Source organism: Coffea arabica, chromosome 4e (genome assembly GCF_036785885.1).
Source record: "Coffea arabica cultivar ET-39 chromosome 4e, Coffea Arabica ET-39 HiFi, whole genome shotgun sequence".
Taxonomy (NCBI): domain Eukaryota; kingdom Viridiplantae; phylum Streptophyta; class Magnoliopsida; order Gentianales; family Rubiaceae; genus Coffea; species Coffea arabica.
The window spans coordinates 45,592,922-45,665,010 of NC_092317.1; the positions used below are offsets into that span (position 1 = coordinate 45,592,922).

The following is a 72,089-nucleotide window of genomic DNA, read 5'->3' on the forward strand; positions in this document are numbered from 1 at the left end:
GTAACTTCAAAAGTAGTACAATTTTTCCACAGTTCCAAGATATATAAAGAAGTCAATACGTAACTCTTTATCACTCAAAGCCAAGTCTGGAAAATTTTCCAGTTTTTCCATAGCTACACTTTACTTATATCCAAATCGAATTCCCAAGTTATTAAATGGTTTATTTCCAAACAGATTTTACAGCCTACGTGTGCCTACTTTATCATGCATCTCAGGTTCTTAACATCCCAGAAACAATTCAAAAATCTATCTAGCAAACCGCGGTTGAATCTTGTATGGAGAAATTTTCTGTTTTCACCTTATTTATTCGGGTGAGTTAGGCTATTAAACTCTCACATTCTCATGCGATGACTTAGCTAAACAGTGCACAATTTCCATTCAGGTGTTGAAGCTAAACCACCGTTATAATCTTCAAAATTTCCAGGTTCAAGTTAACGGTAATTCACAAAGGAATTCCAGCAATAGCAATGATTCTTAAAACAGGTTTTTCTTTGGTTAAAACAGAATTTTTGGTACTCTATTAGAACATGCAAACACGTAGCTAGCTAGTAAGGCTTCCAAATCAAGTCCAGATTCAAACTACAATTATACTCATCTCACACAAATCCAGAAATTATATCCCCTAACCTCGGATGGCCATTCATGAAACAATTTTCTTTTCTGCCTTCATTTTATTTTCTTGGTTAGCCACGCTACAAGACCTCATGCAAACCTCAATTAACATATTGTTAACTAGTTGATCGTATATATCAACTCATAACATCACTATAAGACAGATTGCGCAATCAATATCAGATTCAAGGTCTCGGAAATTTTCAGTTCATTCCAATTCACAAAACCAGAATTTTTCCAAGTTCCTAGTTTCATTGCCCAATCGTGTAACTCAACATGCAGGCCCTTAAGCATTTTATCTTCACTCGAATAATTAGGATTCTAGCCACAGCTTGTCAAAATTAGACAAATTAAGTACCTCCCATCATAATCATTCACGGCAGAATCATGCTCAACAAAACAGAATTTTCTAGGTGCCTTAATTCATTAATCAACTTCATAAAATTAACATGCAGGGTCCTAACATCCTAATCATTACGCTTCACTTGGCTAGTTACACATGAATGTTCAGGTTTTCACGGAAAACAGAATTACAGATGCATTTCCAATCCATCCTCTCGGCAAAATCATACTCAACCAAAACAGAATTTTCTAATCTCCTTAGTTCATCATCCGATATTATCTTCAATTGAAGCCTTTTATTTTGCCCTTAAATTCTCACATGCCCAATTGCTGAGTTAATTAGCTAACATAACAGACCAGAAATCAGCTCGGCAGCAGCAAGAAAAATATCCAGAATTCCAGAACTTTGTGCAACTACACTCGGATGAGCTTGCATGAAGAATTCTGTTTCATTTTTATTTCCAAAGTAATCCAGGCTAATTAAATTCATGCCTGACCCTAATCATAATAATCATCCAAGGTTCGATTAATTAGTCACCAATGTATGCTCAAATCATTTCCGGAAAACACACTAGAGCTACAATCCCAACTCAGCTTCTCGGCAGGGACATTCAACCGAAACAGAAATTTTTCTAATAACTTAACTTCATCATCCGATGGTACCACAGTACATGCATGCTTCAAGATAGCTCAAACTACCTCTGATTAGTCCTAAAATGATCCAGAATTTTACCTCACAGCAAGCTAAGGTGTCGGACAGAAAATTAGAGAAGTTTCCTTCCTCTCGGCTCTCACTCCCGAAGTAGAATCTGGTTGCAGCTGATGGTTGTTAGTCGAAGATGGTGATGGCCAGCAACTCCTACAACTTCCACTAGCTCTCCCCTTCCTCTCCTCTAGCTCACGAACAGAAATGGAAGATATTGTAGCTCGGTCTCTTCCTCTCTACTCTGGCGATGATAACAATGTGGGAGTAGAGGGTTATCTGAGGTTGACGGTGAGCAGAGGTTATGGTTTGAGGTTGTGAAGTGGTGCTGCGGATTTGAGGGAGGTTGAGTGTCGACAGAGGTGGTGTGCTGCAATGGTGAAGTGTGTGATTGGCCGGCTGAGGTGGTGGAGCTGCGGTTGGCCGAATGGGGTGGTGGTTGATAATGTTGTCCGTAAATCTGTTTTGAATTGCATGGTAATTTGTGGGGTAGTGGAGGGTAGTTTAGTCTTTACACATTCCTTCTAACGAACCCTTAAGTCCTTGGTTCTAATTTGATCCCAAAAATTAATCCCAAGTATGATTTGATCGCCTAATTATACGCTAATATACCTAAACCATTTTTATCGAATAATAATCAATTAAACTTGAATATTAAGGTTCCTAGTAATTCTTATATTATTTAGCGATTAAATTAGTTATTAGAATTTCCAATTATTATATCTCAAGAATTAGAGTTAATCTAACTCGAAATTTATCGTTTTAGTAATATAAAGTCAAGTGAAACAATAATTTAATCCAAGGGTGTCAGTTTGCACATAAAGATTATTTTTACGCACTTATTGTGAAACCAAAGAAGATAAGGATATATTTATCGAATTTTCACGCCTTAAGTATGTTTAGTATATTAGAATCATATTTATCTAAAATTCATTGGTTTTCATCTTAACGCGGAAATTCTTATTAACATTTAACATTATTAACGATTAAAACTAGTTATCGGAAATCAAAGAATTTATTTTAAAGTAATAGAATTAATCCAACTCAAGAAATATTAATTTAGTATAGCAAAACCGAATAATTCAATATTGGCACAATTATATTATTTATTACATAGAAATTATCTTTACACTTTTATTTCAAAACAATTAGTTACAATACTAGAATTCAAAGAAATTAATTATTAGATCAATGAAATAGTTTACCATAGAAATATGAAGTTATTGTAACAAAACTAAGAAGTTTAGTAGTTTAGCACAATTCTTTTATTTTGCACCTAACGTTTATTTCTACGTACTCATTTAAAAACAATTGGACTTAGTGCTAAAATTTATTAAAGAATTAAAATGTAAATAAAATATGCACTGATATTTATATGTCTATTTTCAGGGTTCTCACAGAACATATCTTCAAATACTAAAAAATGAAGTCAACATAAATTTTTTATTTTTTGCCTCTTCGTTTATTGGATCTTTATCATGTCAAAGAGCTTAGAGAAATTATGAGAAAATTTGATCCCCATTCTTATGAATTATTGGTTTGGTACAAACCAAACCTCATTTCCATGAGATCAATAATTGAATTTTTTTAAACAAAGTATATGACTGCTTTTCAACTACTATTTCTAGTCTTTTTAGTCTTAGATTTAATTGACAATAAAAAGTGGAAAAAATTAGCTGTTGGACCAACTACAGTATTTGTGTTTTTGCATGCTCTGTTAGTTTTAATAGATTATTTATATAACAAAATTTATTTCAATGATGTTTGTTTGAAAGGCTTACTATATCCATCATGGATAATATCATTGTTAAGTTGTGATTTGCTCTAAATCTCCCTTGATAATTTAATTATACCAAACTAATTTAGAGTGGTGTTTAAACAAGATAATTCAAAATTAGGACATCATAATAGAATATGTGTTGTGCTTGCAATAATCAACTTGCTTCACTTTTGATTGCTAAAATATTATTTAATGTCTATAGGTCTAGAAAGTTCAAAAGTCATAATAAGAGGGAGTAAAAACTCCTGCGATAGGTAGTGATTTGTTTCAAATCTCCATTGATATTTTAATTATACCAAAAAATTTTAGAGTTTGGTTTAAACAGGATAATTCAAAATTAGAACATCATGATAGATAAATATTCTGCTTACAATAATTAAACTGCTTCACTTTTAATCGTTAAAATATTGTTTTATGTCTATAGGTTTAGAAAGTTTAAAAGTTATAGTAAGAGAGAGTAAAAACTCCAACGATAGGTTGTGATATGTTTTAAATCTCCATTGATATTTTAATGAGTTATTATCATTTTACCCCCTAACCTTTATAGCTACTATCACTTTACTCTCTAATGTTATCTTTTAATTAGTTTACCCCCAAGACTAACGGTCAAAGCAAACAGCGTTACATAATTTAGATGAAATGACGTATGCAGCCCAAAATAATAGTTGATGACAAAAATACCCATTTTGTTCCAAAATTGCAATGGGCGGGAAAAAAGGCACATTATGTACGAAAATAAAAAAAGGAAAAAAAGGGAAAAAGAAAGAGTTATTGCTTAGGAGGGAACTTAGGAGGGTTCCCTCACTGAAGTGAAATTCTTATTTCATTCTCTTCTAACGCAGAAAAGAAAATTTTACAGTGTTTAAAACCCTAAATTTCTTTAACCTTTCATCTCTGCTCTTTGACGATCAAAGGATGAAGTGATCAACAAATCCAAAGAAAGATCGAAAGACTTTGTAGCAGGAGTTGAGAATTGTTGGTGTGAAAGAAAAACAAAACAAGGTACATCTCAAAATATCCAAAATGTAATGTAATATGTCTTCTGCATGTTGATCCTTTCAATATGCTAAAATGATTTTGTTGTTCCAAGGTAGTAATCTTTAAATCAATCATGTTATTGGATTTGAAATTCAAGTGAAATACAGCCTACAACTTATTGGTTACAATAACTAATATTATATTAGTCCTAGCCTACCTACCAATTGTTCTATAGAAAAATATTCCTAGCCAAGTATATGGACTTTTTATGAATTAGTAGATTGTGAATCAATGGCCCGAGGCTTTTCTATTCTTGTACTTTTATGCGTATTTCAGTTGGATGTATCATATATATTATGGTTGACTTTTCGGAGCCACAAGTATGCACACTTTCAAGATTCACTATGATGGCCATTTTATCCATGCTCCTGTGTTTGAGTACGTGAGGGGAAAAGTAGCACACTTTCCTGACATTGATCCTGATCTCATGTCATATTTTGAAATTCTCAGTTACTTGAGAAAAATTAATGTGGATGAAAACTTTCTGAAGTACTATAAGATTTCTGGATTTGACTTGTTACATGGGCTTAGACTACTTAACAGTGACAGTAATGTCTTAGAAATGTTTGAATTCAACAGGAACCACAATATGATTGAGATATATGTTGGTTTTGGTGTTGATAATGATGCTTTTGTTGAGGAACATACGCTTAATAATGAGGCTGCCAATAGTGCTCATCTAGAGCACCTTGAAGTTGGAAATGCTACCAATGATAAGAGAAATGGTGCTGGAGTTCAAAATCATGAGAGTTTAGAAAATGAAAATGAGGATAGTGATTCTTCTGATGAAGCGTATCATGCTGAAGAAGGAGGATCAAGTGATGATTCTGATTTTGAATTTTTTCTTGATGGTGATAGATTGAATGATGAGTGTGATCCATGGGAAGGGGAAGAAAATTTAGGGGAGACAAATGAACAGCAAACTTCCCAGATTATAGTGAATATGCTCAGTTGATTGCAAAGAAGTACCAGGCTTATGTTGCCTCTAGGGAGAAGGGAAAAATGTTAGAGAAAGAGGTTGTCAGTGATGATGATCTATTGACTGTTGCTTTAAACTCATCTGATGATGAACAACCTGAAGATTTTCCTAAATTTAATATTGAAAGGGACATGGAGAAGCCTGACTTAGAGGTTGGACATCTATTTACTAATGTGCAAGATTTTAGGCTTGCTGTAAGGCATCATTCTATAGTAAATGAGTTTGAGATAAATTGGAAAAGAAATGACAATGATAGGATTGTGATCACTTGCAAAAGAAATTGTGGCTGGAAAGTGTATGCCAGTGAGTATAGGGATACCAAACAATTCCAAATAAAAACACTAGATGGAACTCCTCATCAATGTCCACATTCCTACAAGAATAAGAGTGCTAATGCAAAATAGATAGCCCAAAGGTTTATTAGAGACATTGCTGATAATCCATCTCTAAAAATTGATGTACTTAAGAAGGCAGTGAAAAGAAAATATAATGTGAATATGTCTGACCAACAACTTTACAGGGCTAAGAGTAAGGCAGCTAAGATGATCCAAGGTGATCATAAGATGCAGTATTGGAGAATTAGGGACTACTGTGCTACAATAATTTGTAAGAATCCAGGTTTTGTTGCTGTTGTAGTAACTGAGAGGTTGCCTATGTGTCCTAATCCGATCTTCAAGAGAATGTTTGTGATGTTTTCTGCTAAAAAAGAAGGCTTTATTGTTGCATGTAGACCTGTGATAGGACTAGATGCTTGTCATATAAAATCTACAATGGGGGGGGGCAGTTGATGGCTGCTGTTGGTAGAGACGCTAACAATCAGATGTATCCACTCGCTATGGCACTAGTAGAGTCGGAATGCAAAGATAGCCGGGGCTGGTTCCTTGACCTACTGACTGATCATATTGGATTACCAAGTGAAAGAGGTTGGGTTTTCATCTCTGATAGACAAAAGGTTAGTCAACTATTATTTTGGTTTAGTTGACAACTTTTTTTCCCATTTATTTTACACATGATGTTAATTACATATTTTGTTTACAGGGATTGATTGAGATAATGGAGAACAGATTTCCTAGAGTTGAGCATAGATATTGTGTCAGGCATATGTATGCCAATTTTAAGCTACAATTCAAAGATAAACAATTGAGGAACATCATGTGGGCAGCTGCTAGAGCCTATGAACCAGACAGATTTGAGGCTAGTATGAGAGAATTACAAGCAATATCACCTGAAGCTCATGCATGGTTAAGAGTTGTTCCAACAAACTTATGGGCAAGATACACTTTTTCTAGTAGAACCAAGTGTGACATTCTAACCAACAACATATGCGAGAGCTTCAATCAATATGTTAAGGAGGCAAGGCAAGAACCTATTTTGACCATGTTTGAGAATATTAGAAGACAAATCATGTGTAGGTATCATCAGAAAAGACAATGGATTAAAAGAGTTAAGTCCAAAATCTGCCCAAGAATAGTTGAGAAAATAGAGAACCACAAGACTCAGGTGCCATTTTTTGAAAGTTGGGAATCCAAAAGTGGGATCTGGAAATTGCTGAACCCACTAAGAGTTATATAGTTTCCATTAATCAAGGTAGCTGCACATGTAAAGAGTGGGAAATGACAAGCATCCCATGTGTTCATGCTTGTGTGGCAATTATGAATAGGGATGGTGAGCCAGCTGACTTTGTTCATGATTGGTACACAATTGACATGTATAAGAGGGCCTACGTGAATCTCATTATACCAGTTCCAGATGAAAGCAAGTGGATGAAATCAAATACAGATCCAGTGGCACCCCCTCTTATCAGAAAAGCACCCGGCAGGCCAACAAAGAAAAGAAGAAAGGGACCTGATGAGAACCAGCAATCCAACAAACTTAGCAAAAAAGGCATACCAATTCATCGCAGTCACTGTGGTCATACAAATCACAATGTAAGGAGCTGCAAAAACACCGGCAGCTTGTATGTTAGGAAAAGAAAACAGGTAGTGAACCAGCTTTATTTGATTCATAATTCAACAAGTTTCAGCTTTTTGTTAACTTAGTTCTTTATCTTTTTTGTTCTAGGTTGAAAAAGTTACCAGTAACAATTCACAAGAAACTAGCATGCAACCAAAAAATTCCCAAGTTGCACGTACAGGCAGTGTTAGAGGTAGGGGAATTGCTATTGGAAAGGGCCGTGGCTTAAGTGTTAACTACAGTAGAGGTAAGGGAACTAAAATGGGAAGGGGTTATGGCAAAGGTGTTAGCTATGGTCCATTGAGTGGGATTGGCAACTGGAATGGTGTGGGAATGTCAACTGGAACAACTTTTATTCACCACTCAAGAATGGTAAAATTGTTCACTTTTGCCTAGTTTCCTTTATCAGTACAATCATCACTCATAAATGAAATTCATTGCAGATTTCCCCACAAATGGTGCCTACAAAATGTGCTAGTCAGAGTGGAAGTGAAGGCAGAGTGACTACTATTAGAGCTGGTAGAGGAAGCAATGGTGATATTATGAGTGAGAAAGCAAGTACTGATATTATGAGTGACAAAACAAGTGGTGATATTATGACCGGAGCTCTATTTAGAACTTCAAGCAGTAAAAACTACAATGCTGGAAATCGGGTTAGAATATTGAAGCCTTGTGCAATTTAATAAACTCCAGTGATGTAGTGTTGGTTGTACGGGTATGCTTTTTCATATTTTCACATCTTCTTTTAGGTTCACAAGGTGCAAACTAGATATAGAGTTCATTTGCTATCCAGTCAAGGATCGTCAAGTGCTGCTTCAAAGTCCAGCATACCAGTTGGCAAAAAATGATGTTTCTAATGGTCAACAATTTGAAGATAATGTTTTGTTCTTTTCTTTCTGGATGAATTGATGATATTTTGTTATTAATTTTGATGGATTCCCACTAATGACAGATAGTAGATGATTTTTTTTGTCCCAACTAGACAATAATGATTATGCTTTATGTATATGTAACAGCGAGCTAAACTTGATATTGAGAATACATTCAAGGTCAATAGAAATTTTTTTTATTTGGTGGTAGCATCTAACAACAGTCGTTAATCTTCTTCATTGTCACTTGGTATATGAAATTTCAAAATTTTTTTGAAAGTTTGTAAAAAGGATCTATCAGTATGAAAAAAGCAAAAAATAGTTTCTAGTATAAGAAGTTCTAGATGATTTTTTTACACTTACGAAAAATATAAACATGTCCAGAAAAATTTTATATTATAACCTTGTTGGTAGAGTAGACAAGAAATTAAGAGAATAAAATAAGAAATAAAAAAATTTAAAATTTAAGGGATTTGTGAACTATTTAAGAAAAAAGAGAATAAAAAAAGGTTGGATATCATTTTAAGAGAAAAGGAATTTAAAAAAAAAATCAAGACAGTTGCAAATACTATGAGAAAAAAAAAGAAGAAACAAGTTCTTCAAAGCTTAAGGGTATTTTGGTCTTAAAAATTAGTAACAATGAGTTGGCTAACGGAAATGGGTAAACTGACTAAAAGATAACATTATGGGGTAAAGTGATAGTAGCTATAAAGGTTAGGGGGGTAAAATGATAATAACCCTATTTTAATTATACCAAACAACTTTAGAATTGGATTTAAACAAGATAATTCAAAATTAGGACATCATGATAGAATATATATTCTGCTTGCAATAATCAAACTGTTTCACTTTTGATTGCTAAAATACTATTTTATGTCTATATGTTTAGAAAGTTTAAAAGTTACAGTAAAAGGGAGAGAAAACTCCTATTATTTGTTTCAAACAAAATACTTCAAGAAACTGTTGAGAATTATTAAGATATGCATACGATTGTATACATCACAATAGTTATAAAAAATTTACTATGTACTTGAACATGTTTTAAAATGCTAAAAAAGTACCAACTTGTTTCTTTAATTTTTTGACTCTTATGTTCATTATGTCTTAGTGGTGTTTAAAAATTTGACAAAAATTTTGAGAAAATTCAACACAAATTCCAATGAGTTAGTATTTGCATACAAACTAACTCTAGTTTTCATGAAACCTATGTTTGAATTCGTTTTTCAAAAATGACATATAACTGCCTTTCAACAACCATTTTTAAATTTTCTAATATTAAATTTAGCTAATATTGAGAAGCTAGTTATACCAGTAGTGGGGGCAACTGTTGTACTTGTATTTTTGTATATCTCACTTATTTTAACTCATTTACTATATAACATAAATCATCTTAATAAATTTTGTTTAAAACAATTTGTTATATCCAACATAGACAATATCGTTATTAGGTCGTGAAATTGTTAGAAACTATTGAGAATTATCACGATATGCAGAAGATTATACAAATCGATTTTACTATGAAATATAATCCAAATAGTAATGCAAATAGGATCGCATATTGTAATTTTAACAAAATTTGATTTTCGGAATTCAAATATTAATGAACATATTTATGCATATTCCTTCAACTTATGTGTAAAATTAATTAGTTTAATCTCAATTACCTTTAATTTTCTCTTGTTGTTTGAGGTTATAGCACTTCATTCAAAAAATACATATGTACGGTTTGAAAGATTCACAAATAGTTTAGAGCTCAAATTATTTTTTGGGACGTTAGGAAATATCTCATAACTTGTTATATTTTTTGAGAACTTTTCTTTTTCTTATAGTTCATATAAAAATTTCAACTAACTATAACAGTAATAACGCCTCCACGACCAATGTCGTATTATTATCGCATTCCTTTTTACTAAAAATTACGATGAATTGTTAGTTGGTATTTGTTGATTGGATTACCATTTTTTCATTCATAATTAGAAGATTGTTCTGTTAATGATTTGTTGATTATTGGTAAATGGAACATGTCTTCAAATGCTAAATGCTAAAAAATGAAACCAGTATACATCATTTATTTTTTGCCTCTTCATTTATTGGATCTTTGTTATGTCAAATTTGATCTCAATTCTTACAAATTATTGGTTTGGTACTAACCAATCCTCTTTTTCACGAGATCAATAACTGAATTTTTTTAACATTGTATATAACTCTTTTTCAACTACTATTTCTAGTTTTTCTAACCTTAGATTTAATTGGTAGTAAAAAGTGGGATATATTAGCAGTGGGGCCAACTACAATATTTGTGTTTTTGCATACTCTGCTAGTTTTAGCTGATCACCTATATAACAAAATTTATTTTAATGAAATTTGTTTAAAAGGCTTGCTATACCTATCATGGATAATATCATTGTTAAGTTGTAATTTGTTTTAAATATCCCTTGATATTTTAATTATACCGAATAATTTAAGAGTGGTGTTTAAACAAGATAATCCAAAGTTAAGACATCGTGATAGAATATACGTTCTGCTTGCAATGGTCAAAGTGTTTCACTTTTGATCGTTAAAATAGTGTTTTATGTCTATAGGTCTAGAAAGTTAGAAAGTTATAGTAAGAGGGAGAGAAAACTCCTGCTATTAGTTTCAAATAAAAGATTTCTAGAAACTGTTGAGAATTATTAATATATGCATACGATTGCACATAGTACAACAGTTATCAAAGTTTTACTAAATACTTGAATATGTATTAAAATACTAAAAAAGTATCAGCATACTTCTCTTATTTTTTGACTTTTATGTTCATTATGTCTTAGCGGTACTTAGAAATTTGGCAGAAATTTGAGAAAATTAAACACAAATTCCTATGAGTTAATATTTGCGTACAAACCAAGTCTATTTTCCTGAAAGCTGTGTTTGAATTCGTTTTTCAAAAATTGCATATGGTTGCTTTTCAACTACCATCTCTAAATTTTCTAATCTTAGATTGGGCTAATTTTGAGAAGTTAGTTATACCAGCAATAGGGCATCTGTTGTATTTGTAATTTTGCAAGCTTTACTTGTTTTTGTTCATATCTTATATGACATAAATTATCTTAATAAAGTTGGCTTAAAAAATTTGTTACTTCTAGTGTAGACAATATAGTTGTTAGGTTGTGAAACTGCTAGAAACTATTGAGAATTATCAAGATATGCACACGATTCTATACATCAAATGCACTATGAAATATAATCCAAATAGTAATGCAAATATAATTGTTTGGAGAAAATAATATAATTGTGAACATAAAAAAATCACGTTCTGACCACTTTAGAATAAATGTATTGTGAGCTTAAATTGATAATATATGAACTTTAATATCAATTTGAGGATTGTAATTTTAACAAAATTTAATATTCAGAATTAGAAGATTAATGAACATTTTTTTATGCATATTCCTTCAACTTATTTGCAAAATTAATTAACTTAATCTCAATTACCTTTAACTTTCTCTTGTTGCTTGAGGTTATAGCACTTCACTCAATAAATACACATGTGCAGCCTGAAAGGTTTACAAAAAGTTTAGAGAGTCAAATTATTTTTTGGGACATTAGCGAATATGTCACAATTTGTTATATTTTTTCAGAGTTTTTTTTCCTCATGATTTATGTAAAAATGTTGAATAAGTATATCAGTAATAGTGCCTCCACGACCAATGCCGTCCTATTATCACATCATTTTTAGGTAAATATTACTATGAATTGTCAGTTGATATTTTTTGAGTGAATTTCTTTTTCTTCATTTGATAATTGAAAGATTGTTCTGTTAATGATTTGTTGATTCTTAGAACATGTCTTCAAATGCTAAAAAATGAAATCAGTATACATATTTTTATTTTTTGCCTCTTCGTTTATTGGATCTCTATCATGTCTAAGAATTTGAAGAAATTTTGAGAAAATTTGATCCTAATTCTTATGAATTTGACCCCAACCTCTTTTTCATGAGATCAATAATTGAATTTATTTTTTTAACATTATATATGATTATATTTCAACTATTATTTCTAATTTTTCTAACCTTAGATTTAATTGACAATAAGAAGTGGGATATATTAATTATAAGGTCAACTATAGAATTTGTGTTTTTGTATGCTCTGATAGTTTTGACTGATCTCTTAACAAATTTCATTTTAATAAAATTTGTTTAGAAGGCTTGCTATATCAATCATGGACAATATCATTGTTAGGCTGTGATTTGATTTAAATCTCCATTGATATTTTAATTATACCAAACAACTTTAGAGTGGTGTTTAAACAAATAATCCAAAGTTAGGACATTATGATAGAATATATATTCTGCATGCAACGGTCAAACTATTTCACTTTTGATCATTTAAATATTGTTTTATGTCCATAGGTCTGGAAGTTAATTTTAATTTGAGGATTGTAATTTTTATAAAATTTAATATTTTGGTTTAGAATATTAATGAACATTTTTATGCATATTCTTTCAAGTTATTTGTAAAATTAATTAGCTTAATCTCAATTACATTTAACTTTCTCTTGCTGGTCATCATTATATCACTTTACTCAAAAAATAATGATGTACATCCTGAAAGTTTCACAAAAAATCTAGAGATTCAAATTTCTACTGAAAATTTTTCTTTTTCTTTTTCTTTTCTTTTTGTTGTTTATGGTTATAGGATTTTTTTAAAGAAAATATATATACTCAGTTGAAAATTTCACAAGAAACCCGACGATTTAAATTACTTGTTGGGATCTTGGTGAATCTGTAATACTTTATTATTTTTTTTAAATTCTTCTTTTTCTCATTGTCCATCTAAAAACTTATTCTAGGCATATCAATAATGATGGTTATGCGATCAATGTCATCTTACTATCACATTCTTTTCGAGGTAACTATCTATATGACTTACTGATGGCATTTGCTGAATGTATTTTTTTTCTTCTTTTGGCAATTTAAAATTTTTTCAACTGGTGAGTTGGAGACAGTTCATAAAAGATTTGCTGAATACTTGAACATGACTTGAATAATTGTTACATTATGACCTGTTTCAAATCTCTTTTGATATTTTCATTATCCTAAACAACTTCAGAGTAATGTCTATATAGAATAATTTTAGGTTAGTACAACATGACTACATATACATTCTACTTGCATTGATCAAAATTATTTTGCTATTTATTGTTGAAATATAGTTATAAGTTTATAGGTTCATGAAGTTAAAAAATTATGACAACAGTGTGTAAGACTCTTAGTTTCATATAAAAAACTTCTAGAAGTCACTAAGGATTATTAGGATATGCATAAGATTGTACTATCGACTTCGCTGTGGAATATGATTTAAAGAGTAATGAAACAAGATCATTTGGAGAAGCCAATATGAGGCAATTGATATAGAAATAAAGAATAATATTCTATTCCTTTTGAATTAAGTGTACTGTGAAGTTGAAATTGATGATATATGAACTTTAATATTAATTTAAAAATTTTTATTTAACTAAATTTGATATTGTAAATTATAATATTGATAAACTTATTTTTCAAATACTTTCAACCAGTTGTAAAACTAATGTAGAAATATTTCTCTTTGTTGCTTTTTTTTTTAACGGGTGGGGATGTCAGCCCCTGCTTTTATTAATAACCAGTAACATTACAATTAGTTCGAGTACACAAACTGTCACTGAGAGACTACCCTTTGTCAACCTGCATTCGTACATAGCAAAACTCTCGACAATCAAGGCTCAGGGTTGCCCGAATCCTCCCTGGAAGTTGATCTTGCGAGGTACATAATAACTCAGATGGAAGTCTCAGCTTAGATAGCATATCAGCAGAGGAATTCGCCTCCCTAAATATATGCTTGATCGAAGCCAAAAAAAAAAAGAGAAGTAATGCTCGTATCCTTCTGACCGTGTTGCAGAGCGGCCACTTGGCTATCGCTCCTGAAGTGAGCAATCGAACTAGACTTTCCGAATCCACCTGTACCATCAGTCGCTCTTTGAACCCTTCCGAACACCGCTGGAGTCCATACAATAGTGAGGAACTTTCTGCCGTTAGTACATCCAACTCCCTAAATTTCTTGTAGAAAGCGAAGATTAACCTGCCATTCGAGTCTCGCAACAAACCTTGCCCATAAGCATGGCCATGACTGACATTTTTGTCCGTATTGAGCGTGAGCCAATGCGCCAGAGGTCTCTTCCACGAAACTGCCATCACTCTATACTTCAGCTTCATAGCTACCGTCCAACGAAACCATGGATCCTCCAGGTCACCCCTAAAGCTGGCTCCTGATAACATCCTAGTCCTCCCCAATTGCTCGACAAACTGCTCAACCATGAAAACAATATCTCACGCCTGAAAAGAAATTCCTTCATACCGTACTTTATTTCTCCTGTTCCATAAGAACCATAACACGAGTAATGGAATAATTGTGCGTATATGACTCACCGTCACCATAGAAGTCGAGTAAAATCACGAAAAGAGTGTGGCTGAGACAGAGGAGGAAGGGCCGTCCAGAATCTCGAATCATCTCTGAAAATGATCCCACACCTCCTTCGCTACCAGACCAGTCACAAAAACAGGTAGTAAGGACTCTTCCGTAGCTTGACAGCAAGAACAACGAGAGCCCAGGGAGAAGCCTCTCCTCTTCAGGACTATCTCCAAGGGCACCTACCCCCGAATCAACTTCCATACGAAAAAAGAAATCTTGAGGGTGATCCTACTACTCTAAATAAATTTATCCACACGTGAGACGCTACGCTTCTGTCTAATAGTATCCCACGCAGCCCTGATTGAAAATTCCCCTAATGGCAGCACTCACCCATACCATGCAGTCCTCCTGATCTGGATATAACCTGACTTCTTGAATTTGACGCACCAAATTCTCCGGCACCCATTCCCTCAACTGCTCAACCATCCAATTTTCGTTGTCAAAAAATTTCGCTAGCAACATATGCGGAGGATTCAATAAAGGAACCAGCTCGACAAGTGGTAGGTCGGAGAGCCACCGGTCATACAAGAAGTCGATAAATCCCTTACCCACACACCAACGAATGCGCCTTTCTGCTGTCTCCCTGATCCTTTCCAAACGTCTCCACAACGGTAAAGGTTGACATACCTGAACCCTGGAGGGGTGCTTCCCCTTGATGTACTTAACCTGCATAAAGTCTGCCCAAATTGAATCATTTTTCCTCAAGCACCACCATAACTTGTGATTAGAGAACTTTACTGAAAAAATGTAGATGCAAAGTCTAAAATTTCACAATAAGTCCAAAGATTTAAATTGCTTATTGAAATTTTTACAAATTTGTAGAGATCTATTATGTTTTTTAGAACATTTCTTTTTTTTCATGATCATCATAAAAATTTATGTTAAATGTATCAGTAATGATGCGTGATCGATCAATATCATTTTGTTATCATATTCTCTGTTGTCATAACTATCAATATAAATTGTTTTCAAATGCTAAAAAAAATCGGCATACTTCTTTTATATTTCTTTACTCTTATGTTTATTATGATTTTGCGGTGTTTGGAAATTTAACAGAACCTTTGAGAAAATTTAATCCAAATTCCTATGAGTTAACATTTGAATACAAAACAAGTCTCTCTTTCATAGAGCTTGTGTAGGGGTTTAAAATCTCTGGGAAAATCCCTTGAACTTTTATGGTGGGAAAAAATGCAAGTCTCAGTTCATCCGCAGAAGTCTGGTCAAATAAATTTCAAATGTTTTCTTTTTCTTTTTTTGATATAATTGTCTCTACAATGTATCCATCCCAGTAGGTCCAGTACTAACATAACTCTTTTTCCTCGGGTTAGTTTTATGAACACGACCTTTTTCTCTCTCGGGTATAAACCTATCGTCTGCAAAACCCAAAACCCCAGAAAAGAACTCCAAAATGTATCAGTACTTTTTAGCCTCGGTAACAAGACTGGAGCAGTCTTTGCAGAGAAGAGATTGGGTTTTAATCATTGGCACGGGGCTCGCTTATTTTTTTGATAAAAGAGCGGAAATAGATTTCAATGAATACGAAAACAGACTTCTGGAGAGAGAATCTGAGGACAAAGCAAATATTGATTCTCACATAAATCTATTGTTCGAGAAGAGATCTGAACCTCATATCCATCCCACGAAGGAGGTGGTTAAGACCCAAGGTAGCTATCTTTCAACTACTATCTCTAAATTCTCTAGTACTAGATTTAACTAATTTTGAGAAACCTATTATTCTAGCAGTGTAGATATATTTGTTGTTGGGCCAACTACAGTATTTATATTTTTGCATGCTTTGCTAGTTTTAGTTGATCAATTATAAAACAAAATTTATTTTATTGAAATTTGTTTAAAAGGCTTGCTATATCCATCATGGACAAATGGAAATGGCACTTCATCCCTTTGACCATCAAGATGTTAGCTCATCTAACTCTGGTATTGCCCCTTTTGAGATGTCTATCGGTCATCCATCTAAACAGATATGTGGTAGGAACCAAATAGGTCTGGGTTACAGAAGAGGCATCTCCACACATGATGTTGATGTGCCTGACACAAGTTAGGCAGATTTCAGCACATGCCGGACATAACCCACCTATTGGCACTCAATTTTCCCACACTAGAGCTTTTTTTACACCTCCTTGCCTTCTAACTTTCAGTGGTCATTTCACTGTGACACCTACTTCTAACCCGTATTCGACTATACGTTTGTTGCTGCATCATCCTCAGTTGCGCCACATACATCATTTCAACCCAATAATAAGTTCGAGAATGACCTAACTCATATCTATGACTTCCTAGGGAGCTTAATCGATTTTTCACCTGTTTTTGAAATGGACGCCGACAGCATTCCCATTCATGCTCCTTCCACGACGTCTACAGATCGTTCTTGTTCTAGATACGGTCAGACTCCCATTGTGGACTCCTCAGTTGATGATGAGGAGGACCAAATGCGTGAAGGAGTGTATACACTACCTTGGAGGTCTAAATAGATACAATTGCAGCAAGATCTACCACACGAGAGGGTACATTTCAAATGTAGTTGGTTTATCACTCTGTGCTATAAGGGTAAGAGGCGCGTTGGTGGATGAAATTCAGATTTCAAGACTTTTTCTTATGACAACTCCCGTTTAACTACCACAGAACTTTTTATTTAGTTATTTTACACATTTATCGTTGGATGCTGCATTATTTATAGTAATTTAAATTAATCTTAAAACAAAAAATTCAAAAATGGATGATTTAGGCATATTTCAATTTAATTTAATTTTGTATTTTACATTGAAAGCTAAAACTCACTTCTTGCCATTCAACGATGATTAATCACTAGTAAAGAAAGAAAAATAGCATAAATTTTAACATAATTTTTGTTTTATGTAATATCAGATTTTAGAGTTTAGGGTTTAAGGATACAAAAATTAAAAATTTATATTTAAAATTTTAAAAAAAGGGTTGCCATGCACATCCACGTTGGGCTACAGTTTAGGGTCAAGGGTTTAGGAATACAAAAATTTTAAATTTATATTTAGAATTTTTTTTTAAAAAAGGTCACAGTATCCAGTTTGCGTTGACAAAAAAAGGCTTCGCCGTATGCCATACTTAAAAAAAATCATTCTTTTTAGTTCCTCCAGAAGCCACAAAAGGGAAATTTAAATCAATTTTTCAATGATGCCTCAATTACCAATTGCGTCAACCCTTATATTAGAAAATCATCTCAACAAATACAACTTTTGTGATGTTTTCTTGTATGGACAATATTGAGAGAAACCCGCCACATAAATGGTCAAAAGCATTCAATAAAACACGAGCGTGAGAAGAAGTAGAATATGGTAATAAAAAGAAGAGCATAAATGATAATGTCAAAGACAAATAACAAAATCTAGTAGTTAATATCATTTAGGTATTACGAGATAAGGGAAAAAAACCAAACAAAAAATATTAGGGGTTGAAAATTGTATAAAGGTAAATTTCACAAAGCAAAACACAAGATAGAGTACTCTCAATCAAAACAATAGCGGCATTTAATGAAGGAAAACTACATTAAGTAAAATACCAACAAGATTAGAGCCATCTCAATAGTACAATAAGTTATTCTCTGTTCAATTGTTTGAAATCCCAAGAAAAAGTAGTAAAGGCAATAGACCATTCCCTCTTACACATATACATTCTCTCTTAGAACAAATATGGAATAAGATATACAAATTCAACATATGTAAATCTCCTTTTGCACATTTTGCGCTGAACAACATCAACACTGCTTCAGGGATTGTTTCATTGCTTACTTTGCTTTACATTGATTTCACTTCAATTCAGCATACTTGAGCTCTTGAATCGCCTCTTTCCTCTTATAGCATCAAGCATTTATCTCGATTATATTTCTCATCATCAAATCATTCTAAACCAAATATTTACACATAATCAGTAAGATGACTATAGCGTGCTAAACCGTATATTCAAAAAACACATAATGAGTATGTATATTTCCCACATGTGAAATTCAACTGCAAGCATATAATAACTATATTAATGGAATGAGGACAAAAAGCAAGATAGTAAGCAATTCATCCCAAGTAGCAATGAATAATCCTTTCGACGAATGTTTTGAAAGCTAATATGTTTGGCAATTTTAGTCAGTATGCCACTCCAATCTATCCTACACTATTGATGAGCAAACAATGAAAACATGTTGGTTTGGATTCAAGATATAACAATACTAGTAAAAAAAGAAAAACCAACAAAAGTTACAGGAAATTATTACCAAAAGAAAAGTGCTCCCAATTATGATAACACATGCTAGAGAACAAGTAAAAAGGTCAATCTCAGCCTCAGTAACTTTAATACTTGCTAAATTATATTTGTATTCAAGCTCAACCTCGATACTTTCCTCCTCAGTCATCACTAAAAAATGTACACACATTGAAAAACAAATTAAGCCCTAGATTTTACAAAATATATAGTGCAATCAAAGGTTTTTGCATCCAACTAGGAATATAGTTTAAGGTGTAGGGTCTATGGATACAAAAAATAAAAATTTATATTTAAAAATTTTTAAAAAAAGGTTGCAGCATCAAAGCTACATGCGGGTTTTACAAAGAGAAAGAAGCTTCACCACATTTCAAATGGCATGTGGCGAAGTCTTTTCCAAAAAAAAAAATCATTCTTTTTAGTTCCTCCAACGGCAAAAAAAAAAAAAGAAATTTAAATCAATTTTTCAATGATGCCTCAATTGCCAATTGCGTCGACGCTTATATTAGAAAATCACCTCAACAAATGCCACTTTTGTCATTTTTTTTTCTATGGACAATATCTAGAGAAATTCCCCAAATAAATTGTCAAAAGCATTTATTAAAATACGAAAGAGATGTGAAGTATAATATGGTAAAAAAAGAAGAAGAGCATATATGATATTGTCAAAATCAAATAACAAAATCTAGCAGTTAATATTGTTTAGGTATTACAAGATATGGAAAAAATTCAAACAAAAAAGATTAGAGGTTTAAAAATGTATAAAAGTAAATTCCACAAAGAAAAACAAGAGATAGAGCATTAGCAATCAGAACAATAGTAGCATTTAACGAAAGAAAACTGCATTAAGTAAAATACCAGCAATGTTAGAGCCATTTCAAAAGTAAGGTAAGTTATTCCTTGTTCAATTGTTTGAAGTCCCAATGAAAAGCAGTAAATGCAATAGACCATTCCCCTTACACACATGAACTCTCTCTCAAAACAAATATGGATTAGGATATACAATTCAACACAAAAAACATATTCTGCAAAGATTAAAAATAGCCTGTTGTCTGAAGTTTCCATTGTATAACGTGTAAATCTTCTTTTGCACCTTTTGCCCTGGAAAACATCAACATTGCTTTAAGGATTGTTTCACTGCTTGCTTTGCTTTACATTGATTCCACTTCAATTTAGCATACTTGGGCTCTTGATTCGCATATTTCCTCTTATAGTATGAAGCATTTATCTTGACTATATTTTTCATCACCAGATCATGCTAAACCAAATATTTACACATAATCAGTAGATGACTACAGCATGCTAAACCATATATTCAAAAACACATAATCACTATGTATGTTTACCACATGTGAAATTCAACTACAAGCATAAAATAGCTATACCAATGGATTGAGGACAAAAAGCAAAATAGTAGGCAGTTCATCCCAAATAGCAATGAATAATTCCTTTCCAAGAATATTTTGAAAGCTAATCGATTTAGCGGTTTTGGTTAGTATGCCGCTCAATTTCACCCCACACTGTCGAAGAGCAAACAAAGAAAACATGTTGGTCTGAATTCAAGATAAAACAATACTAGTAAAAACAACAAAAGTTATAGGAAATTATTACCCAAAAAAAAGTGCTCCCAATTATGATGACACATACTAGAGAACAAGTAAAAAGTTTAGAGAACAAGTAAAAAGTTTAGTTTCAACCTTAGCAACTTTGATACTTGCTAAATTATATTTGTGTTCTAACCCAGCCTTAATACTTTTCTCCTAAGTCATCAGTAAAAGTCATACATACATTGAAAACAAATTAAACTCTTGATTTTGCAAAATATATAGTGCACAAGTTTGTTATAGATATAACAAATAACTCAAAAAAGTTAATCTATGCGAACTAACCATGATTGCATCCTGAGCTCAAGTTTGCTAAAGCAGCAAAGGAGTCAATAGTGGAGTACGCCTTCCAAATGCTATAACATATTAATAAATAATAGATAAATCGATTAAATTCACAGTTTTCATATCAAAGTCCAATAAAAGAAAGCAGAGCAATAATTGCCTGGGATGGGGAATGGCCTGAGTCAGCAAGAAACGTGAGTAACTAAGCGGATGGAATCCATCCTCTCCCTAGTGGTGGTAACTAGACGAGGAGGCAAATGGAGGTTATTCTTGGACAGACGAGCTACTTCGGATATCTCGGATATCTGGATCACACCCTTGACTTGTGACAGGGTGTCGAAGCCTGTACAATAATAAGAATAAACCTAATTGCCAGTTAAAATAATCAAAATCCGATTCCAAGTACTGGAGCAGGGACTCTAGGTGTGCAATGGGTTACTTGATTCACCCTATTCCCGAAGAGTTTGCTTGATCCGATATACCCGAATGAAATGATTTTTTCACAAATAATTATGAATTTGTAGATAGGGCAAGTAGGGTCGTATCCTCAAGGATTGGGGATATTTGTCTCTTTAGAAATCCAAAATAACACAGGGGGTGTTTTTATAAAGGGTGGAAATTGAAACAATTCAACTAAGAATAAAGAGCCAACTAGAAATTAAATGACAATTCACTAAAATCAAGGTAATAATAATTAAAGGTCTAGCCAAGAAATAACTTCAGCAATGGTTCACCTAATTGATCATTGATGCATAAGTAATTCCAATTATTTATTAATAAATAGGTTATAACTGCCAAACAAGCGATGACAGTCAACCCCTCCTTACTGTGTTGGTGATTAAGGTATGCCCGTTAATCACTACTCTAATTGAGAAATAATCCTAGGTACGCCCATAAAATTTAATTTTCCAATTGCCTTACGTATTAGAGGAGCCCTATTCTAATTAAATAATGCACTATCAGGGTTATTTCAGATTAGCCCGCATATCCCCCTGACACAAACTTAATCGTGCCAGTTGTCACTATTTCAAGACAATTAAATAATTACGAATTTAAATGCCCTAATTGACAATAGATTACCAAATTAACTAATCATCCGGATCCAAGACAATCAATTAATTAAATAATCATAAGTGTTGTTGCAATCAAGGAATATACGAATACCATTAAATAAAGGAAAAGATAAAATTAAATCGATCTCACAATTTTAGGCGATCCAAAGCATCCGTTGTCTCTTGACTAGATAAAGGAAATTAGTTCATTCTTGGTGAACAAAGCCAACGCAAAATTGAAGAGAAAGCCGTGGCCATTGTCCTTGACCAAGGGAGTTCAATTTGTTCGAGCAAAAGAAAGAATAACACGTTTCCAGAGAATGACTAAATTGATTAGCACTTGTCCTGACATATGGAGGAAAGCTACTATGAAAGCAAGAAAGGAAGAGTCAAAGTTCTTCCCTTTGATCCTGACATGCGTAAGAATCAAAAGCAAAAAGAGATCCTAAGGGAAAAGTCAAAAAAACTCCAGGCTCATGCTACTCCTCTGTTTTTCATTCTAATTTCCTATCTAAGTCGCATACTGCTACTGTGCGGCGGCTCCCAATGAATCCCCCCCTCTTTTCATCCGCCGTCCTCATCAGCAATTACCAGAATGGGCACCAATTTTTCTTTGCCAACAATGCCCATTGGATAAGCTCTATGACTTGGACTCCTTTTCTGTCAAATTGGCACTTCTTATCATATTTTCGTTCTACTCCCTGAAATAAACTCAAAATACTAAAAGTGAATAGAATTTAACAATTAATCCACATCGGATCAGGTAATAGGGGAAATTAATAATAAAATAAATGATAAAATCGCACCCTATCAACTTGAAGGGATAATGACACCGGGATCACCTGTTTAGATGGTTAGAGGTGGGAGCTAAATCCCCCATTTTTTCTCTGAAGATTAAGTTAGTTCGGGGTGAGATATTAGGGAATTATGTGTAGAGAGAAGGATTCTATTACCAGAGATTTTGTCCCGTTTCTTAGTGGGATATTCTGCTATTTATAAGGGACAATTTGGAGGGAAGGACAGTGGGATCCAGCCCCCTAGACGTTTGATTGAGACAACACCTCCCTTGACTTGACCACTCTGGGTGGACAGTATGTCAGAACAGTGGTCAACATGTCAGGAGTCGCATCCATAGCTCATCAGCTGTCAAATCCTGAGTCACAATCTCGGCTGGGACGCACTTCACTGTAACTTGACAACAGATGTCAAGTTTACCTCGGTTCTCAAGGGATGGACCCTAGCCGGGGTGAGGCAGGATAACCGAGGTGAATATTATGGCTAGAGTCAGGTCTAAACACTGATCCCGGTTCGGATGTTCCCGAACCGGGATGACCATATCATCACTTGATTTATGAAGATGCTTTCCTACTAAAAATAATTAATTGTATCCAAAAACAAATAAAAAAAAAACAAAGCTTGCCAATAAGAGAAAAAACTATTGCTCTAGAAAATGCTAACATTATATTAATCAAATGAATATCATATTAAGTAGTGTACATTCCATATTTCACATCTAAGTTAAAGGTAGATTTACAAAACGAATTCAATGTATCCACTACTGAAAAACTACATGAGCAGAAATTAGCTTTGACTCCATTGCTTCAGTTAAATTGTGACTGCCGATCTCCCAAAAAAATTTGAATTAACATATTTGCAATACAGTAAAATAATTATTAGGAGAATAGAGCATGTGCAGCTTTTGGTTTTAAAGGGGAACCATTAATGACTTTTGTGTGGCTCCAAATTCATAACCACAGCTGCTGCTGGAGTTTTGGTTGAGAAAGTAAACACAAGCAATGCAAATAATCACTACACACAATTGGTCTGGTCCATAACTTATGGAATACACAAAATACGATGAAGATCCATAATAGTATACTAAAATAGTTTTTTTAAGATGTTGACCTTAGTTCCTAACTTTTGATGTTTACAAAACAATGGATAATACTAATATCTCTTCAAGAAATATTTTCAGTTGTGAAGCAAATCAGATTCAAAGATCAAGTGCAATTGAAAGGGACAAAGGCTGCTGAAAGCTGTCGGACGCTTGGATCGAACGTTCGATAATCATTGTGTAACTTCGGATGCATGAAAAACTCCACCACCGGATGTCCGAAGGAAATAAGACATTCCCCCTGGATCACTGACCTCGATCGGATGCAAGCATTGGACGTCTGATAGGATCCTTCAAAGTCGACGAAACCATCGGACGTTGAATATGTCTCCACCGGACGTCCAATAGAAACAAGATGATTTCTCAAATCTCTTTGTTTGCTGTCGGACACACAAAGAGTTTGCACCGGACGTCCGATAGAATTGAAGAAAATTTCTCAAACTTACTGTCTGCTGTCGGACGCAAAAAACAGGAGTACCGGAAGTCCGATACTCCAACGGCTAGTTAACTCTTCAACTACTTTCTATTCGTTGGAAGCATTAATGAGGCACTTTCTTGGTCCTATATAAATAGTGGTTGGTCAGATATTTCAAACAATTTTTGCACACTGAAGATACAAAAGATCTAGAGTAGTTTTAGTGAGAAAACACTCTCCAAAGAAGATTTGTAGTCTTAGTGGTTTGAGGTTCATTATAAACTTTTCATTTGTGAGTGAATATTTCATGAGTGCAGCTCTGTGAGGGTTATCCTGAGAGATAGTAAAACTTCCTAACTTGACCGAGTGGAGTTCGGGGCAAGGAGGAGGTGAACCTTCCTTTGTACACAAGAGTTATTGTAATTCATCAACTTGAAGAAGCTTGTTTGAATTAATCTACAAGCTCAAGAGGAGTTGGGTAATTAATTGGTTTGCAATTCTTTCCTTTTTATTTACTTATTGTTACATTTGTGATCTTTACATTGCTTATCTCTTCAACTTGGTTGTTTTCGATCCTTACAATTGGTATCAGAGTTTGGTCTTCTAGAGATTAAACTCAAGCAGCTTAGGAGTAAAAATGACAACCAATAATACCATTTTTTTGAAGGACATTCTGTGATTAGACCACTTATGTTTAATGGGTCAAATTATGTGAATTGGAAAGAAAGAATGATTATATTTTTGCAATCAATTGATATTGAATTGTGATTTATTATTAGTGAAGGTCCATATGATATCTCTCTTATAGATGAAAATACTCATAAATCTAGACAAAAAACTAGAAATGAACTGATTGCTGTGGATAGAGCTCATCTCACCTTAAATGCAAAAGCCATGAATGTGTTATATTGTGCTTTAAACTCAAATGAATCTATTAGAGTCAAGGGTTGCAAGTTAGCTAAAGAAATTTGGGACAAACTGAAAGAAATTCATGAAGGTAGTGAGAATGTTAGAGAACAAAAGAAATCTATCTTAGTTACCACATATGAGTCGTTTAAGATGGAACCTCATGAAAATATTGATCAAATGTATTGTAGATTCAATGATCTTATTAAAGATTTAGAGGTTCTAGAAAAGGAATATACCTTAGGAGAGAAAAACAGAAAAATCTTGAATGCTCTGTCTAATGATTGGAAAAATAAAGTGACTGCTATTGAAGAGGCAAGAGATCTGAATTCAATGCCTATTGAATCTCTTGTAAATTCTCTAATCTCTTATGAGTTGAAACTTAAGTCCAAAGTGCAAGAGGAAGAAGACACAAAGGTGAGAAAGAGTATTGCTCTAAAAGCCTCACAAGATGAAGATGATTCAACCTCCTTAGGTGAAGATGACATGGAAGGTGATGACAGTGATATTGCACTCATCACGAAAAGTTTCAAGAGAATTCTCAACAAGAGCAGATTCAAAAAAGGAGGACCTAACAATTCATTTCCAAATTAGTTCAACAACTCAAGAAACAAAGGGAAGCAAGAGTTCAATAAGAAACAAACTGACAAATGCTTCGAGTGCGGCCAACCTGGACACTATGCGAGCGAGTGTCCAATGAAGAAAAAGAAATAAGGAAAAATTGAACGAAAACCAAAGTTTAATAACTTTCAGATCACTTGGAATGACTGCAACTCAGAAGATGAAATTGAAGAGAAAGAAGAATCTGTTTCAATTCGCTTTTATGGCCATTGGAGATGATGAGATAATATTTTCTAACTCTCAATTTGAAAGTGATGATGAAACTGATGATAATTTTGAATCTTTCATTATAAAATTGCATGATAGTTTGAAAGAATCTTATGTTAGAAACAAGGAATTAAAACATAAAATTGACTTTCTTCTTCAGGACAATGCACGTTTTTTTCAAGAAAACAAAAAATTGAAAACTGAAAGTGATTTCTTAAATTCTATTACTTGAAACCAGTCCTCTCTCTAGTAGAGGAAGCTCTCTCTTGGGGTAAGAGCCAACCTCCCCTTGGTGGGGGTTTCAACATGTTTTTCAAACTTTTTCAAAATTCACGCGATCCCGCACTTTTTTCACACATTATTCCAACCATCACCACTACCAATCCGATGCTGTATCCAAGGAAAGATTAACGCAGCTTTTATCATCGTACTCAAGGATTTTTAAGGATGTCTCTCCAGGGGGAACACAAAGTTGGCTGAGTTCTACACTTTATGAACAGAGGAAAGCAAGGTAAAACTTGATTTTTCTCTTTTCCTTGCTCCCGTTTCAGAGGTAAGGCCGGTACACATGCATTAGTTTTTTACAGTGTTTATTATTTGTCTGTGCTTTCTGGTTCTCTTGTCGTTAGTCTGGCTGGTCCCATTTACTGTGATAGCTTCGGTCTAGAAGTCCTTGTTTTTGTCCCCTGTTTTTTTTCTTTCGCTTCTTTACTTCTTAGCTACTCTTTGAGCTTTCTTTTTTCTAAATCTTAGCTGGTAGTTGAAAAGGCGTAACTTCTAAGTTCAGAGAGAGCATACCTACTAGCATCTCAGAATATATCTATGGAGGGTGACTTAACTGAATTATTACAAAGATTTTCGCTGGAAGGGAATGAGATCTCTGGAGCTAAATTGGAGTTGGAGGACCTGAGCAGTGGAGTTAAGGACTGCAAAGGAAGTCTGATAGGAAGAATCATGGGCGAGAAAATAGCTAACTTCACCGGGGTGAAGAATTTTGTTACTGCAGCATGGAGTTACCCCAAGAATCTGACAGTCATGGAATTGGGACCAAACCTGTTCCAATTCAATATCCCAAACCTGGAAGATAAAGAAAGAATAGTGACAGGGGGTCCGTGGTTAATGGATAATCAAATCTTAGTGTTGAACAGATGGTCAGAAGGGGTAGAAGAGAATTATGGTGCTTTTGTTACTGCTCCGTTATGGGTTCAAGTTTGGAACCTTCCAGTGCATTGGCTTTCCAAAGAGGTGGGCAGGAAAATAGGAGCTGTGTTTAAAGATGTAAAGGACGTTGTTATCCCTCAGGGAGGGGGAAAAGATGGTAGGCACTTGAAAGTTTTAGTGCATGTTGATCTGTCAAAACCCCTGCTCAGATGTACTTTGGTACAGGCAACAGGGTCACTCAAGTGGGTTGCCTTTAAGTATGAAAGGTGCCCGGATTTCTGTTATAAGTGTGGAATAGTAGGACATGGGGACAGGACTTGCAAGGAACGCATAACTATTCCAGAAGGGCTGCTAGAGAACCAATATGGCCCTTGGATGCGTGCTGGGATTAACAGAAGCCCTGCAAAGGAAAGAGTGGTAAGGGATGAAACGGTGAACGATAAAAGATACTGGAAGTTTCAGAATGGAGAAATGGTGGAGAGGGAGAAGAGTAGGATTCAATCTGGAGAGGTGCTTCTAAAGGCACTTAGAACCTCAGGGCTAGGAAATAACAGTACCCAGGAGCTTACGAAAGAACAGGAGGATGAGAGGGGGGTCCTGCAAAATCGTAGTGATTCCTATATTAGTGTGGAAACTAGTGGACGGGAACATGGAAGTATAGAAGATCCCCAATCTTTGAACAAGGAGAATCTTGATTTTCCTCGTTTAGCTCAGGTGAATGTAGACGAGAATCAGTCCGTAGTTGAAATGGAGGATATGGAGGAGGACAGAGAACTTTGCACAAGGTGGCTGGCACAGGAGAATAGTTTACTAGAGATTCCAGTTCAGATGGCAGGGAGGCAGGAAGAGCCCCAAGGTATTGCTAAGATTCAAGAAGCTATTAGCAAGCAAGTCAAAAGGTCTTACAAGAAGTTGAAGTCCCTAATGAAAACAAGAAGGGCTCTGAAAGAGAGGAATGATCAGGATATTATCATTGAAGGAAGAGGGAAAAGAAAGGTTCAGCTATATGATGAGGATATGAAAGATACACATCAGCAAGAGGTATCAGGCAAACGAGCTAAGCCTCTGGAGATAGTGGGATACACAACTATGACTGAGGTGGAGGTGGGGTCCTTCCCTAATGGGGCCCCACAAAGGAAATGAGGGCTTTGGTGTGGAATTGTCAAGGAGTGGGGAGCCCCTTGACAGTTCCCCACCTGAGGGAGGTTAACAACCTCCTCTCCCCAAATGTGATTTTCTTGTGTGAGACTAAGAACAGGAAACTAGTGGTAGACAGGATGGCTAAAGGGTTAAGATTTGATAATAGTGTTGTAGTGGAAGCAATGCACAAGGCAGGTGGTATGGCTGTGATGTGGAAAGAGGACACTAAGATCATGGAAGTCAATCAGACTGCGTTCACCATAGAGGTCAGAATAGAGGATCAAGATTTTCATTGTGACTGGTGGCTTGTAGGAATTTATGCGAGTTGTGATCCTCAGATTAGGAAGGAACAATGGAGAGTTTTGAGAAATAGAAGTAGGCTGTGGGGAGATAGATTCTTGATTGCTGGAGATTTCAACGATATTGTGTCGAATGATGAGAAATGGGGTGGAACTTTCAGGGAGGAAAGAAGCTTTAAGGATTTCAGGGACTTTATTGACCAGAATAACTTGATAGATTTAGGCTATGAAGGACATCCTTGGACTTGGAGTAACCACTGGGAGGAAGATGGAGAAATCAGACAGAGGCTAGATAGATGTCTAGCTAGCTATGAATGGGTCCAGACTTTTGATAAGACAAAATGTCAACACCTGGATACCTTTGCATCTGACCACAGCATGCTCTTCTTAGACACTGAGCCACATAAGGAAAAAAGGAAAAAGAAGTTCTATTTTGATAAACGTTGGCTTCAAAGGGAAGGGTGCCAACAGGTGGTGGAGAAAGGTTGGCAGTTGGAAGAGCCTGGTTCACGTATGTTCAGGATTGCTAAGAAGATCAGAAATTGTAGGGTAGAACTGTTGAAGTGGAGGAACACCTTCCAAGCAAATTCTAGAAGTCAGATTGAGGAACTAAGGAAAAAGTTGGAAGATGTGAGAGTTTCGGATTCTGGTAACAAAAAAGAAGTTACTGCTGGGATCAAATATCAACTGAAGGAGGCATACAAAAAGGATGAGCAATTCTGGTGTCAAAAGGCAAGGATCGAATGGCTAAGAGATGGGGATAAAAATACAAGGTACTTCCATGCTTATGTTAAAGGGAGAAGAACCAGGAACAAGATTAGAAATCTACAAAGGGATGATGGATCATGGACAGAGAATGAAGAGGAAGTTACCACAGAAATTTCTAATTACTTCAGTAAGTTGTTTACCAGTGGAGGAAGGAGAGATATGACTGAAATGCTAGAAGGTATCCCCCACTCTATAACTCAGGAAATGAACACCAATTTAACTAAATCAGTTGAGGAAGAGGAGATCAGATTAGCTCTTTTCTCCATGCAACCTGATAAAGCCCCAGGCCAAGATGGCATGACCCCTTTATTCTTCTAACGTTTTTGGAGTACTATCAAAGGAGATTTGGTTCCAGCAATTCAGTCTTTCTTTAGCTCAGGCTTCATGCTAAAATCCATAAACCATTCTGTCATTTCTCTTATCCCTAAAATCATGAATCCAACAAATGTGAAGAATTTTAGACCTATTAGCCTGTGTAGTGTCATCTACAAAACCATTTCCAAAATTTTGGCTAACAGATTGAAGCTTGTTCTGGACAAGTGCATAAGTAACACACAATCTGCTTTCATCCCAGACAGACAAATTTTAGACAATGTAATCCTAGCTCATGAGTACATGCATTACCTCAAAAACAAAAGGCAAGGAAAAGAAGGATACATGGCAATCAAGTTGGATATGGCCAAAGCATATGATAGAGTGGAGTGGCATTTCTTACAGGCAATGATGCAAAAGATGGGCTTTTGTGCACAATGGATTACATGGATAACTAGCTGTTTGAAGACTGTAACGTATTCATTCAATTGTAATGGGGAAAACAGAGGTTTTGTAGTTCCAAAAAGGGGAATAAGACAAGGAGACCCACTGTCCCCTTACTTATTTCTAATTTGCTCAGAAGGTTTCTCAAATTTGTTGAAGAAAGCTGAAGAGAGAAATGATATAAAAGGTCTGAGGATAAGTAGACAAGGACCAATCATTACTCACCTTTTTTTCGCAGACGATTCCCTCATTTTCTGCAAAGCAAACAAACAGCAGGCCAAAGAAGTCATGAAGATTCTTAAAACCTATGAGGAGGCCTCAGGTCAGTTGATCAACCTGGAGAAGTCATCTGTTTTCTTTAGTAAAAATATGGCCATGGAACAAAGGCAAGATGTGTGCAGCTCACTGGGAGGAATGACAGAGATGAAACAAGGAAAGTATCTAGGACTGCCTATGGTGATCTCTAGGACAAAAGAGCAAATCTTTGGGTTCATTAAGAAAAACATCAAGAGGAAGATGCAAGACTGGAGGAACAAGTTACTGAGCACAGCGGGCAAGGAAGTAATGCTTAAAGCAGTCTCAATGGCAATGCCAACTTATGCCATGTCTGTGTTCAAGCTGCCAAGAAAGCTATGTAAAAACATAAGTGCTCTGATGGCTAACTACTGGTGGGGGGAAGCAAATGGAAAAAACAAATTGCATTGGCTATCTTGGAAGAAAATGTCAATGAACAGGAATGCAGGAGGTTTGGGTTTTAAGGACATTGAAGCTTACAACAAAGCTTTATTGGGAAAGTAGATATGGAGAATCCTCACCAAACCAAACCTTCTCATTAGTAAAGTGCTGCGAGCTAGATACTTCCCTAAGGATTCAATACTTACTTGCAGACCTCAACAGAATGCTTCTTGGATATGGCAAGGACTGCTAGGAGCTAGAAGTTCAATCGAGAAAGGGGTGATAAGAAGAATTGGTAACGGGAGAAGTACGAGCATTTGGGGTCATAGATGGATTCCAGGTTCCAGTTCAGGTAGACCAACCTCTCTTGGACCTCAGAGTTACAACTTGAAGATGGTGCATGAGCTGATAAGTCACCATAGATGGAAGAGGAACACCATCTTTCAGCATTTCACGCCAAGCGATGCTGAGAAGATCTTGAATATTCCCTTAAGTCTGATGGGGAGGGAGGACAACTTCTATTGGCAACACAACCCAGGGGAAATCTATACTGTCAGCTCAGGCTATAAATGTATAATGAAAGAGAGTACCAATGCCAAGCAGATAGCACCAGAGGCAGCTGGCCCAAGCATCACAGGAGAAGGTCAGCAAGCTCGACAAATGTGGAACACTTTGTGGAAGCTCAACATCAAACATAAACTGAAGATCTTCATCTGGAAATGTATAACAGGGGCACTGCCAGTAAGAGCAGCAATTTTCAGGAAAACAAGATTGGGAGATCCAGTATGTAGGTTATGTGGAGAAGACCAGGAAACAGTTGAACACTTATTGCTAAACTGCCAACACACGCAGCAGGTATGGAAGGCAGCTCCAATACAATGGGACGATGCTATTGATCAAAAAGGGGACTTCAAAAGGTGGTGGATCAGAATTTTAGAAGCAAAGAATAGGCAAGGGGGGATGGAACACATAGGCCTGACTGCCAATATCTTATGGCAGGTGTGGAAAGAAAGGAATAGTAAGGAATTTGAAAACAAGACCAGCTGCTCTCCAGCTCGGACAATTGGTAAAGCTCAAAAAGAGTGGCTGGAGCAAGAGGAAGTTATGAAAGGAAAAACTAGACTGAGCACAAGAGAAACATCTTTCAATCAGGAAGAGCAATATCAGGGGTGTAATGAAGACGGCACCATTAAGCTGGAAGTGGCTACAACAAGCCAGAATGGCCAGGCAACACTGGGGATAGGAGTCACGGCAACAAAGCACCCAAGTTTTAGGCTTGCGGAATGGGCACTCAAGGAGCGAAGTAAAGGGGACCCAGTCATAGATGAAGCAGTGGCTGTCCATCTGGTTTTGTGCAAAGCTTTAGAGCATCAGTGGAGCAGAATCACGATCTGTTCTCAAAGCCAGGACCTTATGCGATAGATAAAGCACAACAGCCCCTCTAACAGTAGGTTAGCTACCTTGATAGAGGACATACTGAGCATGCAAAAGTTATTTCGAATGTGCTTGTTTAGTTTGGCAAATGATGATAGTATTAAACGAAGTAGAGAATTAAGTTCTCATGCCTTTGGCATTTTAGTGGATGAGGAATGGAATTTCCTCAGTGCCTGATGTGCACTAGTTGTATAGTGGTTTCGAGCCGTTGCTCGTACATGTAATTTCTTTTTTCCAAATGAATGAATATCTTCTAACGTTTAGAAAAAAAGAAAGAAAGTGATTTCTTAAAAAAGAGTGAGACTGTTTTACACTTTGAATTTCATAGAAAAACAAGATTTTGTGAAATGTTCAAAAAAGAACAAGGTGATTTGAAAATAAGAGTGGATAATTTAAATGAATTACTCCAACATAAAAAATAAGATTATTTTCAAGGTAATAAATCAAAGGCTCATTTTAGCACTCATGAGAAGAATTGAATTCTGGTGCAAATGAATTTGCTATTGATAAGAGAAAACAAGTAAGATTTATTAAATCTATTCATGTAAATAACGCTTTGATTATGTGTAATTTTTGTTGTCAAAAAGGTCACATGAAAAGTGATTGTTATGTGAGAAAGAACATGAGAAGAGGCATGAAATGCATGTGGATAGTTAAACATGATACTAACTCTAACAAGTAGGAGATATTGGTAAAATTGATGAGATTTTTGTTCATAATATTTTTTATAATTGTCTTTTGATATTTCTGATGTTTTGAACTGAGTTTTTCTTGATATTTTTGAATATTACTGAATTTGTATGATGTCAAAAAGGGAGAGAAAAGAATAATTCTGATCTAATGATGATTTGCTTTGTTAAACTCTCTGTGATATGTTGGTACTTCTTTTGGTATCAAGTCTCTGTGATATATTGGTATGTTGGTGATTGCTGAATTCTGGTATCATTTCTCTGTTTATGTTTGAAATATTGGATACTTTGTTATTGTTGCTGGATTACGGTATCAGATTTTTACTCTCATCTTATGATGACAAAAAGGGGAAGAAATGAATGTTATGTGTAAGGGGGAGTTATTCTGAGATTATAAGTTTGGATGCAATGAATGAGGGGGAGCTTATGCTCATATGCTCAATCTTTTTCCTTCTTCCATCCATTATTTTGTCATCATAAAAAAAGGGGAGAATGTTGACCTTGGTTCCTAACTTTTGATATTTACAAAATAATGGATAATACTAATATCTCTTCAAAAAATATTTTCAATTGTGAAGCAAATCAGATTCAAAGATCAAGTGTAATTGAAAGGGACAAAGGCTGCTGAAAGCTGTCGGACGCTTGGATCGGACGTCCGATAATTATTGCGTAACTTCGGACGCATGAATAACTCCACCACCGGACGTCCGAAGGAAATAAGACATTCCCCCTGGATCGGACGCAAGCATCGGGCGTCCGATAGGATCCTTCAAAGTCGACGAAACCATCGGACGTTGAATATGTCTCCATCGGATGTTCGATAAAAATAAGATGATTTCTCAAATCTCTTTGTTTGCTGTCGGACGCACAAAGAGTTTGCACCGGACGTCCGATAGAATTGAAGAAAATTTCTCAAACTCACTGCCTGCTGTCGGACGCAAAAAACAGGAGTACCGGACGTCCGATACTCCAACGACTAGTTAACTCTTCAGCTACTTTCTATCCGTTGGAAGCATTAATGAGGCACTTTTTTGGTCCTATATAAATAGTGGTTGGTCAGATATTTCAAACAACTTTTGCACACTGAAGATACAAAAGATTTAGAGTAGTTTTAGTGAGAAAACACTCTCCAAAAAAGATTTGTAGTCTTAGTGGTGTGAGGTTCATTGTAAACTTTTCATTTGTGAGTGAATACTTTATGAGTGTAGCTCTGTGAGGGTTGTCCTGAGGGATAGTAAAACTTCCTAACTTGACCGAGTGGAGTTCGGGGCAAGAAGGAGGTGAACCTTCCTTTGTACACAAGAGTGATTTTAATTCATCAACTTGAAGAAGCTTGTTTGAATTAATTTACAAGCTCAAGAGGAGTTGAATAGTTAATTGGTTTGCAATTCTTTTCTTTTTATTTACTTATTGTTACATTTGTGATTTTTACATTGCTTATCTCTTCCACTTGGTTGTCTTCGATCCTTACATAAGATAAGATAAAAATATTTCTAGATTGATAAATCTTGCATGGCACGATAAATTACATCACATAAACCACAACATTAGTACTAGTATTCTGAAATTGTGGACGAGAAAATTGCTTGCTGCCTAAAATGGTCCTTAGCAACACAAAACAAAAATTACATGAATTTCTGGGTATGAATATATTAGTCAAATGTCTCATTCTTGATAATTTTTCGACAATCCACAATGACAGTAATCATACCTCGTGTGATTACACATATTGGAACTATGTGACAAAAATTATCTAATGAAAACAAATTCAAAAACCTTTCTTGGGACCAATTTAAATCATCTCTGTGTCTTACAACTTTAAAGACTTTGTTGAATACAATCATCACAAGAAGAATCTAAACACGGAGCATTTGAACACGTTCAGATTTTGAGCACCTAACTAGATTCTACAATTTCTTCTACTCCAACCAAATAAAGACTCTACATATAGACATTTTAACTGAACTTACTATGATTAATATCTTAAACAATATATCACTCTTGCAACTCTGGAAACTAGTGACCAAACTCACCACTCTTGTGACATGCGAGAGATTCACCATTAGGACCATAATCATCAAAGAAAACAAATGAAGTCAAAGTGTAAAAACCGAATTTTCGTGCAGATATATGTTTTAAAAGGTTTTTCTTATTTGCATACACAAATAAAGAAACTATCTTCAAGATCAATTCAGCAAACATATAAATGCTAGTAAGGAGAAAAAAGAAGTACGTATAATTGTAAATGGCTAATTGATGATCAAGAATCTATGAAAACTAAAAATATCATACCTGATAAGCAGAAATGGTAAAGAATATTTATTACATAAGGACATAATTATCAAAACGGTTTTAACATATCCCAAAAGAAGGCCAAGATAAGTATGTGAATAGTGCTTGCAACAACCAATGAACATGAAATTAAGAACTAAAATTAGGCATATCGAAATTAAAAACTATAGATTTCAACCAAATTGAGCACGTTTCATTTTTAACCAAGTCTCCTTTCCTAGTTTCACTAATTTGGGAATATCCAATATTTAATTTTCGAGAAAATTTTCAGTGGATATTTTACTAGATCATAAGGTGCAAAATGTAAGTTTTTTTGAAGGAAGTTACCTTTAAAGGCGAAGGCTGCAAAGATGAACACAGAGTCTGTAGGAGAGGAGAGAGCGGAGAGAAGAAAGTTATGACGGAGCAGAGAAGTGGGATGAAATGCCTACCCACAAGAGAACGTTACAAACTGATGAAGCGAACAGGCGAAGGATGGAAGGTGAAGGCGAGAAAGGATGCAGTAAAGCAACGGCGGTTACCCTAAAGAGTCGATGAGGAAGGATTTGATGAACAAGGAAGAGGAAACTATTCTTCTCGTTATTTTTTGGGAAAATGGCCAATTTAATTCCTAAACTTTTTTTTCATCGATTTAGTCCCTATACATTATTTATAGCCAATTTGATCCCTAAACTTATATTTTGGTTCCAATCAAGGAGCTTAGCAGCAGCGCCACTGCATAATTTTCATCAGGTTCCTAATCGAGCAACCCAGAAGGGGTATTTAGGGACTTCCATTCTGGAGCCTTAACCAAAAGAAGTAAATCGATGGAAAAATCCAATTATAAACCTTTGGTTTTTTCAAAAAAGAGAGATCTGGCCAATTTTTGCATACTCGTGTAGGAAAATCACTGCAATTAAATGCATTCGAGAAGGAATTGGGACAAAACATACTCAAGCTCAGCTAGCGATCGAGTTGTTAACACCATCATCGGATCAAATGGTTCAGAAACAGGAAACTCGATTTATGAAGGAAACGAGGAATACTACAATGGAGACAAAATCGTACTATGCCATTGCCTAGAACAATGCCGAATTGTGACTGCATGGACAGTGGCAAACCCATCAAAAAGGTTTCATGGCTGTAAAAATTATGGGGTAATTTTTTATATGTGCTAAAGTTTAGAATTTGTTAAAATATTTATTGAATTTTAACTATGAAATGGTATTGAATACAGAAACGTGGTGCTCATAAATTTTTTTAGTGGTATAATCCACCCATACCCCAAAAAATGAAAAATATAATGGTGTAATTTTGAGGGACCTGAGAAGTGTTGAGAGAGAAAATGCAAAATTAAAGATTGAAATGAACTAGTTGAAGGCAAAAGTGAAAATATTGTTTATGGCTTGTGTCTGTTTTTGCATTTTACTTCTTGTTGTACTTGGAGGCAAGGAAAGGAAGATACAAGGTTTGTTGGAATTGAAGATGTTGAAGTAGTTTTGGATAGTGTATGAAATTTTATGGTTCATATGTACTTTAGAAATGAAGTAATTGTTGAGTTTTCATCTATGTTTACTCTATTTTGCATTTGGATTATTTAGTATTTGTAATAGTTTTTAGATCCAAGGTTGGTCAAGTGAGTTTTTGGTGACAAGTTCAATGTTATTACATCACTGTTGATTGAAGTGGAAGAATTGCAGAAGTAGTGACCATTAAAAAAATTCTTGCTCAGTAGAGTCAGGACTTCAACACCAAGTGGTTCAGGAAGAGAATTCAAGAATACCTGCTTGAGATTAAAAAATTGGACAAAACATTGCTTGAATGAATGCAATATATAGTCATAAGCTAATATGAATATCTTCACAGCATCTAATATAACTTCATTTCAAAAGTAATCAGTTGCTCCAAAGCTGCACACAATGTTTAGAATGGCAATCCAAGTCCTACTAGCAAAAAAGAACTAACTTCAGTTGATGATCCACCACAAAACCATTTAAAACTCCCTAATATCAGTTTCCAGCAAATGCTGGGCAATAATCCAATGAGCAACCAGTACAAAAGACATTTGTTGATACAAAAGTGGACAAAGGACAACTTTCCATCTACACATCTTCAGCAGCAAACAGAGTAGAACATCTTTAGCAGCAACTACTTCAGCTTACATCAATTCCATGCATCTTCACTAGTCATCCGGCTCATCAAGTATCCTGTGAGCCTGTAAATGCATGTCTAGTGAGAAACACAAGAACAATAGTAACACTTACAAATCACAACATACAATGTAATAGCTAAAAAACTTACTGTCTGTTTTCTTCTGCTTACAACAGCCATCCTGTTTTGCCAAGATTGTGCTTGACAACAAGTACAAGTTCTTTTGCTTTGCCTGGAACATGACAAAAATAACAACACAATCCTTTTTGGCCTCTGTGAGCTTTCGGTTGGTGCACTGATTTGCACATTAATTTCTTCAGCCATTTCTACAGCTTGCATGTTGAATGTAGGAGAAACATGTTTGACAGGTACAGGCACTTTAGCATCTTGTACTTCATTAAATAACCAAATGAACAACATGAACGGTAGTACTAATCCAAGAAAAGAAAGAACTGAACTTTATTACATTACATTTGATAGGTCCTTCATCTATCTCATTTGCTTGTGATATGCTACTGTTTCCAATCACATTACGATCTGCAAAAATATGCAAAGTTAGTAGTAGAATATAAAATAATAATTTGCAATCCTAACAATTACTTAAACCACACCATAAACATCATGAGCATCTTTTTCTCCTTTGGCAACCATTGTGCAGGTTATGGCATTGTGACCAAGCACTTTGCATTTTTCACACCTGTTAGTGTTCAAAGGTGGTTTTCTTTCACTGCCGTCATTTCCTTTAACATTCAGCTGACATCTTCTTTTAGTGTGACACTTGGAACAAGTCATCTATGTGACACCCTTCCTAGACAGTCTTGTACACTCTTTGAAATTAGGTATTGGCTCATCCAGTTCTCTCCTTCTTGTCTTTTCAGGCTTTCCATGCAGCTTCAACTTCTTTGGTGCATACATAAGGACCTTCTTAGATCTCTTCCAGTTATTAGGTCCATTAATTGGACCAATAGCTGGCTCATAAGCTTTCAGATGAGCATCTGTAGATTAACATTGATGCACTAGACTTTCTGGTTCAGCTCTAATCAAGGCAATGCAGCTAACAGCATGCGAACAAGGTAAACCACTCAACTCCCACTTTCTGCATGTACAAGTCATTGTCTTTAAGTCAACAACAAATGTACTCCCATACATAGGTGTCACCTCAAACCTGTTATCATCAAACCACTTAGCAATATTTGATCTAGAGTGCTCCTTAACCTTTTCAAGTTTTTTTTTGAATTTTTGGGTAGATAACATCATTTCTTTTTCTCATCCACTCTTTCTTTGTCCTCAGCCTTTCCATTATGTATATTCTAATATTTTTAACATACCAAGGATGGGCTTTTCTCTTGCCTTTAATATCACAGAATTAAAGTTCTCACATACATTATTAAGAAGTATGTCACACTTGCAAGTGGTCCTAAAATGTGACCTTGACCAATGGTTGGGTGATGTGTTATCGACCAACCATTTGTGTGCACTCTCATCATACTACCTCAGCACCTCCATTTCAGATTCAAACTTATTGACATATGAGGACCTTGCACATGCCCAAAACATACCCTTAAGTGTTTCACCAAGATGGTGCTTTATGAAGTTGTTGTGTAGATGTCTAACGCAATGTCTATGCTCCAATCCTGGAAGAATTTCTTGGATTGCAGAACCCAATCCCTGCCATATAAATTACAAAAAAAAGTTCACAAATTAGTCTAAACATGCACTTTTTGCAACAATAGTATTAGAAAATATAAAATGTTTAGTTGAATGACATTATACAACCTTTTGCCTATCACTAATAAATGTCCATCTTTTATGGTCATGGATTTTAAGATCAAACTTTAAGAACTCGATGAACCATTTCCAAGACATCTTGTTTTTAGTCTCCACAACTGCATGGGCAACAGAATAGGTGCAATCATTAGCATCAATCCCTACAGTAGTCAAGAGTACTCCCGGGTGTGGTTCTCTTAGATGGCAGCCATCAACACCAAGTACAGGGCTATAACCTTCTTTAAAACCTTTTTTCAAGGCAGCAAAACAAATATATAGCCTGTGGAATCTTTCTTTTCCGCTATCCTCATCAATCTCCGTCTCAACATGCACTGTGGAGCCTGGATTTGAGCTCAACAATTTCTCACAGTAGTCCCAAATTCTTGTGCATTGTTGCCGATACTTCCCATGAATCAAGATTTTGGCTTTTGCAAAGGTCTTATAAACCTGATCCTTTGTGATATTTACATTCAACTCCTTATGCACCATCTCTTTAAATGTATCAATTGTAATATTCATGCGCAAAAAACTCCATGTAATGTCAAGCCAAAAAACCTGAGTTTGCATGTTTGTGATAGAAAGTTCTACCACACTGATGTTCTGGTCCCAATGTTCTAATTACAAATGCATCAGGATTTGGTTCTTTTGTAGCATAAGTAAACCACTTGCATTTTCGATTCTAGAAATTGTTGAGAATTATTAATATATGAATACGATTGTACATAGTACAACAGTTATCAAAGTTTTTACTAAATACTTGAATATGTATTAAAATGCTAAAAAAGTATCAGCATACTTATTTTATTTTTTGACTTTTATGTTCATTATGTCTTAGCGGTATTTAGAAATTTGGCAGAAATTTGTGAAAATTAAACACAAATTCCTATGAGTTGATATTTGCGTACAAACCAAGTCTCTTTTCCTGAAGGCTGTGTTTGAATTCGTTTTTCAAAAATTTATACATAAATATTTATATTATAATTAATATTAATTAATATTATATATATTAAATATTTATATATTTATTTATACATATTTTAAATATTTTATTTTATTTAAAAAATATTTTTATATATTTATAATATATTTATATAAATATTATATATTATATAAATTATATATAATATAATATATAATATATATTATATATATTATACAGTTATATAAATGTACATTTATGCATAATATATATATTAATGTATATTTATAATATACATTTATATTATGTATTATATATAATATAATACATTTATACATTTATATTAATATACATAATATTAATTTTACGTTTATACATAATATTAATACATTTATACATAATATTAATATATATTTATAATATATTCATTTATACATTTATATAATATTCATTTATAATTTATAATTTATACAATATTCATTTATAATTTATACATTTATATAATATTCATTTATAATTTATACATTTATATAATATTCATTCATTTATAATTTATACATTTATTATAATATACACTTATACATTTATAAATATATTTATATTATGTATTATATATAATATAATACATTATAATGCATTTTTATATTTTTATATAAATATATAAATATATTTATTTATAAATATTTATAAATGTATTATAAATGCATAAATGTATATTTATATAAAAATATAAAAATTATAAATTATAAATTATAATTTATACATTTATATAATATTCATTTATAATTTATACATTTATAATAATATACATTTATAAATATATTTATATTATGTATTATATTATAATACATTTATATATTTTTGTATAAATATATAAATATATTTATTTATAAATATTTATAAATGTATTATAAATACATAAATGTATATAAATATAAAAATTATAAATTATAAAAATACTCAAAAATATGTTTTAAAAATACCTCTAAAAATAATCCAAAAAATCTACCAGTAAAAGTTTTTTATATAGTTTTTGAAAAACAACCCCAAAAACAACTAATCCAAACGGACTTGTATTTCAAAAGCGAAATGCTACAGTGCTGTTTTTGAAAAACAACCCAAAAAAAAACAGCTAATCCAATCGGAGTTTTTCAAAAGCAACAATCCAAACGACAATACTAGTTTTTCAAAAACTGCTACAGTGAAATTTTTGAAAAACATCTCCAAAATCAGAGAATCCAAATGGAACCAATTGTTGTGTCATTCACTACAGATATGAGATATCTTTTTACTTCAAAGCATAGTGCCGGGCCATTATAGTCATTTAAGCACACTGAAAATGGAAATTTGAAATTAAATTTTTTTTCGTTCTCCATTTGATCGAAGGCCAAGTTCCCACCTTCTCAGCCGACAAACAAATTTCTTCCCCCTACTCACCCCCCTCAATTTTTTTTCATCGGAAATTCTCCTGATTCTTCGACCAAATTTGTAGCCGTTGCTTCCGGCATTATTATCGAAGTGGAACTTGGAGTCAATCGGGAGGAGCACGATTGCTGTTCATCATTACTCATCAAATTCCAGATATTAAAGTGTATAATTATATGTGTTTGCTTTCTTTCATATTAGATTTTGTCAATGTGGAAACCTAATTTTAATTTGTTCAATTTGGGGATTTTAATTGTAGGGTTGAATCTGAGTTTCTGGAGTAGAGAGTGCTCAGTTGGATTGGTCAGAGAAGAGATGAAAGTAGCTAGAAAGAATGCAAGCTAGCTCTGCCCCCGGTACAAGTGATTTGGCATTAGTCGCGACAGCGGCGAGAGTGGGTAAGCTCCAGAGCTTTTCAAATCTGTCATTAGAGTAATTTGTATCCGATTTCTTTGTTTTCATGTTGCGGTCTAAGTTGAATTGCAACATTTCTAAACCTGGTATTTTTGAATAATTTAGAATTTGATGAGTGTGGAATTATGGATTATGGCTGCGAACTTGCTGGTGCAAATGATTGTAGTGGTGGATTATTGATGTGCAACAAAGAAGTTTCTTTGTTTGTGTATTTAAAGCAGTGAATGGAATGGATTGTTCTTGAGTCTTGACTTGAATTATTGAATTTTCAGGTCAAAGACTCCGACTTTCTGAACTTCATTATTGGCTTGGATTTGATCTGAGCCGATGGCAGCTGGCTGTCTTGAACTCTTTATTAGTTAGTGAATTGTGGAAGATTTCGGCGGCAAAAGATGCGGCGGCGGGCGGCCGATTATCGGCGCCCGGTGAGAAGGAAGTTTTCTAGTTGGATCTGGGTGCTTCTTGGGACATTTATGATTGCAGGCTTTGTTTTGTTTGTTTTTCATCATAACTATCAGCATGAGGATCATGCCGAGCAGCAGCCCTTATTGGAGAGAAAGATTGGAAAAGGGCATGTTGCTCATAACAGCTTAAATCTTACAGAGGAAATTTTAAGTGCTAGATCATATGCCAGACAATTAGCAGAGCAAATGACACTTGCCAAGGCTTATGTTATTATAGCAAAGGAGCATAATAACCTTCATCTTGCTTGGGAGCTTAGTTCAAAAATTAGAAGTTGCCAATTTTTACTTTCAAAGGCTGCCATGCAGGACGAACCTATTTCATTAGATGAAGCGGAACCAATAATTAAAAGCTTATCATCTTTGATTTTCAAGGCTCAGGATGCCCATTATGATATTGCAACCACAATGATGACAATGAAGTCTCACATTCAGGCGCTTGAAGAGCGAGCAAATGCGGCATCTGCTCAGAGTACAGTGTTTGGTCAACTTGCTGCGGAATCGCTGCCAAAGAGCTTACACTGTCTGGACATCAAACTCATGCTGGATTGGCTTAAGGACAAGTCGTTACAGGAGCTTGCAGATGAGAAGAGGAATTCTCCCCGACTAGTGGACAACAATCTGTACCACTTTTGCATATTCTCGGATAACCTACTTGCAGTAATGGTCGTTGTCAACTCTACTATCTGTAATGCTGATCACCCAACACAGCTGGTTTTCCACATCGTAACAAATGGTATACATTATGGGGTAATGCAAGCTTGGTTCCTAAGCAATGAGTTCAAAGGTGCTACAATAGAAGTGCAAACTATCGAAGACTTCACTTGGTTTAATGCATCATATTCTCCCGTCATAAAGAACCTACTAGAAAAAGATTCTCGAAAGTACTACTTTGAAGGGTCTGAGGATAGCAATATTGAGCCAAAGTTTCGAAATCCAAAGTATGTATCACTGTTGAATCACCTTCGGTTTTACATCCCAGAGATTTATCCGCAGTTGGAGAAGGTAGTTTTTCTCGACGATGATGTAGTAGTTCAGAAAGATTTGACTCCTCTGTTTTCTTTGGATTTACATGGAAATGTAAATGGAGCAGTTGAAACTTGTCTTGAAGCCTTTCACCGTTATTACAAGTATCTCAATTTTTCAAACCCTCTTATCAGTTCCAAGTTTGATCCCCAGGCCTGTGGATGGGCATTTGGTATGAATGTCTTTGATTTGATTGCCTGGAGAAAAGCAAATGTTACAGCAAGATATCATTACTGGCAGGATCAAAATACCGATAGGACTCTATGGAAGCTTGGCACTCTTCCTCCTGGCCTCCTATCTTTCTATGGATTAACAGAGCCACTTGATAGAAGATGGCATGTGTTAGGATTGGGATATGACCTGAATATTGATAACAGGCTGATAGAGAGTGCAGCTGTAATTCATTTCAATGGCAACATGAAGCCATGGCTAAAGTTGGGTATTAGCAAGTATAGGTCTCTATGGGATCGGTATTTGGATCAATCTCATGCTTATCTTCAGGATTGTGCCTCAAGTTGAAATTTACTACCTATACATTACAGGTAATTTACCCAATTAATATTTTAGAATTCTAAGCAATGTAAATGCAATAGTGTACAGTACGATACAGAAAATTTGGGCCTGCCAAGGATTTTTTTTTTGTTTTTATTTCTTCTTTTAATTTTGGTGTCTCGCAAAGGAAAAATGATATTTATAGACTAGGGTGAACCAGATGAGATATGGTATATTGGGATTCATTTGAAAAAAAAGGTTAGTAATGGCATAATTAGAATTGCACTTTGTAGTTTTACATTTTTTTCATTGTTTATTCTTTTGTTAATTGGATGTGCTTAGTTAAATTTGTGTAGCATGAAGACTGATAGTGTTAGGTTTGGTGGGATCTAAATTAATGGATTATCTAATTTTTGTACAAACATTTTAATAGGGGATGCAGTCAACAGATTATTTGTTTGAGTCAAAAGCTTAGAAGTTTGTTGTATATTGGATCTTCTAGATTGGCTTCAGGAAACTAGAAAGGAAAAGAGATGTAATTAGAACATTTAACATGAGCCACCCAATTCATGCTGAAGTATTCGGAAAGTTGTCATATCAAATTAAGAACTACTGTCCTATTGTTTTTAATTGTGATTAGTCTGATATTATTCGGTAGCTTATGTTATTTTCAGTCATTCAGTGTTAACCATTACAAGTTTGGAGCAAAATTATGACTGCATCAATTAGATTAGCATTTAGTCAAAGACGCTTAGGTTTCCTTTAGTAGTTATAGTTTTTTGGTTCTTTATCATCAGGTGAGGTAGAACATCTGAAATCATATTATTTTATTGTTGGCAGAATTTGTAGGATGGCAAAGGACTTGCTCAAATTCATTACTGAGGCCCCTGATGTTCACAAGCCTTCATGACTATCTTGACTTTTCTTTTTCTTCTTTTGAAAATTTTTGTTTAAATACACGTAACATGATTTCTGTGGCTAAATTGCAGTTTTCTTAAGTTACAATTTAGAGGGTTGTAGAATGAGCAGGATGATTATCTACTTTTCATGAGTTGAATGCTCTACTTGGTATCGTTTTGTAACAAGATTTCATCAATTTTTAAATTTCTTTGGTTCAGAATTTAGATGAAAATTTTTTTTGTGATTAGAGAAGTCGAACATGGTAATTTGAACTAAAGATAGAACTTATTTTCTGGCCAGAGTTGGCATGTTCTATAGATGCATATAAACCAAAGTAGTGCGAAACAGAGTCGTATATATTACAAAATTACTTATTTCTCCTGGAATTGATGGAGTTATTGTCATTTTCAGCAATTGAAGCTCTCGATATAGGCTCAGGATTCCTATTAGGATATTGTCGATCTTCCAATCAAGCTGCACTTTTCATTTTTTGGGTAACTTTCTCTCTCTCTCTCTCTGGTAATCAAGCATGCACTTTACTAGAATTTTGCACTTTGTGAATCATCCAGAAAACTGTCATACAATGGTTAATCTGATTTAATAGTTAAGATTTTCATATCTGTTCTCCTTTTATTGGTATCTGGATCTGATTGCAACATGCTTGAATAGAATTTCTGTCTTTATTCAGCCTAATTTGAGTCATGTGTTCCCTTGTAATCTGACAAACGCCACCTTAACCTAATAATTTCTCTGGTTGGAGAGTCTCTGTGCTAGATGTCAATGACACATTCTTGCAATTAGCAATCATGTGTGAGATTGTAAAGAATCACCATGTTTCAAACATTTATCATATATATAATGGCTGCTACTGTTTAGAAAGAGCATTTTCATTGCATCTGTCCTTGGTCAATTAACTTGTAATATCAGACCTTCATATGTCTAGTTAAGAATTTACCTGATGCTTGTTATCTCTATTGTTCATTTAGCAGTTGTTTTTGAGGCTGTTCTATGTCTCTGCTGGCTGCTGCAACAGAATCCTTGGCTACCCTCTTGCTGCCAGACTATAGTTGGCAGCCTGACCTGGAACAGACTTTCTTGAAACATTGAAACAAAGGATATTTGATTTCAAGGCCAAAAACTTCATACCCTTGTTTACGATTTACCTCCAACAAAGTTGTAAACTTACTTATCTTTGCTATCTGGTATGACATAAAATTGAACTTGATCCACCTAAATCACTTGGATAAGTGTAGGATACCAGTTTAAGAGACTTATGTTAAACAATCCTGCGTTGCCTTCATCAGAACTGACTAATTTTATACTAGGTGCCTGCTTGCTTGGAAAGTCAACATAAGAAATTATACAGCTGAGACAGCTGCCTTTGACCATCCAGACTTGCCTTCAATGGGCTTATTAAGCTTTCGTTCTGATTCTATTTTGTCTATCTAGTTCTAGATACTAATGACTTGTCCAGATGAATATCTTAAAAGAATGAGTGGGTTTATTTGGCAAATCCTCAAGTTCTCTTCCCCCCCCCCCCCCCCAAACAAAAAAAAAACCCCCCAACCCCCTCTTCCAATTTTGCTAGTCACCTACTAATTATTGTACTACTTTACTGCAGATACATGTTGTTTATGCAAATTTTTTGAGAGATAAGCAGTAGCAATTACTACTTGACTGAAGAACAAGGGAGATGAAGCTATCTATTGCTTAGAAAGTGTTTCGGCAGTTGACATTTGTTCTGGAACTTATATGTGAAATTTAGGCTACATACTAATAAAAGTATTTGTAGGGTGATGTAGAACTTAAATATGATATTTTGGCAATTTTTTTAATGTAATGGACGTCTTTGGTTATTAATTGGCAAGTTTTGCTGTTTTCTTTTCATTTTTTTTTTTTTATGTAATTGATTAATTCTAGCAGGGTGAGTGTTTCATGCGGGACAAGGAGGATTCCTCCATTGACAACATGAAGTTACTAAACAAAAACCCATGCAGCGGCCACAAAAGTTGTCAACAATCAATAAATATTAGTGATGACCACAAACAAATTTTAGTGACAGCTTTGCTCCAGACATAGACATGTTCCCAAGTCCTCAATGGAAGAGCTATATTAGTTACTTTAGAATAATGGCATCACTAGAATGTAGTTCACTTACGACTTTTAATGTTGTCACTGTGCTCTCTAGTTGGTAAGTGGACGGGTTTGATGGGTTCTCGGTGGATTGGTGTTAGGTTTTTATTTAAATCGATTATATCTAACTCGTCTAAGTAAATATTGAATTGATGTTGGATTGGATTATATTGGACTAACTCAAATCCATGATTCAATATATCATTTCATATATTTTGATGCATACTACTCTATTTTGATGCATAATACTCTATTACACACATTTATGTATACAAAATGATTTGTTAACACATGTACATGATTTCATATACATAAATATATATACTAAAATACTTCCATACATATAAATACTCACTTCTTAAGCTCCATGAATGGAAACACATCATTTTCACAGTCACATACATACTAAAACACACACTGACATATTTCAATACATACAAACAGACACATACTAACTTTTAAATTGCTTGGATGGACAAACTAAGAGCAGAAAATCCTTTTGAAAAAGCAAATTGAATCATGTAAAACGCAATCAAAGAAATCACCAAATTGAACTGAAAAATTGTAGAATTCAAGCAAATGAAGTCATCCAAACATATCTTTTTCTTTTCTCTTTGACCAACATCTAAATCAATGTTAGGCAATAAAGATATTTTCCATTTAGTTGACCAAAAACAAAAAAGTTGTGCATGCTTTATGGGCAGGAAAGGATAGGCTTGCAAAATGCAAGACATTTTATAAATTATTTAGAATTTTCATTTTTTTATGCATATCGATGGCTTGGAAATTAAATAAAGGAAATGTATTTAAAATTGCATTTATAACTTATTTGAGATGACTAAAAAAATCAATTCGAAATGCTCTCAAGCTGCAAAAGAAAAAGTTATTTCATTTATATAGTATAACGGACAATTTTTACATGTTTTCTAAATTATTCATAAGCTATAAGTTTTTAATATCTTTTGTCCAAATTATGAACTAAAGTTTGTTAAAGGTTCTGCCAACCCCAATAAAAACTTATAATTTTCCATTAAAGAAGTAAATTGGTAAATTTTCAAATACTAAGAGATTTCAAATTGGTTTGTTATGACAATCAAGGAAACATAATAAAAGGGCAACTTTGGCATGAAATTTTCTATACATCCCTATTTGTAGTATTATATTTTGAATTTGATAATGTTACAAAAGTCTGAAAAAAAAAAGGAGGTAATTGATGTTTTTAATACTTCAGAGGTGCTAGGTAATATATTGTTAGAAACCGAAACCTCAACCAAGGTAGCCTATGTCGGAGTACATGGATTCATCTATGGTAGGAACCTGCGGAAGTTCCTACCGTGCAGTTGGACAGCACAGCTTGGAAGCATTCTCTACGTCTGAATTCGCGTGGCAGAGCAAAAATATTTGATGTGATTGTGGCGGCCCCCTCTCGAGAGTTTTAGAGGGGTGATTGTACGAATTTTTTTGGGGTAATGTGCAATTTCCCAGAGGAGGTTAGCGGAAAATGTGTATGGAATTTTAAAATTTGGGCCAATTTTGTACCACAATCTTTTGTAAAGTTGCATTTGTAATTGTAACTATTGCTCTTCGTAGCATGCCCAGGGTGCCGGTAAACTATTTCAACTAGTGCTAAATGCACACTCGAGTGTGCAATAAATATATGCATAATATCTATGGTGAATAAATTTTGTATAAACTTTTCTTATTGTTAAATCAAACTTTAATCTTTTTCAAAAGAATTTTAATGTCATGATTTTTCCATTGGTAGTTGTAATCCTTAGGGTTGGTTATGTTAAAAAATAAAAAGTGAAAGTAAAACATGTTTATGAATAGTTATCTTGACAACTTGTATTTAAGTAGTTAAAGTAAAAATAGTTTTTATAAGGGTTAAACATAAAAGTTTATAAAGTGACAACAAATGTTTAGACTAATCCCCCTCCTCTGACTTTTATACAGTAAAACCTCTAAATATTAATAATCTTGGAACCATACAAATTCTATTAATTTAAAGTGATATTAAGTAGTTAATAAATTAATAATTTATTAATTCATCAAGTGTGCTTACAATTCAAAGAAAACTCATTTAATCAACTAAAGCATTATTTTATTTTATAAAAAATATAAATTATACTATTAATAAAAGGAGGTTAAAAGGCTAATGAGCATAAATCAATCCATATCCACTTGATTTTGCAAGTATTATTTAATTCTTTTAATGTCTTCAACGTACATACATTACTAATATAATATTTGTATCATCAAGTGATAAAAAAAAAGATTTAGGATTACTAAATGATAGATGTTCACTTCCATTTTATTAAAATGCATACAATGACTCAAATTAACAGAATTATGTATATAAATGACAAGGAAGTCTCTTTATTATAAACAAACACAAAGTTGTCTTACATATTACATTGTTAAAATATAGCTTTCCATCCAAAAGGTGTTTGTAAATCAACCATGACTGATCAAATGCATAAGTTGATTTAAATTTCAAGAAAAAAAAAGCAAATAGACTCATATTTTAGGAAAACATAATATATAATTTTAGTAAATTATTAATTTATGATATGAATCAGACCAAATGGTTATGTAAGGTTTTCAAAAAAAAAAATTCTCTTATTATTTTATTGAAATTATTAATTTAGCTCGTTATCCCAAGTTAGCATCAAAAAAATTATTATTTAATAGAGATTCTTAATTTATCACATTAATTTATAGTGATTTTACTGTATTGTATAGACATTTGTATAAACATAAATTATTTTTGTACAAATTGGACAAATACACGTACAAGCTCGATAAATTGAGTAAATTCACTTATTGTTCACTAGGTTTGAGCTCACATGAAAGACCTTCTAATTCTTAGACAGTCTAATGTACAAATGACTGAAATTTTGAATTGGCAGTTATGAACTGCTAATCTTCTCTAAAGATTTTACGGATAAATATTTTAACCATTTCTTTTACTTAATACATGGTATTTGCAAAGCACTGTTGTCAAGTTCAATGTGTTGATTCTAATAAACCTATAAAAAAAATGTGTTGGTTCTGATAATGTGTTGTCATTTGTTCTTAAGCATAGCTATATTAGTATTTTGCTTACTTAGTTGTCATGGATGATTTGGAATTAGAATAGCTTAATGTTATGATATATTTTTTATATGGTGAACTTCAAAAACAAATTTGTATAAAGCATCCTCAGAGATCTGAAATTGAAGAAAAGAAAGATCATGTTTGCCTGTAGAAGAAAATCTTGTATGGATTGTCGAGGATAAAATGGTCAAAGTGCATTTTTTTCAAGAAGGTAGACGAAGAATGCCAAAGTAAATAGGGCGAAACATTGGCTCGGGTACAAGGTACAAGATTACGGGCAGTTGTGTAAGGAAGAGCTGTGCTTAGGGATGCATACATACATGGAAAAGAAATGAATTGTTGGATCGGAATATTTAAGAATTATATATTTGGAACAACTGTTATGCATGATTAAGAAAAACATTGAAATGACTGCATTGGATAGAAATTCATTTCCTCCATTCAGGTCGGAGGCTAATCCTCCAGGTTGGGTAGAACTTTACCCCAAAGATACCCAACAACAGTAGCACGTGAGGGTCGAACCTGAGACTTTACTATAACTACAGACGACCAGTCCCAGCCGAACTACCCACGGGGGCCAGGAAAATATGATTCTTTGACGGGATTTTTCTTCTTATATGCCCGTTCAGACATGACAGGCAAAGGAATTGAATTTTCTTTTTTCATTTAAACATCGCTGCAGCTGTGTCTATTACATCCGGCAGCAAAAAAAAAAAATGCAATGAGGTTCAAAAAAATTGCATTGAGGTCATTGCCGTGTTAGAGACACGGCGAGAACTCTTGTACAAGGAGAGAGTCATAATAATGAGGCAATCATGAGCTGATCGATTAAACGATTTACTCGACTCAGCGTTGACCAAGTTCAAATCAATATTGAGCGGTTCATTTAACCAAATGAGTTGAGTATTGATCATTTTAGTTAAGATCGATAGTTTGTCGAGTCTTATCAAGCAGTATAGTGAATTACATATATAAATACTAAGTTCTTGTATATTTTCATAATACCTCCTTTTTTAATCGAACTTGAATTCCAACTCGATTAGGGTTGAGGTTGGTCGAGCCCAAACAAGTCAAATTCGAACATTTCAAAAATCTTAACGAATCGAACTCAATCTATAGAAGTTCAAACTCAATCGAGTTGAGCTTGATATTCAACAATGCTGTATCAAGTTAAGATTGAGTTCGAGTATAACACTACTCGAGATTGACTCGATTCATTTGCACCCTAAGCACTCTCTCTTGAGATGAGACACTTTTTCGTGCAATTCCATATCTTCCAATGCATCAGCACTAAGCTCATATATTATTTCTCTTTACCTACTTTTTATTCACTTTAAAACCTGTACACGTATACAACTAGATTAGAAGAAAGATTTTAGCCAAATTTATTATCCTGGCCTCTTTCTCATAAATATGAAAGCTGAAAGTAAGATTCTCTTATTTCAGATGTCAACTACGGATTGCTGCAAAACATATAATGAAAGGGTAGGTACAAATTTAAATCTTAACAAAGAATTTAATTAAAATTGGATATAATAAGAACAAGAAATCTATACTCAATTCCCAATTCCCTCCTTTCACAAAAATAATGAGTGTGTTTGGATAGAGTATTATTTGAAATATTATTTGGAATAATTACTGTAACACTTTTTGTGATGTGATGTATGTGAGATAAAAAGTAGTTAGAAATAAAAAATGTGAATTGGGAAATGTGTTTATGATGCAAGTGAAATATTATTTGTAATGATTTTTCTTTTTTTTTTGGAACAAACAAAAGTGATTTCATTTACTTATCTAGAATATACATACAAAATTTTTCTTGTGGAAAATTAAAAATGTACATATGTATGTATGAGTTTATGTGCTTGTGTTGGTATATTCTTGTTTTTATATGGAAAATAAAAATGGACATATTTATGAAACACTTTTACTAATATAAGTAAGTACTGCAAGAAAAAATATCATTGTAAAAATGTTTCCATTGAGCAGACACGTATTTCTAAGTATAGCGTTTTAATAAATTACATCCTTTCTTTTTTTTTTTGGCAGAATATCAATTCCTAAATTACATCCTTTCTAGCTATGGTGTAAATATTGTAAGTATTAAAGACATATTTATATCTAAAAGTTTAATTAACATTATCTGCTGATATTTAAATTTTGACAAAAATCCCTTTCTCGGTCGCTTCTCTGAGACTTGAGTGCCAAAGAATGTCTTAATTGACTTCGGACCATACCAATACTAGTAGTATACAAATGTTTGCACTACAAAGTCTACAACCTAGTGGACGATAAAGATTTATTTTGCACCCTCTTCTCATGAAAAAAATAATTTTGTACCCTCAGTGAGGGCTATTTTTGTCAAAAGCAATGTAGCAGTTTATCCAAATTGCACCTGCCCTGATTGATTTTGAGAAGTTTACTGTGTTCAAGTTGTTGGTGGCTGCTAGTCAATGGCTCAAATTTTTTTTTAAAAATCCCATTCATTTATATTATGTTTCTACTTGTATGAGTTTAATAAAACCCCATACATCTTGCATTCTAGGATAATTAGCAGTTAGGTAATATTAATCTTTTATACTCCTGTATGTAACTTTCTCATGACCAATCCCTAATCTCCTAACTAAAGTAAATATCAATTAAATTACTAATCTCTAGTCTCCTAACTAAAGTAATATATCAATTAACGTCGAAGTATAATAAATGAAAAATACAGTCCACATAAAAATGTCATTGTAACATTCAAAATGCAAAATGTTATTTTAACAAACAATAAAATTTTGAGTTTCTTGTTTTCAACTATCAATCTTCTAGGAGAGGAATGGATTGGGTAGTACGGAGTGAAAAAGTATAAGTGAGAGGTGCTGAATTTGAGACCTCCTACTCATACTCAAAAAAAAAAGTTAAAAAAAAAAAACTATCAATCTTCATACTGAACTCCAATACTCCAAAGTGAGTTTTACTGTCTTTTTTTTCTTTAGAAATTCATTCACTAATACTTCTACTCCTTATTAATTATTTAAACAATTTATTCTTATTTTCATTGATTATTCTTCTTAACATCCAACTTTAGCCAAAAAAGATATGTGTGATCCTTTACTATATAATCATTACTTTAATATTTGCCTGAATTCTAGGACAATTCTTTTGAATAAAAAGCAAAATTATTCAGAATTATCTACATGGTAAGCAATGGCATAATAACATTTATCGTTGCATAATACATGGAGGATTTGTTTTGTAGAATTTGATTTTAGACTTGCCGTATATTATTGAAGCACACGGGTGTTAGTAATAGTATTTCAATGCAGAGTTTAAATTTCTTACACTTTCTTTACTTCATTTTTTTTTATTACAATCTAGTCGATTTTTCTCCTCTTGTAACCAAAAATTCTGGCTTTGTCTATGCTGCTAGCCCATATATCGTCTCTTTAGCTACACCTCAAATGTCCTATGTTGATGAAATGCAAGTATCATTATCGTAGCAAAAAAGAACCAATATATATATATAAGGTTTTTGCATTCAGCATTTCTAAGAGACCTACGAGCGAGGCCAAAGGGAACTAGGACAGTAACCATTATCCTTGGCTCTAGCCTTTTTTTAAATATATAAGAAAATTCTGGTTAGCTTTTTATTTATTTTTTATTTCCCATCATATTCAAGAATGTTACATCATTTAGTGAACATTTTTTTCCTTTACTTTTTTTCCTTCTCTTTTCCTTTTGACTTAGTGATGGCGATGTTTAGTGATTGGTTCGAATCATTTGGTGAACATTATTTGGTTATATATGGCCATTTCTACCAATTTTATGAAATTTTCTAGTCAGTGTTGGGAGCATCTGTTAAGACACTTAATGTACACCTAATTTACTATTTAAATGCACATATACACAATTAATTGCCCCTTGTATTTAAATATTGTTCAAAATTAGTTTCATTCTTGTCAAAAAAAAAAAAAAACCTCAACAGAGTGCCAAGTCATTATTTTAATTCTCAAGGTTGCGTCAAGATAAGGACTAAATGGACTAAACCTCCATGAACTTTGGAACCAATGTCACTTTACCCCCTAAACTTTCTTCATAGGCATTTTATCCCCTAGCTAATATTTTAGGAGAAAAATGCTCTTTCTATATTAATTGTTTTAAATATTTTCCCTCCTTTTTTCTTTCCTCTTGATCTTGTCCCTTCTTCCTTTTTTTCTTATTTTCTTTTTCTCATATGACTAGCCATTTTTGTCTTTCACAATTTATTCATATATTATTTTTAATTTACTTGAACTTTTAGTAGTAATAATAATCACTTATGCATGTTAGTTGTATGCAAATCACATTTCATTAGTAAAGAGACAAATAATGAGATTAAATAAAACTAAGAAAAATATTAATGACACTCTATTTGTTAAAGGCGCTTTTCTTAATTTTTTTAAATCATCTAAGAGGATAAGATCTAGGTGTTGAAAGCTAGACCATTCAGTGAACCGAAAATCTTACTGGGTCAAGGGTCAAGGGTCAATGGTTCAACCATTGGACCAATTGTAATCGAGCAATTATTCACCTGGGACGTCATAGATATGTCATAATTAATTAATATGTTATTTTTATTATTATATAGATCATTACAAACTAAAAAAAAAATAACTTTCATAAAACATGATACTTTAATAATATTAAAAATAGAAAAGCTTGTGAATTTATGAATAAAAATTGAAAAGTTTATACAAAATTTAAAATTAAGCTACAATATATATAGTAAATTGTAATAATTATTCTTAGATAGAAATATAAAAATTAATAATAAAATTTGAAGTTTTAAACAATTTAGAGCTAAATTGTAATTGTAAAAGGTGAAATGCACAAAATAGATATTGCAAAAATTTGGGATAGCTTTGTAATCTAAAATAAAATATAAGGATTAAAATAAAAATATTAGAAGGGTAGCCGGAAGTTGCACCATGTGTATCAGGAGGGGGGCCTTGTATCTTAAATTCATGTCATTTTAAATAATTTTCATGTCATTATTCTGCACAAGAAATATGATAAAATTCTTAAATTCTAAATAATTTAGAAAATTCTTAAAGATTGCCCCAGAATTTTACAACAAACATAATAGCATTTTGCACCTTGAGAACACTTCAAATGAGTTTTCAAATTTATAGTTAAGAATTTTATCTTATTCAAGTTTTCAAGCCATTGATCTAGTCAAAGAATTAGAAAACTCAAAAATTTTCTACACAATTCATAAATCCTTAATTTCATCCATAAATACTTTCAAATTAAAAAAATAAATTTTTGTTTTTGAGAAAAGCTCAAATGACTTTGTGAACATAAACATCTTGTCTATTTTATGATTGACAAACCATCAATCTAGAAAAGAAATTTATCAAAATTTAATATATTTAAAAATTTGAAAAAAAATCCTTAAATCCACCAAAAACACTTTAAAATAAAGGAATAATCTTTTATTGTCTTGAAAAACTTTGAATATATTATTAAAATACAATTTTTTGTACATTAAAATATCTACATCTATATTGTGTCCATCAAATTTACACATTTTTACAATTTATCTTTGTTTTAACATTTGATTGCATGCTTATAATTTTGGAAAAAAACTAGGACAATAAAGGGCACTTTTTGAATGAAGACATCTCCTCGTTCCAAAAAATGAGTTTTTAAATACTATGTTTTGAAATGGGTTGACAATGTTATAAAAAATTAAAAATAAGGGACGTAAGTGATATTTTTCAAAGTTAAGAGCGGCTAAATGAAATTTTTGAAAACTTCAAGGGAGGTTTGTTAAATTATCCCAATTTCCATATCACAATCAGCCGCCAGCAAAAGGAATCAATGGCCCTGCATTCGCCCCACCGTCGAACTCTTCAATTACCGTAGCCTGGTAATAGTACAAAGTACACGTGAAAGTGCACGGGAAAGTGATAATAATGATGACACTGGACATTGATTATCTGGCATCCAATTTCTGTTGGAACATAACAAAAAGGGATAATTTCACAAACCTCCCCTGAGGTTTCTGACACTTGCACTGAGACCCCTTCAGGTTTTAAAAATTACACCTAGCTCCCCTGGCAGATTATTAGGGCCCAAATCTGACATGCAGAGCACTGAAATCACCTATTTGTCCTCAGAGGATACATTTGCACTGACGTTAACTACCTACACAAATGCATTTTGAGATTTCTAATTATGTTTAACCAGAATAACAGAAATTTAATGTGTAATGAAGGTGATTAAAAAATGATTACTCCTAGGCGCCAATAGAAGATGTAATTTGGCGCCAATTTCTGATGATAAGTGATGTGACTAGGCTGATTGAACATGTCTTATAATTTGGCGCCAATTTGGCAGATAACATGTCTTATATCTAAATGCTAAGAAACGGGACAATGAAGAAGGCAATGGAACTGGTGTGAAGCTGTCTTCATCTGGTGGAAGTTAAGCTTCTTAGAAGCAGAAATTGAGGTACCAATTTTCATTTTCAGATATGCAGTACTATAATCTCTTCCGCTGTGATGAATCAGTTTGTTAAAAAAGTGCATGTTATCTGTTAAGGTATTAATCTTGATCAGTAGATGTGTCAAGAAACTAAAGATGTTTGTTGCTTCATGCAGTACTGTAAGTAAAGATGTTTCTTGAAATTTCATGCACGATGGATGCATGGAAGATGTTTTCTGGAAATTTCATTAACTTCTATTAAAAATGTGCATGAATGTATTAGCAAATATTGACTGTTTTGCTTGATCAGTAGTTTCTGTAATGCTGAAGTACGTTGATATGTAGTGAGATGTATGCTGATGTGTTTCTGGAAATTATATGTGTTTATGTAAGAATGTAAAGGCAGGAAGCATGCACTTTTATTTAATCACTACTTTGCATCCAAATCTGAAAATGTAGGATGGGGAGTATTGCTGCTGCATATGACATTGTTGTTCACTGTAATGCAAACAAAATCAGGATTCCAAATGTTGATCCAAGTGGCTACTCGTACATTAACTTGTTGTTTGATGTAACTGAAAAGGCACTGAGCAAGATAAGTGGGAATGTTAACATGATTATGCAGATGAGATGTGAAATTCCTGGAAAAAATTGCACGATGGATGTTAATGATGATTATTCTGTTAGTGAGATGTTCAAAATACATCAATCTAAGCCAGTGATTAACTTGCATGTCTCTGATATGGAAATTATCCCTGTTGATGAAGAGAATAACTTAGTAAATCCGACTACTGTGAACATGCAAGATACTCTGGTTATTAGTAAACAGAATAAGAAGACAGTAGCTATAGATGTTGATATCTCAGATGATCAGTATGGAGATTCTAGCTCTGATTCTTCATGGAGACACAATCCGTATAGTGACAATGAGGATGAATTAGTTCTGGATAGGGTCTCAAATGATGATAGTGAAGAAAGTGATACTAATTTTTCTGATTTTGAAGACAATGAAATGGAAATTGTGGTGCCTGATTCTGAAAGTGAGGAAGGGGATAATTCTAGGAGACAGTTAATAAGATCAAAGATGTGGATTTACAATCTTAAAGATGACATAGAATTTGAGAAGGGTCAATTATTCACCAATGTGGATGCATTTAGAGCTATCTTAAAAGATTATGTTATTCAAAAAGGTTTTCCACTTTTGAGATTGAAAAATGAGAGATCGAGAGTGACTGCTATATGCAATGCTGAGGGATGCCAGTGGAGAATACATGCATCACCAGTGGCTGATAATATAACTTTTCAGATTAAAAGTTACCAATCACAGCACACTTGTGTGATGGATAAACACTGTGCTGAAGCCACTTCTGATTGGATGGCCAAGAAGCTGGTTGGTGTCATGAGAGATCATCCTAATATGACCAGCAAAGGTGTAGAGGCAGAGTTGAGAAAGTATGGTGTGAAGCCAAGTAAAATGCAGATTTTCAGAGCTAAGAACAAAGCACTTAATGAAATAGAAGGCACACATGCTGAATCTTATTCTAAACTCCCCTCATATGCTGAACTGTTAAGGAACAATAATCCCAATAGCATTTGTAAAATACATTATGATAGGCCAAATCTGTTAATAGAGCCTAAATTTCTGAGAATATTCATTAGCTTTAGAGCTCAAAAGCTGGGATTCCTAGAAGGTTGTAGACCTTTTGTGGGATTTGATGGATGTTTCTTGAAGGGTCCATTTGGAGGTGTGCTTCTCACAGCGGTTGCTTTGGATGCAAACAACAGCATTTTTCCAATAGCATTTGCTGTAATTGAATGAAAGAACAAGGATACTTGGAGGTGGTTCTTCTATTACTTTCAAGAGTTCTTTGGACCATTAGACAACAACATCCCTTTAACTTTCATGAGTGATAGGCAGAAGGGACTGAATCTTGCTTATGAGGAGATATTTCCTGATGCAACTGGTAGGCATTGTTGTAGGCATATATGTAGTAATTTCAAGTCTCAATTTCCAGGAATATTACTTAGAAGTTTCTTTTGGAAGGCAGCAAAAAGTTATGATGTTGTTGGCTATAATGAAGCAATGGCAAGTATTAAAGATATTAACATTGCTGCTTGGAGATATCTGGACAAAATTCCAAGAAGTTCCTGGTTTAGGCATGTCTTCTCATCTGAACTTAAGTGTGATCATGTAACAAATAATTTCACTGAATCCTTTAATAATTGGGTTGGTGATCTTAGAGGAAAGCCTATACTGACATTAGTGGATGGTTTGAGGAGAAAGTTCATGAAAAAGTTGCACAAGAGGTACCAGAAAGGTTGCACTTTGACTGCTAATATCACTCCCAAGATTGTTGAGAAACTCACACAGATTAGCCAAGCATCAAGAAAATGTGAGATGCATATGGCTAGTGAAGATACATTCGAGATTGGTGATGGTGACAGAAGCTACATAGTTAATCTCAGCAAAAGAATCTGTGATTGTGGTGCTTTTCAGATATCTGGAATTCCATGTAAACATGCAGCATTGGGAATTATTTACAGGAGAGAAAAATTGGAACATTACTGTGAAGCCTGGTTCACGAGGGACATGTATTTGAAGGCATACTCAGAAATGATTCATCCTATTCCTGATGTGAAAAGGTGGCCTGTGATGCCTGATTTACTCCCAAAAACTGTGTTGCCACCTCCTTTGCGAAGAGCTCCTGGTAGGCCAAGAGTAAATCGAAGAAGGGAAGCTGATGAGGGAGCTTCCTCTTCACAACCAAAAAGGAGCAGCACTCTCAAGTGTGGCAATTGTGGAGCTTTTGGTCATAATAAGAGGACCTGCAAAGGACAACCTGTGCACAGAACGACTGCAAACAAAACCACAGCTGAACTGGTAGTTTCTCATTTTATCACTGAACTGCATCATCTTACATTGATTTTGTTATGTGCTACTCATTTGAAGTTGTTATCACAGATGACAAATAGGAGAGGTAGGCCAGGCAGAGGAATGGCCAGCACAGGCTTATCAGGAGCTGTACTTTGGGTATTCTGCTGCCAGTTTTATGTTTCATTTCTTATCTATTACAATTATATATGTGAAAAGGTTTCCAGGGACTCACAAGTGCTCTCATTTCACAGGATTATGCAGAAGGAGCAGTACCTATAGTTCACTCCAGTCAAGAGAGCAATCATAGTCCTACTGGTCATAATGGAGGTGTTAACGTGCAGAATAATTGTCAAACTACTGCTGCAGGCTCTAACAGAAAGGTAATAACTTGTATATTATAGCTTGTGTAAGAGAATAACAAGTTCTGTGATCTAATTTTTGCTCATTTGAACTTGATTTTCATCCTATTATGTTTACAGAGAGGAAGGCCTGCTTCAAACAATCCTTCTACTTCAACAATCAGAGGTGCTGGTAGGACCAAAAGTACTAGAATGTACTCCAATCCTCAGGTTCCAGTTCATTCGACTTCTGACATAGCTGAAAATGCTACATCTGTCAGCATGAATGCACCACCAAATATGAACTCCAATAGCATTAGCAGTACCAGCACTTTCAGTAATTGGTTTTGAGTTGCAAGTTCAGACTAGTTAGCATGTAATGATTAGTTTAGCTTCTTTTGAATTCGGTGCTGCTATTTGGAAATGTACCATAAGTTAAGACTGCTGAAATATTTTGTTAATGGGAGCTCACACTCTTTTACACTATTAGTGGTGCAATCCTCACCATCTATTCTAGAAACTGTCTTGGTAGATGGTGTTTTGTAATTCTGGATTGCATTGATGGAAATGTTATATGTTCTGTTGGCCAGAAAAGTTGCATTTTAGCATTTGTAATGTAACTGCTGCTATTGTTCAGTTGCTATTGATCAAATTAGCATACTGGTGCTATTCCCTTTCACATACAATGACTGTAAACTACTGCATACATGGATTTTACATTAGTTTATGTAGCATTCTAACTGACATAGCTGGATAACTTTTATTTGGCTTTCACCACAAAAGGCATACTACAACTGCTACATTGTTGCAGCAGATTTACATGAATTCAGGAGCTGATTGATTTTACTATTTGAATGAAAATATATATAGCTAACAGTAGCATATTGGTGATGAGCAGCACGTTTCCTAAGACACTTTGAGCTAGCAATTGTCGTTGCAATTCCACATTAGGTTCAGATTGCCTTTCTGAAATGCCAAGCACTCTAGCTCTGCTAATATCCCTTTCCCTGTTTGTGTCTTGGTTGCTTCTTCTGCTATTAACTTCTTCTTCTTCTCCTCCATCATACCATTTGAAATATCTGCATTTTGAGCAGCAGAAATACAATTTGTCTGGATTCTTTTCGCTCTCTGATATCTTCACTGTGGCCCTGCGATTGCAGTAGCAATATCTATTCTTAATACTGAAAGTTGTTGGTGAATTCCAAAATTCTGTTGGTTGGCTTGAAGAGGCCATGGAATCTGCTAAATGTTTTCAGCTTAGCCTTCTGTGACTGCTACTCATAGTCTTTTGGCTCTTGAGGATAAAATGTGCTTTCCAAATTTGCATGAAAAAATTTGGCTTGAAGAGGCCATGGAATCTGCTATTGAGGATGTTTATATGCACAATCTTTTCCAAATTTTTGGCCGTTGGAAGATTGCATCAGACCGTTGCCTATTCCTGTGCATCAGACCGTTGCCTACTGAAGAGTGCTTGGTGTAACAAAAGAACTTTTCCTAAATTACATTTATACCCCTTCAACTTTGATAATCATGTCTACCTTGTTATCAACTACCAATCTTGTACTAATAAGTTCCATTGAGGGCATTCATGGAATATAATTATCAACTCTGTCATGACAGGAATATTGGATTGCTAATTGGACTGAATTGTTACCAAAATATGAAAAGCAAGGGAGCTAGGTGTAATTTTTAAAACCTGGAGGGGTCTCAGTGCAAGTGTCAGAAACCTCAGGGGAGGTTTGTGAAATTATCCCTAACAAAAATTAACCAGGTCGAAAAAGACCACTTGTTAACCGACGGCCTTTGGTTATTGACCACCACAAATACGTAGATTATCATTTGCTACTGATACGTAGATTATTATGGATAAGAGGTCAAGAATTCGACCATATTTTTTATCATTTGCCACTAATACGTAAATTATTCAAATTCAAATGGGTGCACTATCCAATAGTAGTTTAATCTTCGTTGGTTTCCCCTGATCCAGTTGAATTCTTCCTTAAATAGATTAGAAGTAGTAGTACAGAAATTGCTGATTGACAAAAAAAAAAAAAACTACTTGTTTACCCACGCTCTCTAGTGCATAGGATCAGAGTTCAAACCCAATCTAATGCATTATAAGAAAGCATTTGCTTCCTCCGTTCTTGAAAATCTAGAAAGTACAATAATGCACTTATCTAATATAGAAGTTCGTCCCCAAGTCTCCATTGGAGCTCAATTGGACTCTTTGCTTTCTCATAGTCATAATGTAAGTTAGATTAGGAGTAGTATAGATTATTGCAGTTGTGAGAAAAAAAAAGGACTACTTGTTTACATGTATTATTTAGTACATTACTTACCCAAGAAAATACAAAGTACATAAAAAATTGGTATGCTTTAACGCTCGAAAGAATCTAATATGGTCTCAAAGTTTGTAAATGTCCTTAATTTTTGAGTTTATCATGGATAACTGTCCTCATAATGCACAACATATCGGAATTTATCTTTGCTAGTTACATAATTAGTTTAAAAATGCACAACCACCTTATTGCCAGTTCGACATTGATAAGAATAGAATAAAACTTGCAACATTTATAGGATGTTAGCCCATTTGGGCTATCATATTTACCAAACATTTAGAAATATATTATGATAGTTTCATGGTTACATGGGTTGCTTCTAGTAATTGTGCCTGTTGATGAATAGGAAATACTTATTAATCACATGACAATTATTGCAAAATTTGAAGTGGAAAATGAATACGTTATTTTAAATTTGACCAAAAGAATTACAGTATAAAGCATGATTTGAAAGTAGAAGAAAACCTAATCTATTTGAGGAGAGTCCTAAAATTCCAAATACCATCTGCGAGGATAGAGTATTTGCCTGTTAATTAGGATTTCTTGAGTCTTCTATGAAGAAACAAAATCAAAAAAAAAAAAGAGAGAAAAAGAAAAAGAAAAAGAAAATGAAGTGGCTTCCCCTGAATGCTTTTAACGTCAGTAGACCACAGTCTACAAAAGGTTTTGTAGCCCTATAGGTCCTTGGTTGATTCTCTGCTTTTTTGAATCTTCCACTTCTTCATTCTATCCCCTGTCGCCAACTCCTTCAGTTCCTTTATTAGTCCCATCTCGAACGTATCAAGAAGAGAAAAACCCATTTTCTGTGGTACTGTTAGTGTATGCTGGATCCACAACCAAATCAATAATGTATTAGGAGAGTCGGAGATATCTTCTACTCCATCTTTCAAAAAGTACATCTTACAATCGACAATGGACAGCGTACATCTTTCACTTGGATTGGTATTTTCTGGATATTTTGAAAAATAAATATATCGTAATGATTTGATGTATGTGAGATAAAAATTTTTTTTAAAATATATTTAAAAAATATAAAATTTGTTTAGAAAATAATGACAATCCAAACATGCATAACAGAAATATGGGATAATGTAAATTTAAGATTGTTAAAGATTGGAAGACATAAAACCGTTAGTGAGGGATAGTTTTCTTGGATTTTTCAAGGTGACGAAGAAATTGATGTGGAAAAAAAATATAAATTAAATCACAGGGAGGTATTTTAGGACAATCAAAGGGAAAAATTGCTGCCATTATACTATTAGGTCTATTTTGTTACATAAAAGGTTAAAATAGGGGCGGTAAGTGTAATTATGGGAACCTGAGTGGATGTTCCTGCAATTATACTAAATCTCAGGGGAGGCACATGAAATTAACCCTAAAATTAGAAAGCACGTGAAAAATTGCTGCCAGTATACTATTGGATCTATTTTGTTACATAAAAGGTTAAAATAGAGGAGGTAAGTGTAATTATTGGAACTTGAGTGGATGTTCCTGCAATTATACTAAATCTTAGGAGAGGTGCTTGAAATTAACCGTAAAAACAATGGAAAAGTATGGGATCAAGTCCATACAAAGTCAACGGTTAAAAATGTATTTGACGGCTTGGAGGTTGAGTGGTAATGAAGAAAAAAGAAAGTGGGGTAAAAAGTTACCTTTGAAAGTGATATTGGAGCAAATGAATGGTAGCAAAAGGGACTGAGAAACAATCTGTCCAGAGAACATTTAGTGGCCATCTAATCCTGTAACAAATTGGTGGAATCCAATTGGGGTGAGTAATCTGAGAAGAGTTAACAAAGGAAATGTAACCATAGGTGATCTCAGGAGAATTTATAAAAGGAAGCAAACCAGCAAATGGCTAGTACAAATATCTCCAGAGCGTACCTAATAGCAGTCAAATCTTGTAGGATGTTGGTAGAATATATATAATTGAATCGAAGCTATATTGGTGACAAGAATTAGGAAAATAAAATCAGCCAATAGACATTAGATGCAAATTTTTTTTGCACAGATTTTAGGAAATAATGGAGCAATAGGAAACAAAGGAGAACTGGTATAAAACTAGTGTAATTTATCGATATAGCGCAATTTAATTGGCACAAGTAGTGGTTACAATGATTAGGAAAATTGGGGTAAATAGCTTAAGAAGGGTTAACAAAGGAAATTCAACTAAAGAAAGAAGAGTAAGAAAGGGGAATTAACCAAAAAATAGTAAGTGTAATTTGATGGAGAGGGTATTTAATACTATATCACTTTTTTAATGTAATATATGTGAGTAAAAAGATAGTTGAAAAATGTGTTGATAGTGCAAGAAAATAAATTTTAACAAATAAAATACTATTCAAATAAACTAGCCACGGGGGATTAAGTGTAATATTGGTTTTGTATACGAATAGGGATAAATAGTTTAAGAAGCGTTAACAAAGGAAATCTAACTTAAAAAGAAAAGAGCAACAAAGGGAAATTAACGAAAAAATAGTGAGTGTAATTTGATGAAGAGGGTATTTGATGGTGGATTAATGTTGTAGAACACTGGTAAAAAATCAGGCAACAGACATTAAACATAAATTTGTTACTGTATACTGCGTTGTAGCCTATGCATGTATGTATGTGTGTATGTCTATATATATATATATATATATATTGTTGACCTTGGTTGATCAGTCCTTGGTTTTGATGATTAACAAACCAAAATGTAGATTTGGACTAATATTTTTATGTGAGAAATCTGTTAGAACAGGTCATTGATCCAAAAGAGAATCGAAAAGATTTGAATCAAAGAGAAGTTAAGAAATATGAAGGTTCGGACGTAGAGGATCGGACGCTCGATAGAGGATCGGTCGTCCGACTGACGACGATACTCTTCGGACGCTTGGATCGGACGCTTGGATCGGACGCTCATTCATTGCTTCGGCCGTTTGACACAAAAAGAATGAACGTTGAACATTCTGACTTCTATCGGACGCAGGGTTCGGACGCAGAACAAATTGTTCGGACGTCCGATAGATGGTTCAGACGCATGGTTCGGACGCAGAGCAAATGGTTCGGACGTCCGACAGGCCAACGGCTAGTTTCGACAGCATTTAATATTTGACCGTTGGAGAGCCTTTTGGAGCCATTTCTCACCTTCTATAAATACCCCAAAGCACAAGAAGACACAGACTTTTGGCCAACACTATATACAAGCTTACAAGTGAGATCATTGAGTAGAAATATTCTTTGTTGGTTGTATAAGGGGTTGGGAAAGTTGGGTTGTGAGGTTGCTCAAGTGAAGGTTACTCTCTAGGAGGAGTAAAACCTTGGTGTAGGTGAACCTATCACTTGGAGTGGTAAAACCTTGATAAAGGTTGTCTCACTTGTATAAAGTAGTTCTTAATTGAATGGGTAAGCTTTCAATTGTAGCTAGTTGAGGGTTTACTTGGAGAGTAGTAAAATTCCTTTGCTCAACCAAAGTATGTTTGGGGTGAGGAAGGAGTGAGCCTTCACTTGTACAAGTTGGTTAGCACTACCATCAATTGAAAAAACTATTTGGTGGATTCAACTCCAAGTTTGGAAGAAGTTTGGGAGTTTGATTGGTTTGAATTTCTTTTACTTTATTGTTACTCTATTTTTGTGCTTTAAAATTGCTTATATTCTTTGTCATTGTATTTACTTGACTACTTGTCTGGTTGAGTATTTTGGTTGTATTTGGTTGTATCGGGGCTTACAATTGGTATCAGAACTTGGTCTCCTAGAGATTAAGCTTAACCGCTTAGAGTAAAGATCATGGCAACCATAAAAGTTTTCTTTTTAGAAGGGCAATCTATTGATAGACCACCTATGTTTAATGGTTCTCATTTTAGCATGTGGAAACAAAGAATGATGATTTTCTTACAATCCGTTTATATTGAATTATGGTATGTGGTAGAAGATGGTCCTTATGAAGATAGAATAGTTGACTCTACCACTAATTTGAATAGATTAAAGACTAGACAAGAATTGAATGAAAAAGACAAGAGATATCTTTCTTTGAATGCCAAGACCATGTATATATTGTACAATGCATTAGATGTAAATGAATCTAGTAGGATTAAAGATTGTAAATCAGCTAAAGATATTTGGGATAAATTGTGTGAATTTCATGAAGGTAACCAAGATATTAAAGAACAAAAGAAATCTTTGCTTGTTTCTCAATATGAATTTTTCAAAATGCATCCTCTTGAAAATGTTGATAAGATGTGTAGTAGATTTTGTGACATTATTCAAGATCTTAAATTGCTTGGAAAAGAATATTCTTTGGGTGAGAAAAATAGAAAGATTTTGAATGTCTTGCCAAAAGAATGGAAAAACAAAATAAATGCTATAGAAGAGGCAAAGGATTTAAATTCTATGTCCATTGAATCTCTTGTGAATTCCCTAACCTCTGATGAATTAGAGCTGAAATTCAAAGTGCAAGAGGAAGAAAATGCAAGAATGTATAAGAGAGGCATAGCTTTTAAAGCCTCTCAAGTGGGGGATAACCCATCCTTTATGGGTAATGAAAACATGGAAGTGGACAATGATATAACTCCTCACATCAAAAGTTTCAAGAAGATCTTCAACAAGAGAAGTTCAAGAGGAGATTGCAAAATTACATGGGATTAATGCAATTCAAAAAGAGAAAAAGAAGAGTTGACCCAAATGACACTAATGGCCTTTGGAGAAGATGAGGTAAATTCTTATCACTCTTCTAGTGATGAAGATAATGAAGATGATGATGTGCAAATTCTTATGATTAAAATGCATAAAAGTTTGAGAGAATCTTATGCTAAAAATAAAGATTTAAAAACAAAAATAAATGATTTGTTGGAAGAAAACTCCAAACTTTTTCAAGAAAACAAATGTTTGAGAATGGAAAATGATGATTTAAAAAATCAAAAAGGTGTTTTTGATTGCAAAAATAATTTGAAAAGGAAGTTGGAAGAGAAAACAAAGTTTTATGAAAAAATGTTGGAGGAACAAAATTTGTTAAAGAAAAAAATTAATGACTTGAACGAGTTTCTCCAAAATGAAAAATAAAAGTTTTCTCAAACAAAATAAAGCAAATCTTTTCAAGGCACAAATAAGTTTGCCATGATAAGAAGTAAGAAAATTAGTTGCATTAAATCCACTTATGTGCAAAATACTTCTATCATGTGTCACTTTTGTTGCCATTTTGGACATATGCAAAATGATTGCTATGTAAAGAAAAATATGAGAAAAGGTATGAAATCCATGTGGATTGCTAGATCATGTTGTACTAACTCCCAATGACCCTATAAAAAATTACAATTGGTATTTTGAAAGTTTTGACATTTTATGTGGTCTTGATTTGAAAAATAAAGGGGGAGTAGGATTTATTGAAATTTCTTTGTATGTTGGCATTTTCTAAGGGGGAGTTTTATTTGAACTTATTTGATCAAAGAAATCTTCATTTTGTTTGTCATCATAAAAAAGGGGGAGATTGTTGACCTTGGTTGATCAGTCCTTGGTTTTGATGATTAACAAACCAAAATGTAGATTTGAACTAATATTTTTATGTGAGAAATCTGTTAGAACAGGTCATTGATCCAAAAGAGAATCGAAAAGATTTGAATCAAAGAGAAGTTAAGAAATATGAAGGTTCGGACGTAGAGGATCGGACGCTCGATAGAGGATCGGTCGTCCGACTGACGACGATACTCTTCGGACGCTTGGATCGGACGCTCATTCATTGCTTCGGCCGTTCGACACAAAAAGAATGAACGTTGAACATTCTGACTTCTATCGGACGTAGGGTTCGGACGCAGAACAAATGGTTCGGACGTCCGATAGGTGGTTCGGACGTATGGTTCGGACGCAGAGCAAATGGTTCGGACGTCCGACAGGCCAACGGCTAGTTTCGACAGCATTTAATATTTGACTGTTGGAGAGTCTTTTGGAGCCATTTCTCACATTCTATAAATACCCCAAAGCACAAGAAGACACAGACTTTTGGCCAACAGTATATACAAGCTTACAAGTGAGATCCTTGAGTAGAAATATCCTTTGTTGGTTGTATAAGGGGTTGGAAAAGTTGGGTTGTGAGGTTGCTCAAGTGAAGGTTACTCTCTAGGAGGAGTAAAACCTTGGTGTAGGTGAACCTATCACTTGGAGTGGTAAAACCTTGATAAAGGTTGTCTCACTTGTATAAAGTAGTTCTTAATTGAATGGGTAAGTTTTCAATTGTAGCTAGTTGAGGGTTTACTTGGAGAGTAGTAAAATTCCTTTGCTCAACCAAAGTATGTTTGGGGTGAGGAAGGAGTGAGCCTTCACTTGTACAAGTTGGTTAGCACTACCATCAATTGAAAAAACTATTTGGTGGATTCAACTCCAAGTTTGGAAGAAGCTTGGGAGTTTGATTGGTTTGAATTTCTTTTACTTTATTGTTACTCTATTTTTGTGCTTTAAAATTGCTTATATTCTTTGTTATTGTATTTACTTGACTACTTGTCTGGTTGAGTATTTTGGTTGTATTTGGTTGCATCGGGGCTTACATATATATTACTGGTAAAGGCCTTCTGGAGCATGCTTCCGCTGTGTGTCCTCTTTTCTTTGTTAAATGGTATGCATATTTCAGTATCATTAGGTGGGCCACTATATTCAAATCCATTGGGGATAGGGACATAATGACAATAAATGGTAGGAATGAATGGCATATTATAAGCGGACAAGAGCAAAGTAAGGCAGGTGAAAATGTGGGTACAAATCGGAGAAGAGAGCAAGCCAACAGGAGGACAACGAAAGAACCCATAGTATTCATAAGTGTAGAAATTAAATCAAGATTGTTATTTGTTGGTTTCTTAATTATGTTCAGTTGGTTGGAAATTAGTGTAGTCTGAGTCCGTGTTTGATTAGTCTGAGTTCAAGTCTAATTAGAACAGTTGGTGTCCAATTCCGAAGTTGTCTTGATTCATTAGTCAGTTCAGACTTCAAGTCCTTATATAATTTGGAAACTTAGTGGTCCTTATAAATTTGTATTAGTCTACTTCAAATTGAGATGAAGTGTCGAGTGTCGAAATTTGAGAAGTAAAAGATTAATTGTTGCCTCCTGAAGCTTTGTTGGCTTCTGTCCTCATATCATTTCCTTTACTTTTGTTTCTTTATTGTTTCCGCTACCTTAATTATTTCTTTGGTTTTGAGGTTTACCTTGATTTATTTATCCTATGGGTTATATTCCTACAAAAAAGGTTCCAGAGCTTTGCATGAGATCCTGAGAAATTGAAATATGGATCAAATTATTTGCAAAATTGTTATGTTTTTATCTTTGATGGTAAAAACGATTTTGAGACTTGGAGGATGATGATGGAGCATTTTTTCAAAACTATTGAAATTTGGAATATTGTTGAAATAGGATACACGGAACCGACAACAGGTATGGAATCATCAAGCGATGCAGTTAAAGAATTAGAGAGGAATGGACAGTTGAATTGCAAGGCAATGCACTATCTCAATACTCAAGTCCAGTTGCATGTTGCCAAAAAATTCATACATGTAAAGTCGGCAAAAGAAGCTTGGACAATTTTGGTGAACTTAAATCAAGGTGCTGCTAACACGAGAAAAATTAGATTGCAGGAACTCAGGAGACAATTTGAGTTGACCCAGATGAAACCCACAAAGTCAATTAAAGATTTTATAGGCACAATTAAAAAAATTTTCAATGATATGGAGTCCAATGGTGAGAATTTAGAAGAAGTTAGAGTGGTTGAAAAAGTCTTGTAATCTCTAACTGGCAAATTTCATACCAAGAAATGATCCTTGAAATCACAAAGGACCTTGATAAATTGTCGCTTGCTGAATTGGAAGGTAAATTGCTGACATATGAGATGTCCTTGAATTAGCAGTCATAAGATATAGTAAAGAATGTGTTACAAGCTAAGGTAGATCGCCCAAAAGGAAAAGAGGAGATGAATTGTATGGACACAAATCAAAAGGATTAGAATTTCAGAGGCAGAGGACGTGGATGTAAAGGTAACTTTCGTGGTCGTGGAAGAGGTAATTATTCTTACCTAGAAATAATTGTAATATGTATCAAAAAAATTATTAACAACAGAATAGAATAAATAATTTTCAAAGGCATGATAAAATTATCAGAATGAATATTGGTCTAATAAAGAGGTGCATGCTAAAGTGGATGAAAATAGTGGTGATAGACAGGAGACCTTGCTGTTTTCTAATTCTGCAACTGAAGAGCCATAAGAGTTGAGTTGAATCGAGTCATAAGAGTATATTTGAGAGAAAGTCTCATAGTTGAGATTTATGAGTGGTCGAAAGTGAAAAGCTACAATTTGGTATTGTTATTATTGGGTTTTGGATTAAATAAATTATTGAGTTTTTGTTATATGTTAATTTTCCCCCTCTTCCCACATATTTTTATATGTGTCGAAATTGTTTCCGCTATGTGCGTAATTTTTCTTGCCAACAATAAGAAACACGGGTAAACCAGCAGAACAGACCAGGTAACGATACAACACAAACTGTTCATCAAGCTTTTTCCCCTTTTAAAGAGTAGAGAATCTCATAATGATGCTTCCATAGCAATTTTTGCCCATCGGCGCCACTTAATACTCTGTTGCAACAAAGAACTCTGTTATTTTCAACTCAGAACAACCAACTTTTGATGCCATCCATCTTCTTCATCGTTCTCTATTTCTTTTATTTGAACAAAAAAACACAGAGTGACTTCAATCAAAAGAACCCATGCGTCTAATCCAAAAATGAAAAACTTTTGGGTATTTCTACCCAATCGTCCACGCTACCAATATCAACAACCTCCATCTTCATGAATTCAGTCTCAGGACCTCCCGTCGCCTCCTCCTTCCATATCATGAACTCCGCCACACCACCACCACCACCCTCCTCCTCCTTCACCACCACCTTACTACCACTACATCACCATCTTACTTCTTCTAGATCACCTTTCTCCTCCCTGTTCCATTCATTCTACTTTTTCATCATCATCACCACCACCACCACCACCTCTGATCCAGTGAGAAATTGAGGTGGTGGTTGAAACCCCTCCACCGAACTTTCCTCCAAACTCTCCTAGAACCTTTGTCACCATACCTTATGATCCTATTCTTGTTTGGTGGAATAATCTCTATTACTCTGATGTATGTTTTAATAATTTTTTTTTTGTTATTTTTAGTTTGATATCTCACTAATGCTTTCCATTTTTTGTGTAGCGGGCACCTTGTATTCTTGGTTGCATTTTCATTAAATCAGTTATGACTTATGTCGCATGTTCTGTGACTATCTTAGCCATACTTCCCACCGGCTAATTAGCTGCATTATACACTTTTATTATTATGATGATCATGATTTTGAACATTGGTGTGTTTTGTTGGATATTTTTAAAATTTGATCAGTTGCAAGATAGGGGCTCATCTTAGGACTCGACATAAGACCCATCACTGTCTGGTTCCTGTAATGTTCAGAAGTTGTTCAAGTCTATTTGGCACCATTTCATATTTTTAACAGTTAATTACCGTCTAAATGGTGTTTAAACATCCAAAAACTATTTGAATATTTGCATTGATGTTGATGACCCTATTGACCAACATAAATACACAAATCAGTGGTGAAAAGTTGCAACTCTTAATTATTCTCAATTTCAACTCTATAAAAGTCTAGTAGGGGTGGTTTGCTGCAGAAAATTATTTTCCTACTATTGGAATTCTTTGTAAAAATACATCATAATTCAAGTAGGTTTGTCTAATTTTATGTAAGAGTTAAGGCAAATATTCTTCAAATTATTCTAAGGGTTATTTGTCCAAGATCTATGCACACAAAATTCTGGACAAATAAAGTCAAAAGGAAAGTGATATTGAGTCACGATTTGAAATCTTTTTGCATCACTTTCTTTTACTTTTAGCCATTTTCCCCTTGTATTATCCTCAACAATGTTTAGGCTTTATTCTTTCTGCATAATAATGGCAAGTTCATTGAAAGAATTAGCAACCAATATTGTGAAATTTGATCGATTTGATGAAGGAAACTTCATAAGGTGGTAAAAACGAGTTCGTTTCCTTCTCACATCCCTACAAGTGGTCTATATATTATTCATTTTAAAACCACTCATTGTCAATCTTGAGGAAAATACTCTTGATGA

General features: G+C 34.1%; 2 protein-coding genes across 4 annotated transcripts; one reads left to right on the top strand and one right to left on the bottom strand.

The window, feature by feature from the left end:
* Positions 1–37,340: 37,340 nt before the first annotated feature.
* Positions 37,341–39,584, bottom strand: LOC140005645 (uncharacterized). Its single transcript, XM_072046666.1, has 7 exons — positions 39,105–39,584; positions 38,821–38,996; positions 38,435–38,493; positions 38,153–38,323; positions 37,800–37,865; positions 37,500–37,560; positions 37,341–37,392 (listed from the first exon to the last, which is right to left on the bottom strand). The coding sequence occupies exons 1-7, from the start codon at positions 39,582–39,584 to the stop codon at positions 37,341–37,343; spliced, it is 1,065 nt and encodes a 354-aa protein (XP_071902767.1).
* A 1,761-nt stretch (positions 39,585–41,345) lies between these two features.
* On the top strand, positions 41,346–46,619 carry LOC113742913 (hexosyltransferase GAUT11). Of its 3 annotated transcripts, none has more exons than XM_072047954.1 (6): positions 41,346–41,605; positions 41,699–41,837; positions 42,126–43,882; positions 45,144–45,226; positions 45,722–45,934; positions 46,354–46,619. In XM_072047954.1, the coding sequence occupies exon 3, from the start codon at positions 42,246–42,248 to the stop codon at positions 43,857–43,859; it is 1,614 nt and encodes a 537-aa protein (XP_071904055.1). In that variant the 5' UTR covers positions 41,346–41,605; positions 41,699–41,837; positions 42,126–42,245; the 3' UTR covers positions 43,860–43,882; positions 45,144–45,226; positions 45,722–45,934; positions 46,354–46,619. The 3 variants fall into 3 exon arrangements, with proteins under 3 accessions (XP_071904055.1, XP_071904056.1, XP_071904054.1); XM_072047955.1 differs by having other exon boundaries at positions 41,353–41,605; positions 45,719–45,934; XM_072047953.1 differs by lacking the exon at positions 45,722–45,934 and having other exon boundaries at positions 41,353–41,605.
* Positions 46,620–72,089: the final 25,470 nt, after the last annotated feature.

What these genes read in the sequence shown, in the direction of transcription:
- LOC113742913 (XM_072047954.1), top strand. Translation starts at nt 42,246, where the DNA reads ATGCGGCGGCGGGCGGCCGATTATCGGCGCCCGGTGAGAAGGAAGTTT.
- LOC140005645 (XM_072046666.1), bottom strand. Translation starts at nt 39,584, where the DNA reads ATGGTGCATAAGGAGTTGAATGTAAATATCACAAAGGATCAGGTTTAT. An exon ending in TTATTAGTGATAGGCAAAAG is followed by an intron (nt 38,997 to 39,104) that starts GTTGTATAATGT and finishes TTTATATGGCAG; the next exon opens with GGATTGGGTTCTGCAATCCA. An exon ending in AATACCTAATTTCAAAGAGT is followed by an intron (nt 37,866 to 38,152) that starts GTACAAGACTGT and finishes ATATTTTTGCAG; the next exon opens with ATCGTAATGTGATTGGAAAC.